At 45.7% G+C, this 71,910-nt stretch overlaps 2 protein-coding genes across 2 annotated transcripts; one reads left to right on the forward strand and one right to left on the reverse strand.

Moving 5' to 3' along the window:
• The first annotated feature begins 10,067 nt into the window (after positions 1 to 10,067).
• On the forward strand, positions 10,068 to 37,034 carry LOC132585367 (shematrin-like protein 2). Its single transcript, XM_060257231.1, has 4 exons — positions 10,068 to 10,539; positions 10,588 to 10,641; positions 12,844 to 12,968; positions 36,528 to 37,034. The coding sequence occupies exons 1-4, from the start codon at positions 10,068 to 10,070 to the stop codon at positions 37,032 to 37,034; spliced, it is 1,158 nt and encodes a 385-aa protein (XP_060113214.1).
• A 15,288-nt stretch (positions 37,035 to 52,322) lies between these two features.
• On the reverse strand, positions 52,323 to 52,879 carry LOC132588619 (cuticle protein 64-like). Its single transcript, XM_060261055.1, has one exon. The coding sequence runs from the start codon at positions 52,863 to 52,865 to the stop codon at positions 52,335 to 52,337; it is 531 nt and encodes a 176-aa protein (XP_060117038.1). The 5' UTR covers positions 52,866 to 52,879; the 3' UTR covers positions 52,323 to 52,334.
• Positions 52,880 to 71,910: the final 19,031 nt, after the last annotated feature.

Below are 71,910 nucleotides of genomic sequence, written 5' to 3' on the forward strand. Positions count from 1 at the left end.
TAGATAGATAGATAGATAGATAGATAGATAGATAGATAGATAGATAATGGTGATGGACAGACAGACGGACAGACAGACGATGGATAGATAGACAGACGATAGATAGATAGATAGATAGATAGATAGATAGATAGATAGATAGATAGATAGATAGATAGATAGATAGATAGATAGATAATGGTGATGGACAGACAGACAGACAGACAGACAGACAGACAGACAGACAGACAGACAGACAGACAGACAGACAGACAGACAGACAGACAGACAGACAGACAGACAGACAGACAGACAGACAGACAGACAGACAGACAGACAGACAGACAGACAGACAGACAGACAGACAGACAGATAGATAGATAGATAGATAGATAGATAGATAGATAGATAGATAGATAGATAGATAGATAGATAGATAGATAGATAGATAGATAGATAATGGTGATGGACGGACAGACAGACGACAGACAGACAGACAGACAGATAGATAATGGTGACGGGCAGGCAGGCAGACAGACAGACAGACAGACAGATAGATAGATAATGGTGACAGACAAACAGACAGATAGATAGATAAATAATGATGACGGACGGACACACAGACAGACAGACAGATAGATCGGTTTTATTTGTGTTCATAAGTTCAAGGTCCCATATGCATGGCTGGGTATTGGTCAAGGAACAAGAAGCAGTTTAGGTCTTTCTGAATAAATCATTTTTAGAGGCACTGAAGCCCTCCAGCTATACCTTCATTTCCTATCGAGATCAGTCTGGCTCCCCTTGATTTAATGTGTCTCCCCTCGAAACTTCAAATTTCTCTCCACCTTTTGCTTTGGGCAATATCCAAGGAGACTCTTGGGTGTATCCATTGCAGTGATCTTTCTAGCATCATTATGCTTCCTGAGCACTGTCTGACCTCAAAAGGAGATGAGTATATAAGCAGTATTGTGTGTGTGTGTTTTCTCCCTTGAAGATGACACGCCTATTAGCTAAAAGGCATCTTTTGCTCCAGACGTGTTAATTAGGGATGTTAGAAAACATTCCTCTGCCTAATGACTTGATCGATTTACCATATTCTATGATCTCACCTTCATGAAAAATGAAAAAGGTCAATGAGACCTGGTTCTTTCAAGATCATTCTGATTCTCCAGTGGTGTCCTGCTGATTCAGGTGAAAATGTAACAGAAACAGTTTTGTATAGGCTTATTTGTAAGTTACTGCCCTTCTGTCTTTGAGAACAAAGTTCAAAGTTAAGAAGGATATAGAAAAGCTGGAAGGGATCCAGAGGAGGGCAACAAAGATGGTGACGGGTCTGGAGATCAAGTCCTATGAAGAAAGGTTGAAGGAGCTAGGCATGTTTAGCCTGGAGAGGAGGTGACTAAGAGGTGATGGGATCACCATCTTCAAGTCCTTGAAGGGCTGTCCTATAGAGGATTGTGTGGAGTTGTTTTCTGTGGCTCCAGAAGCTAGGACCAGAACCAATGGGTTGAAATTAAATCAAAAGAGTTTCTGGCTCAACATTAGGAAGAACTTCCTGCCCATTAGAGGGGTTCCTCAGTGGAACAGGCTTCCTGGGGAGGTGGTGGGCTCTCCTTCCTTGCATGTTTTAAAACAGAGGCTAGATAACCATCTGACAGCAATGAGGATCCTGTGAATCAAACCCTGTTTTCCAAATTAGAATCTGCGGCTCTTAACTACTACACAAAACTGACTTTCTCTTTAAGAATTCAGACTGCATTCAAAGAGCTTCACCTCCATATCTAGCCATACCCACATGCATTCACTACTATCTCCAGGCTAGGCTGAGTGGAGAGCAAACAGGAGAAAGGGGAGTCAGATTTAGGAGCATCAACAATCCTCGCATGCACATAAAAATCAACCAGTTCCCTAAACCACTGGTTAATAACAGAAGTATGGAAAAGTTTGGGTAGTGGCAGTCCCAAACTGCCCAAAGGGAAAGTCTGGGGGCAGTGATGCTCTGTATTCTTGGTGGGGTTTTTTTCGGGGGGGGGGGTTTCAACAGTGGGAGGTCTTCTAGTTTCCTGGTCCCACTAGCAGACCTCCTGATGGCACCTGTTTGTTTGCTTTTGCCACTGAGATGGGCCATTGACCTGATCCAACATGGCTTCGCTTATGCTTTTAAAGGGGGAGAATGAAGAAGGGAGACGATAAAAGGAAGTACTTCAACACCCAAAGAGGAATTAACATGTGGAATTCACAGCCACAAAAAATGATGGCAGCTATAAGCATCAACAGCTTCAAGAGAGGACTGGATAAACTGAGGTCTATCATTGGCTATTAGCCAGAAGGTATATATGGAACGCTCTGTTTAGGGCAGTGATGCTCTGAATTCTTGGTGCTTGTGGGGTTACAGTGGGAAGGTCACTGGAGTTCTGGCCCTGCTGCTGGACTTCCTGATGGCACCTGGTTTTTGGCCACGATATGACATGGAATGTTAGACTGTGTGGGCCATTGGCCTGATCTAACAGGGCTTCTCTTACGTTTTTACACCCTTGCATATGCCAGCATTTGGCTCTCATAGGTGTGGTAATATATATCAACATTCTTTATAAAATAGCAGAATCCGGACTCTTCAGCCTTTCTTGCAAAACTTTCTTTTCCCCTTCTTACTGGCACGAAACCCCCTCTCTCTCTCTCTCGGCTTGGCTTCGCGAACGAAGATTTAAGAAGGGTGCAATAGTCCACGTTTGCTGCAGGCTCGCTGGTGGCTGACAAGACCAATGTGGGACAGGCAGGTCCGGCCACAGCGGCTGCAGGGAAAAGTCTGATTTAGGGTTGGTCCTGTAGCAGTGCGATTCTTCCTCAATCTCCTTTTGTCCTCAAGACCAGCTATGCGTGTGTTCTCAAAGGAAGAGACAGCCTGGTGGATGGTGTGCCTCCATGCTTTGCGATCTGAGGCTAGGTCAGACCACTGGTGATGGTTGATGTGACAGGTGCTAAGGGATTTCTTCAAGGAGTCCTTGTACCTCTTCTTTGGTGCCCCTCTATTTCGATGGCCGGTGGAGAGTTCGCCATACAGGGCAATCTTGGGAAGGCGGTGGTTTTCCATCCTAGAAATATGCCCTGCCCAGCGCAGCTGCGTCTTCAATAGCAGTGCCTCGATGCTGGTAACCTCTGCCCGCTTGAGGACTTCAGTGTTGGTCACAAAGTCACTCCAGTGGATGTTGAGGATGGTGCGAAGGCATCAATCTGTTGGTCAAAATAGATGTAAAGATCTTTGCAGCGTCGCTGAGTAGGCCAAAGAACAAAGAAAGAGGGAAGGGGGGAACATAAGAACATAAGAGAAGCCATGTTGGATCAGGCCAACGGCCCATCCAGTCCAACACTCTGTGTCACACAGTGGCAAAAAATGTTAGAACATAAGAACATAAGAGAAGCCATGTTGGATCAGGCCAACGGCCCATCAAGTCCAACACTCTGTGTCACACAGTGGCAAAAAATGTTATATACACACATACACTGTGGCTAATAGCCACTGATGGACCTGTGCTCCATACACTGTGGCTAATAGCCACTGATGGACCTGTGCTCCATACACTGTGGCTAATAGCCACTGATGGACCTGTGCTCCATATTTTTATCTAAACCCCTCTTGAAGGTGGCTATACTTGTGGCCGCCACCACCTCCTGTGGCAGTGAATTCCACATGTTAATCACCCTTTGGGTGAAGAAGTACTTCCTTTTATCCGTCTTAACCTGTCTGCTCAGCAATTTCATCGAATGCCCACGAGTTCTTGTATTGTGAGAAAGGGAGAAAAGTACTTCTTTCTCTACTTTCTCCATTCCATGCATTATCTTGTAAACCTCTATCATGTCACCCCGCAGTCGACGTTTCTCCAAGCTAAAGAGTCCCAAGTGTTTCAACCTTTCTTCATAGGGAAAGTGCTCCAGCCCTTTAATCATTCTAGTTGCCCTTCTCTGCACCTTCTCTAAAGCTATAATATCCTTTTTGAGGTGCGGCGACCAGAACTGCACACAGTACTCCAAATGAGACCGCACCATCGATTTATACAGGGGCATTATGATACTGGCTGATTTGTTTTCAATTCCCTTCCTAATAATTCCCAGCATGGCATTGGCCTTTTTTATTGCAAACGCACACTGTCTTGACACTTTCAGTGAGTTATCTATCATGACCCCAAGATCTCTCTCTTGATCAGTCTCTGCCAGTTCACACCCCATCAACTTGTATTTGTAGCTGGGATTCTTAGCCCCAATGTGCATTACTTTGCACTTGGCCACATTGAACCGCATCTGCCACGTTGACGCCCACTCACCCAGCCTCAACAGATCCCTTTGGAGTTCCTCACAATCCTCTCTGGTTCTCACCACCCTGAACAATTTAGTGTCATCCGCAAACTTGGCCACTTCACTGCTCACTCCGAACTCTAAATCATTTATGAACAAGTTAAAAAGCATGGGACCCAGTACCGAGCCCTGCGGCACCCCACTGCTTACCGTCCTCCACTGCGAAGACTGCCCATTTATACTCACTCTCTGCTTCCTATTACTCAGCCAGTTTTTGATCCACAAGAGGACCTGTCCTTTTACTCCATGATTCTCAAGCTTTCTAAGGAGCCTTTGATGAGGAACTTTATCAAAAGCTTTCTGGAAGTCAAGGTAAACAACATCTATCGGGTCTCCTTTGTCCACATGTTTGTTCACCCCCTCAAAGAAATGCAACAGGTTAGTGAGGCAAGATCTTCCCTTGCAGAACCCATGCTGAGTCTTCCTCAATAACCCGTGTTCATCAATGTGCCTACTCATTCTGTCCTTGTTATATATACACACACACTGTGGCTAATAGCCACTGATGTACCTGTGCTCCATATTTTTATCTAAACCCTTCTTGAAGGTGGCTATACTTGTGGCCGCCACCACCTCCTGTGGCAGTGAATTTCACATGTTAATCACCCTTTGGGTGAAGAAGTACTTCCTTTTATCTGTTTTAACCTGTCTGCTCAGCAATTTCATTGAATGCCCACGAGTTCTTGTATTGTGAGAAAGGGAGGAAAGTACTTCTCTCTCTACTTTCTCCATCCCATGCATTATCTTGTCAACCTCTATCATGTTACCCCGCAGTCGACATTTCTCCAAGCTAAAGAGTCCCAAGCGTTTCAACCTTTCTTCATAGGGAAGGTGTTCCAGCAAAATCTCAACCCAAATCTGAACAGTGGAAAAGAGGGTCAAGCTGCCCACACACCATTCATAAAATGGAGAACATTTAATATAAAAACTACATACCACAAATGAATTTTAAAACATTGAGTGTCAGACTCCATGAAATATGTAAACCATATATAGTTATTCATATGCATCTGATGAATTTGCAATCAACACAACGGCCATATGCATTTCAGCCCCTAGGGGGCCTTCCTTAGTGGTCAATATACAATGTACAGAGACTCACATCCAGGGATAAAAAAATAGAGAGCCAGGTGTTGCTTCTTATGTGATGTGTGTCACAGGCTGGGGCTGGGTCAGGCAAAGTCCAGGGGCAGTCCAAGGTCTGTAGCCGGTGAGCAAAGAGGGTCCAAGGCACCAAAACCAAATCATAGTCCAGGTATCGCAGGTCAGAGGTTCAGAAGCTGAAGTCAGGGGGTCCAGAAGTCAAAGCCAAAGTCAGGGGGTCCAAAAGCCAAAGTCAAAAGCCAAAGTAGATGCTAGAACGTCGGGTAAGTGACTAGTTGCTTCCACAAAGCCTCCTCCCAAAGCCCACAGCTATATAGCCCTCTGCTGTCTGTTGCCCATTTGGGCTAATTGCTGGCTCAGAGAGGCAGCCAGGATCCTGCTGAGACTCAAGCATCCTCACTCCTAGAAGGGCCAGAATCCTTTCAAAACTCAGGGCTCAGGGAGCATCTTGCTCATGAGCGTGCCGCCCTCCTCCGATCCCTGAGGTCCTGATGAAGGCGGTCACGCACACGAGCCACCCGAGAGGGCGAGGCACGGGGGCTTGGATCTTCTCCAGCAGGAGGCAGGGGCACTGGTGCAGGTGGCAGGGGCACAGTTTCTTCCACAGGCTCAGCTTCTTCTGCAGGGTCCCCAGTACCCATGACAATGTGTGGTGTGGTGACTAAATGTTTTATTTTAAAAGTGTCTGGATAGTGTGAAGACTTTGTGAGCCAGAGCCCCCCTATTTCACTTATATACGGACATCGTGATCACTAGCTCGACAGTACCCCTACCCTGCTGCGTAGATTCGCCCCCAAAACCTGATCATTTTCAGGTCCTCGATAGGGAGATTCAACAGATGATTCTCACTTCCTCCTCCCATCTTCCTTCTTAAATCTTCGTTCGCGAAGCCAAGCCGAGAGAGAGAGAAGACTACGATAGGTAATAGTATGTATGTGCAGTGAGCTTATTTTCTTGTATGCTTGTCTCATTTTGTAACAAAAACATTTATTTTAGTCGACATCTCGTTATTTAAGGTGAATTTCTGAAGGACATCTCCTGAATACACAGGTCCTGGATCTTGCTGAGCCTTAATTGTCCACCATTATAATTTTCCCATCTTCTATTGAGGCCGATTTGGCTTACAACTTCCCCCACACATCAAAGTATTCACCTTATAATTCTCTAATGCAAAGTATCAAATGTCACTGGATGTGAGTTAATACCATCAAAAGTAGCATACTACTGGCACACAACACTTATTGCATCTCCTTATACAAGAGAAGAAGAAGAAAATATTGGATTTATATCCTGCCCTCTACTCCAAAGTGTCTCACAGCGGCTCACAATCTCCTTTCCCTTCCTCCCCCACAACAGACACCCTGTGAGGTAGATGAAGATATTGAATTTATATCCTGCCCTCCACTCCGAAGAGTCTCAGAGCGGCTCACAATCTCCTTTCCCTTCCTCCCCCACAACAGACACCCTGTGAGGTAGATGAAGATATTGGATTTATATCCTGCCCTCCAATCCGAAGAGTCTCAGAGCGGCTCACAATCTCCTTTACCTTCCTCCCCCACAACAGACACCCTGGAAGGTGGGTGGGGCTTGAGAGGTAGAGTAGAGTAGAGTAGGGCAATCAGCCTATAGGATACTGGGTTCATTGGATCTTTATTCATTTTCAGGATGACCACAATAGAAGATTCTTTCCAGGAAGCGGATAGTATGCTAGAACATTGTTACAGGTAAATAAGAGAGGTTCTGCTAAAGCTGTACTGAACACTTTGTAGAATTCCACTGGAAGGCCATCAATACCCCGGGATTTGTTAATTTTTACATTTTTGATAGTAGTTTGTAATTCATTCAAATTGATAGGAGCATCCATAAGGTCTTTGTGAGCAGGAGAGATGCGCTTGAAAGAAAAAAAAATCTTTCCCCCCCCAAAATTAATGACCGTGTTATTTGGCTTCATCATTCTCTAATGAGGACTATTAAACTTAGTTGCGAGGAAAAACGTATGAGCGTTTAATCCTGCAAAGATGATAATGAATGCTTTTGGAAGAGCTTTGACGATTTCCAGTCCCTCCCTTTGGGTGTTCCTTATTTCCTTTTCTAAACAGCGGGTAAATTGAAGTCGGCTTAAGTTGAGGACAATAGAACAAAAAGAAATAAGCAGGTGCTGAAGGATTTGCACTGAATTGTGCCATCGGATTAATTCCTTAAAACTTTTTTGCTTAGGAAGGTAATATTGCACATGAAAAAGAAATTGTCAGCAGTTAAGCAAAATGACAACCGAAAGAGGTGGCGACTTAAAACACGACGGACAGCGGACAAAACAATATAAAAGCTCAAACTTCTCCCAGCTCTTCCAACAATTCTATCTGAGTCTCTTGACTGCATCTTCTCGGAGAAGTGGGTAAGTCGGTTTTCTTAGGAACTTTTCATACCTGCCAACAATTCATTTCAATATTGGCTTAGATAAAGGAGTTCATTCAGTTGAGGAACACGCATACTGGATGTTAGCCTTTTTCCCCCTCTGCATGACACTTGCTTAGAACATTACACTGGCTTAGAACAAAGTTTTAGAGCAAATCATCAAATAGTCAGTCCTGGAAAATTTAGAAAGGATGGCTGTGATTACTAAGACCGAGCATGGGTTTCTCAAGAACAAGTCACGTCAGACTAACCTGTTCTCTTTTTTTGAGAAAGTGACTACCTTGCTGGATCAGGGGAATGCTGTAGACCAGGGGTGGCCAACGGTAGCTCTCCAGATTTTTTTTGCCTACAACTCCCATCAGCCCCAGCCATTGACCATGCTGGCTTGGGCTGATGGGAGTTGTAGGCAAAAAACATCTGGAGAGCTACTGTTGGCCACCCATGCTCTAGACATAGTCTATCTTGATTTCAGTAAGGCTTTTTGATAAGGTTCCACATACTGTCCTTGTTGACAAGTTGGTAGAATGAGGTTTGGATTCTGTTACTGTTAGGTGGATCTGTAACTGGTTGACAGATCGCACCCAAAGAGTACTTGTGAATGGTTCCTCATCCCTGAGTTTTGACCACTGTCTGCCACAGAGTGTTGGTCTGGATGAGCCATTGACCTGATCCAACATGGCCTCTCTTATGTTCCAAAGAGCAATTATAATTATAAGAGTAATTAATAATTGGAGACCCTGAAACCACAGTGGCGCTTTGAGATTGCAGCGTGGGACAAGATAGTTCTGTATTGCAGTCTTTCTTTCTTTTTTGTTCTTTCTTTTTTTTCAAATTTGGCATTTTGGACTCTTGTGATGGACTTTCTCTTACGATGGACTTGTTATCAATTGTTTACTATTATACCTTGGTACAATATACTGTGCTCACAGTAATGTTTTGCATGATTATGTCACATTAAAGAATAATCACTCGAAAGAGCTATGGTGGTTATAAACCTTGTCTTTATTGTATTTATTATGGCACGGTTTCCTCCAGTTTTGCTCAACCTAGCGGTTGTCAAGCATAGAAATTTCAAAAGAACCAAGCGGTGATTTAGAAACAAAGTATTGGTTTATTGATAATCCATGGTGCCCGTGGAAGGACCAGATTGAAAGTGATACAGTATAACGTATAGTAGCTGGCTTTAAGGGATACATCAAAGAGATACTAGAGATCGCTAGGAATTCTAACACAGGCATGTGAAAAGCTACAGTCACAGGTTCGGTTATCTTTTGTGGTTAGCAACATCCCGGGTCCCAGGCTCAAGCCTGGGAACTCTTCCCTGGGAGGCACTATCTTCAAAGCTGGCATTTCTACATTTGTTACAAGAGGTGCGAACTAGAGAATAGGTTACATGCTTTGATGTGCACCAGCAGAGGAAAAGGATAAACAATACAGCTTTATACTAGCAAGAATTTGTATGCTTGACAGCGGTGCTCCTGTTGTTTTGCCCACCTGGAGGCTGACAAACCATAAGAGGCATGGGTTGGATTGTACCATGTTGTACTTCTGGCATTCTGGGAATCTAAGGCATTCTGGGATTGAAGCGGCTAGCCAGTTGCAGTGCAAAAAAACCAGGCCTCAGATTCAGCAGGAGCTCACAGGAGCGCAGTTTCTGAACCTTTCTGAGAGTTCCCCTTTTCCTCTCCACCTACTTTGTCCATTGAATAGGAGGTGCAGCTACATAACAATCCCTGGATTAGGAGAGAGGGCAGCCGGCCAGCTGCCAGGGGCTTTGCCACACTTCCAGCAGCCCTCATTAATCCTAGAGAAGCCCACACCACCCTTCTCCACTTCTTATGTGATTTTGGGCTACGGGTGGCTTGCTGGCCTTTTGACAGGGGAGGGGGGTGGCCCAGGAGAGCCCCAGGTAAGTGAGGCCTGCTTGGGCTGGCTTGCCTCACTTACCTGGGGCTCTCCTTTCTTGAATCAAGTTGTTTTTGGATGGGGGGGGCATATACTAATGAGTTATGCTAATGAGCTCCGGCACCTATTTTTCTACAAAACAACCTCTGCAAAAAAACAGTGATTACTTATTCATTCATTCATTCATCCATCCATCCATCCATTCATTCATTCATTCAATTTGTATCCCGCCCTCCCACCGAGAGGACTTAAATGACTGTGAGGCATTTCTGTTTTTCAAATATCATTTCAGACTCACTCTCACCCTTCAAGCAATGGCTTACTGTGGCTCAGTGTGTGGCGTTCCATCTTATGCTTCTAGCCCGATGATTGGATTGGGATCAGCAGGTCTCAGCTCAGGCCTGGGTTACGGATGCGTAGGCTCTGGCTACAGAGGCATCAGCTATGGAGGCATCGGCTATGGAGGACTCGGCTGCGGTTATGGAGGTCTTGGATATGGTTCTGGCATTGGATATGGTTCTGGTACCTGGTCTTCAGGAGGAGCGACCTCAGGAGAGCTTGGAACCCTTTCTGGAATCATCCCTCAGCCCATCAACCAGATCCCACCAGCAGAAGTCGTGATACAGCCACCTGCTTCTGTCGTGACCATACCTGGACCCATCCTCTCTGCTACTGGGGAACCAGTTGCTGTTGGGGGAAATACTCCATGTGCAGTTTCTGGTTCAGGGATGGGAGGAGGACTTTATGGGGGTCTTGGAGGAGGCCTTTATGGGGGCCTTGGAGGAGGCCTTTATGGGGGCCTTGGAGGAGGCCTTTGTGGAGGTGTGAGAGGAGGTTTTTCAGGGGCATTGGGTTATGGTCTTAAGAGGGGAGGATACCTTGGAAGAAGTATGCAAAGGAGTTGTGGTAGCATCTGTTGACACTTCTGCTGAATTCTACAGGAATGTCAAGGTATGAGCTTCCTAGAGCCAAAACCCCCTTTGTCACATTGTGCTAACCTGGGTATGTATGGAAGGGAATGCTGACTCTTAAAAGCTTATAACCTCCAAAACAGGGGTGGATTTATAGCAGGAGCTCCTTTGCATATTAGGCCACATACCCCTGATGTAGCCAGTCCTCCAAGAGCTTACAAAAAAGAGCCTTGTAAGCTCTTGGAGGGCTGGCTGCATCAGGAGGGTGTGGCCTAATATGCAAAGGGGCTCCTGCTAGAATTCCACCCCTGCTCCAAAATATTATTTGGTCTCTAAGGTGCTACTGAACTCAAATCTAACCCGCTCATCACTGAGTCTTCCAAGTCCTGGTTCAAATAAACTGAACCCGTGGATATCGACCTAAGCTTTTGCATGTATTTAGAGTTCTGTTTTCAAGAATTGCCTTTTCTTTTCCCACTTTGCTGTGAAATTTCCCAAACTGGTGTTCTTTACTTATATGCAGTGTGCTTTAACTTTGACTGAATCGTTTGTGCAATTTTGACGATGCTTTCAATAAAACTTCTGCTGCATCATAACTAATCTCTTTTTATTTGTCGACACATTTATGACATACCACAGCAGCTGCGCCCCTTTTCATGCCATTCAGTGTTTCCTTAGCTTGCTGCACTTGCCAGTTTTAATAGTACGTTGAATACTAAATAAACTGTACTGCCTCATAAGAAGAGCCCTGCTGGGTGATACCATTGGTCTATCTAGTCCAGCCTCCTGTCTCATATGGTGGCCAACTAGTTCCTCTAGAGGTCCAAAAACAGGGCAGAGAGGCTGAGACGTTCCCCTGAGAAGAACATCAGAAGAGCCCTGCTGGATCAGACCAGTGAGGGTCCATCTAGTCCAACCTCCTGTCTCACACAATAGTCAGCCAGTTTCTTTGGAAACCAACAACAGGGCAGAGAGGCTGAGACCTTCCCCTGAGAAGAAGATCAGAAGAGCCCTGCTGGGTCAGACCAGTGAGGATCCATCTAGTCCAACCTCCTGTCTCATACAGTGGCCAACCAGTTCCTCTGGACAGCCAACAACAGGGCAGAGAGGCTGAGGCCTTTTCCTGAGAAGAGAATCAGAAGAGCCCTGCTGGATCAGACCAATGAGGGTCCATCTAGTCCAACCTCCTGTCTCACACAGTAGCCAGTCAGTTCCTCTGGAAACCAACAACAGGGCAGAGAGGCTGAGGCCTTCCCCTGAGAAGAAGATAAGAAGAGCCCTGCTGGGTGATACCATTGGTCTATCTAGTCCAGCCTCCTGTCTCATATGGTGGCCAACTAGTTCCTCTAGAGGTCCAAAAACAGGGCAGAGAGGCTGAGACCTTCCCCTGGGAAGAACATCAGAAGAGCCCTGCTGGGTCAGACCAGTGAGCTTACAGTAGGCACTGTAAGAAGGGCTCTGTAAGCTCTTGGAGGATTGGCTACATCAGGGGTGCGTGGCCTAATATGCAAAGGAGCTCCTGCTAGAATTCAGTCCCTGCCTAGGCCAGTTTCCCGGATGAAGCCCCAAAGGCTAGAGTTGACTCAGGGCATTCTGTAAAAAACCCAGCATTTTGAGGAGCAAAACCAAGACACAAATGTTAGACTGCAGATGTAGCTTTAATGAAAATGGAAAAAAAAAGTAGTCAAGTCAAGCGATTGTACACGTAGCAGGCAAAGAACATCAGCATTCTTGTCAGTCTTGAAGCTTCCCAAGAACAAAGTGGAAAAGGCAATAGGGCCAGAGGGCCAAAGTTCATCTGAAAGTTCTTCAGTTCAAGTATATTGCTACCAGCTTGTTTTGAAAAACACATGGATGGATCTCATTTTCCAATCCCTAGTCATACCTGTGAACATTTATTCTCCTCAAGGGGAAAGGGGATCAACAGATGCTGGCACGGTGTGCCAGTAGGGGCTTGTTTCCAAGGAATCCCCCACTCCCCAAGCCAAACTTAGAACCCAAGGACCAGCCTCCTAGACCCCCGGAGAAGTTTGCCACCCCAGTACCACTAATGGCACATGGTGTGTTGCCTCCTACAAGAACTGGTCTACCGGTAGCAGAAAGGATGGGTCCTGGGAGGGTCATGACCACAGCAGGTGGCTGGACGGTGACTTCTGCTGGTGGGATCTGGTTGATGCAGGAAGGGATGACTCCCTCCAAGGTTCCAAGACTTCCGGAAGTTTCAGCCAGGGCAGGACCATGGGCCCAGCCAAGGCCATAACCATGTCCAAAGTCATATCCATGGCCTCCAAGGCCAAGACCTCCGTATGCTCCCAAGCCAAGTCTTGCAGATCCAAAGCCAACAGATGGGGAGGAGGCAATAGATGGGATGGCAAACTGTGGGCCGCAGAAGCCAGGCATTGTTCGATAGAAGTGAACCTGAAACAAAATACAAAGGAACAGCTGTTGTTTATTTTTAATTTCATTTCATTTTATTGACCTTAAATTTATATGCCGCCCCTTCCATACGGACTCTGGGCTGCTCACAGTCGCAATACCGCAATAACAATACCTTGTGGTTATAATATCAAAACATATATAACAAGTTATAATACTAAAACTTATATGGTGCTATGAAATGTCTTACATAGGCGGTCCAGCTTCATTATAGCCCTTAACTCTCTGTATTGCTCTATTAGATGTCTTATAGATGGATGGTAGTATTCAGCGACATACTTGTGGCAGTAACGCAAGAGTTACTGTAGGCCTGCCGGAAGAAGTCGGTTTTAAAGGCTTTGCGGAATTGGGGGAGATCCCGCAGGGCTCTCGTGGTCTCTGGAAGTGGGTTCTATAGATTAGGAGCTGCCACAGAGATGTCCCTCACTGCCACAGGAGGTGGTGGCGGCCACAAGCATAGCCACCTTCAAGAGGGGTTTAGATAAAAATATGGAGCACAGGTCCATCAGTGGCTATTAGCCACAGTGTGTGTGTATATATACAATTTTTTGCCACTGTGTGACACAGAGTGTTGGACTGGATGGGCCATTGGCCTGATCCAACAGGGCTTCTCTTATGTTCTTATGTGACACAGAGTATTGGACTGGATGGGCCATTGGCCTGATCCAACAGGGCTTCTCTTATGTTCTTATGTGACACAGAGTGTTGGACTGGATGGGCCGCTGGCCTGATCCAACATGGCTTCTCTTATGTTCTTATGTATAGAGCATAATCTGGCCTCCCTTGGCCTGGGGATGGATAACCAATGTTGTGATTTTTGTTTATAGCCCACACTTCCAAATTGCTTACTATGCCAGTTTAGTGTACTGGACATGGTTGTTGTTGTTTTTTTAGCAGGAATGCACAGGAACGCAGTTCCAGTTGGCATGGCATCAGGGGGTGTGGCCTAATATGTAAATGAGTTCCTACTGGGCTTTTCTGCAAAAAAGCCCTGCCAAACAATGGTGACATCAGGAATGTGTGGCCTAATATGCAAATGAGTTCCTGCTGGGGTTTTTTTCTAAAAAAAGAAAAGCCCTGGTAGTGGTTAAGTGTGCGGACTCTTATCTGGGAGAACCGGGTTTGATTCCCCACTCCTCCACTTGCACCTGCTGGAATGGCCTTGGGTCACAGAGTTGTCCATGAAATGGCAGCTTCTGTGAGAGCTCTCTCAGCCCCACCTACCTCACAGGGTGTCTGTTGTGAGGGAAGAAGATCAAGGAGATTGTAAGCTGCTCTGTTTCTCTGTTTATTTGGGAGAACAGGGTTTGAATCCCCACTCCTCCACTTGCACCTGCTAGCATGGCCTCGGGTCAGCCATAGCTCTGGCAGAGGTTGTCCTTGAAAGGGCAGCTGCTGTGAGAGCCCTCTCAGCCCCACCCACTTCACAGGGTGTCTGTTGTGGGGGAAGAAGATAAAGGAGATTGTAAGCTGCTCTGAGACTCTGATTCAGAGAGAAGGACGGGGTATGAATCTATAGCCTTCTTCTGTTCTTTTATACATTACCAATCATTCATGAAGGACATAAACTGGCTTCTTGTCTACCCTCCTGTTACGAGCTTCCATCTTCCAGGTAGCTCAGCCTTTCCTAAGGATAGTGGTACAACTAGAGCTTGAACCGGGGCAGAAGTCTGGGTTCCCTAGCAGATTAGATTCAGCAGGGGTGTGTCGAAAACGTCATTCATCCGAAATTACTTAGCAGCACAATTTCTTAGCATCAGGAGTCGAATTCTAGCAGGAGCTCCTTTGCATATAAGGCCACACACCCCTGATGTAGCCAATCCTCCAAGAGCTTACAAAAAAGAGCCCTGTAAGCTCTTGGAGGATAATAATAATAATAATAATAATAATAATAATAATAATAATAATAATAATAATAATAATAATAATAATAATAATAATAATAATAATAATAATAATAATAATAATAATAATAATAATAATTTTTGTATCCCGCCCTCCCCCACCAAAGACAGGCTCAGGATTGGCTACATCAGGAAGGTGTGGCCTAATATGCAAAGGAGCTCTTGCTAGAATTCCACCCCTGAGTACAACCCCATCCAGAATGGGGGATAACCCATTTCCTGGGTTGGATCTTCCCCCCACTGGTAGAACCTCCATTTTGTTGGGAAGAAGAAGAAGAAGATATTGGATTTATATCTCACCCTCCACTCCGAAGCTCAGAGTCCCAGAGCGGCTCACAATCCCCTTTCCCTTCCTCCCCCACAACAGACACCCTGTGAGGTGGCTGGGGCTGGAGAGGGCTCTCAAAGCAGCTGCCCTTTCAAGGACAACCTCTGCCAGAGCTACGGCTGACCCAAGGCCATTCCAGCAGGTGCAAGTGGAGGAGTGGGGAATCAAGCCCGGTTCTCCCAGATAAGAGTCCGCACACTTAACCACTACATCAAACTGGCTCAGTTTCAGTTTGTTGGCTCTCATTCATTCCAAGGACTGCCTCGAGGCATCCGTTCGCAGTTTCCACAGCCTCTCTGGAATGTGTCGGTTGTAGGAATTTTTTTTTTTATAGCAGGAACTCCTTTGCATGTTAGGCTAAACATCCTTGATATAGCCAATCCTCCAAGAACTTACAGTGGGCCCAGTAAGAAGAGCTCTTTACGCTCTTGGAGGATTGGCTACATCAGGGGGATTTAGCCTAATATGCAAAGGAGTTCCTGCTTCGAAAAAGCCCCTGGCCGGTAGCATGAAATAGAGCTGAGCGTCATCCCAGGATTCTAGCCACCCTGAATCCCCTTACATGCAGCAAGGGGTTTTTTTTGTTTGTTTTAAATGTCACTTACCAAAGTCTCCAAGGAGCAGAAGTTAGGAGGAAGAAGGAGAATCCAGTGAAGCTGTTGGAAAACCTCAGCACAAGGAGCCTTTTTATACTGTCTCAGTTGCATCCCCTCCTGGTTCCTCGGGGATGGAAATTAAAACCTAAGGCACCCCTTTGTGCCTTAGGTTTTAATTTGCTAATGGCCCAAACAAATTTGGGCATGACATCAATGTACTTTAATATATGACAAACATTAACCCAGAGAGTAGCGTGCTGTCGGCTCCACACAATGCTGCTTCTAATTTCCATACACTTTGATCTTCTAATTTTCATTATTCTTCAAAACATTCCATTTGTTTGTTCCTTCCCAGTAGTAGTGGGAATTCTGGTTGCATTGGTTTGTTTCAAAAGAGCTGGACGCGGTCTGTTTTCTACCTAATATTCTCTTTGATCATTCCATGCACCGAGGGATATTCTTCCCCACAGGGCTCTTTTTTGTAGAAAAAAAACAGCAGAAACTCATTTGCATATTAGGCCACACCCCTGACATCACCATTTTAATTTCAACCCAGTGGTTCTGATCCTACCTTCTGGGGCCACAGAAAACAATTCCATGCCATCTTCTATATCAGGGGTGGCCGATAGCTCTCCAGATGTTTTTTTGCCTACAACTCCCATCAGCCCCAGCCATTGGCCATGCTGGCTGGGGATGATGGGAGTTGTAGGGAAAAAAAAAACATGTGGAGAGCTACCGTTGGCCACCCCTGCTCTATATGACAGCCCTTCTAGTACTTGAAGATGGTGATCCTATCACCTCTCAGCCACCTCCTCTCCAGGCAAAGCATGCCCAGCTCCTTCAACCTTTCCTCATAGGACTTGGTCTCCAGAACCCTCGCCATCTTCGTCACCCTCCTCTGGACCCGTTCCAGCTTGTTGTTTGTGAAACAATGTTTGCAAAGTGAAGAGCCTGTACAAACTTCCACAAATGTTAATACTGTTCATGGCAGTTTGCGAAGAGCAGAAAGAAGTAGCTTAAATGCCTCTGAGCCATTCAAAACTCTTTCTGTTCTTCACGGGAGACGTAAAGCTCAGCTGTTCGGTTTGAATAGCTTGGAGTCATTTAATCCCCTGCTTTCTTCTCCCTGTGATGAGTGGCAGGGAGCAGAAAGCAAGGGGAGAAGTGGCTCAAAGGCATTTCATCTTCTGCTTTCTTTTGCCCTCTGTTTTTGGGAGCAAGCAGAAAGCAGGGGCTTAAATGGCTGTTTAAAACCTGCTTTCTACTGCCTGCTCCTTTTTGCGGGGAGCAGAAAGAAAAGCTGATGGATGGCCGGCGAACCAATTAGAACTGGTTTGGTTTGTGAACCAGTTTATCACTTCGTGGATTGGTTTGTGGTTCAGCCACAAACCATGGACCAAACTGCAAAAATACAGTTCATGCCCATCCCTACCCCCTAATATTTAGCTAAAATCGGTGTCCTTGAAATTCCCACTCGTTCCTTTCATCTGGAACAAAAGGGAAGAAGTCTTCCCTTGGATAAACCTGAGTAGTCCTTCCAACTTCTCCTCATTGGACTTCGTTCTGGCCATTTCCTCTGCTATCGTTTGTCAACATCCTTCTTAAAATGCAGTGACCTCAAGTAGACACATGACTCCAAATGAAATCTGACCAGTGTAGCACAGAAGTGTAACCATTCAATTTATAGACCTTCCTCCTCTGGGCACAGGGCTCAGAGCAGTGAACAACGATTGCAATTCCAATAGCCACAGTTAAAAATTAAAATTGGAATCAACAAGTTGAAATTAACTCAAAAGAGTTTTTGGCTAAACATTAGGAAGAACTTCCTGACAGAGTGGTTCCTCATGCTTCCTGGGGAGGTGGTGGGCTCTCCTTCCTTGGAGGTTTTTCAACAGAGGCTAGATGGCCATCTGACAGCAATGCAGATCCTGTGAACTTTGGGAGTTCACGAGGGGGAGGACAGGAAGGATTGCATCAGTGCTTAGTTCTCGTAGCCCTTTCCTACACACCCCGAGAATGCTGTTCGCCACTTTGGGGACCAGCTGCAATTTTCCTCCAGGCCAGTTTTCATAGAATCATAGAGTTGGAAGAGACCTCCAGGGTCATCTAGTACAACCCCCTGCACAATGCAGGAAATTCACAAACACCTCCCCCTAAATTCACAGGATCCTCATCGCTGTTAGATGACCATCTAGCCTCTGTTGAAAAACCTCCAAGGAAGGAGAGCCCACCACCTCCCCAGGAAGCGTGTTCCACTGAGGAATCACTCTAGCGGTGAGGAAGTTCTTCCTAATGTTGAGCTGGAAACTCTTTTGATTTAATTTCAACCCATTGGTTCTGGTCCTACCTTCTGGGGCCACAGAAAACAATTCCATACCATCCTCTTTATGACAGCCCTTCAAGTACTTGAAGATGGTGATCCTATCTGTCATAGATAGGATAGGGCTGTCATAGATAGGATGGTGTGGAATTGTTTTCTGTGGCCCCAGAAGGTAGGACCAGAACCAATGGGTTGAAATTAAACCAAAAGAGCTTCAGTGGAACAGGCTTCCTCCTTGGGAGGTGGTGGTGGGCTCTCCTTCCTTGGAGGTTTTTCAACAGAGGCTAGATGGCCATCTGACAGCAATGAAGATCCTGTGAATTTAGGGGGAGGTGTTTGTGAGTTTCCTGCATTGTGCAGGGGGTTGGACTAGATAACCCTGGAGCTCCCTTCTAACTCTATGATTCTATGTTGCTAGACTGGCATTTATCTAGCTACTGCAAGACCATTTAGGAACTTGAAGGTTAAAACCAAATCCTTGAACCTGATTTGCTGTTCAACTTGGAGCCAGTGAACCTGGTTGAAAGTATGCTGTCTATATCCATGGGGCTCCTGTAAGAACCGTTGTTGCTGTATTCCAGACCTGTTGTAACTTCCAGGTCAGCAACATTTGTGACCAGGGCTTCCATCGATGGAGAGTCATCCAGAAACACCCCTGGACTCTTGACAGTTGGTGCTGATGTTAAAAGCAAACTGTCAAGAGCCAAAAGTTGGCACCTGAGCCCCCCCGCCCTCCCCCCAACCATAGAACCTCCATCTTACACTGGCAACATCTGACTGGCCGTGCAACAACAGATATAGTTGGGTGTCATCAGTACTCCACACCAAATGGGCATGGGGGCAAATGTAGATGTTGAATAACATCTACCAGCCATTTTGGTGTAGTGGTCAAGTATGCAGACTCTTATCTGGGAGAACTGGGTTGGATTCCCCACTCTTCCACTTGTACCTGCTGGGATGTCCTTGGGTCAGCCATAGCTCTGGCAGAGATTGTCCTTGAAAGGGCAGCTGCTGTGAGTGCCCTCTCAGCCCCACCCACCTCACAGGGTGTCTGTTGTGGGGGAAGAAGCTAAAGGAGATTGTGAGCTGCTCTGAGACTCTAAAATTCAGAGTGGAGGGTGGGATATAAATCCAATATCATCATCAACATTGGAGAGAGGATTGCCCCCTGAGGTACCCCACTCACCAGGGAGTACCTAGGTGAAACCATCCTTCATAGTACTACCCTCTGTCCTTGACCATGGAGGAATGAGGTAAAACACTTCAAGGCCATCCCTTAAGCTCCTATGTCAGTGAAGTGATGGGTAAACAGGCCATGGTTGACGGTGTTGAATGCCACTGTTAGGTCAAACAGTAGCAGCAGTGCTAACCTGCTTTAATCCAGCTGCCTGCAAAGATCATATGTGACGGCGACCATTGCTGTCTCCATCCCATGGCTGGGACAGAAGCCAGACTGGAATGGGTCGAGAGTCAACATTATTATTATTTAGTAGATATATCGTCCTCCCTTCCCCATAATGGGCTCAGGGCAGATCACAAGCACAATAAAACAGTAAAACAGTAATAATCCAGCAATAAAACCATATAACGATCAATGGACATGTCCTCCAGGAAACTCTGGAGCTGCTCTGCCACTACTCTCTCAATTACCTTGCTCAGAAACAAAAGGTTTGAGACTAGGTAGTAATTGGAAGGATCAGTAGGATCCAAATATGGTTTCTTTAAGAGTGGTATCACTACAACCTCTTTTAATCCCCCTGGGAAGACCCTTGAACTGAGGGACAGATTGATAATGTGCACCAAGGGGACCCGTATTCCCTCACTGCTGGCTTTCACCAGCCATAATGGACAAGGGTCTAAGCTAGTTTCCAACCAGAATCCTGTGAACGTCAGCTTGGGAGAGCCGGCTGAAGTTGTCAAGTACCAACTCCAAGAATGGCCAAGGGGCCTCCAGTTCACTTACTGTATCAAAATTGGCAGGCAGGTCATGATGGAATGACAAGACTTTATCTGCAAAAAAGCTTGCAGAATTGTTGCTGGTAATGACCAAACTTCTAGCATTTTGAGTTATCTCTGTAAGCGAAGTTAAAGACCTGATTATTCTAAAAAATTCTGCCAGATAAGAGCTAGCACAGGGGTCCTCAAACCCCCCCCCCCACTAGTGGTCCATGGCCTCTTAGCAACTGGGCCATGGATGGAGGCAGAGACCTTCACCTACTCCTTATTTAAATACCCCTATGGGGGGAGGTAGGGATGGGGGGGGGAGCAGCCAAAACCCCAGCATCCCCATCCCCACCGGTCCGAGGAAAAAATTTCTTCCACAAAACCGGTCCCTGGTGCCAAAAAGGTTGAGGGCCACTGAGCTAGCAGAAGCTGTATAAAATTCCCTTTTATCAGTCTTCACTGCCATCTCATAGATTTTCATAAACTTCCTATAAGGTGTTCTGGAAGACTCGTCAAAAGATTGTCACCAAATTTTCTCTATAATTCAAAGTAACAATACAGAATTCACAGTGGAAAATTGACAAAGAACAAAGATGCAAACCAACAGGGTAGCACAATAAAATATGAATACCAATATTCTAAATTGCATCTTCTTTTCTTTTCTTTTTTAATACCAAAGCAACTGTGTAGCACAATAAAATATGAATACCAATATTCTAAATTGCGTCTTATTTTATTTTCTTTTTTAATACCAAAGCAACTGTGTAGCACAATACAATATGAATACCAATATTCTAAATTGCACCTTATTTTCTTTTCTTTTCTTTTTTATTTAATAGTAATAAAACAGCAACAACAAGTAGTGGGTCCATTGTTACAGAATATCAGTTGAAAATTAAACATAACATTTTTATACATTAAAAAAAAGTACAACGGAGACAGTAAATTGTTAATTCCATAATAAAAAGGTAAAGGTAGTCCCCTGTGCAAGCACCAGTCGTTTCCGACTCTGGGGTGATGTTGCTTTCACGTTTTCATGGTAGACTTTTTTACGGGGTGGTTTGCCATTGCCTTCCCCAGTCATCTACACTTTACCCCCAGCAAGCTGGGTACTCATTTGACCCATCTTGGAAGGATGGAAGGCTGAGTCAACATAGAGCCGGCTACCTGAACCCAGCTTCTGCTGGGATCGAACGCAGGTCATGAGCAGAGCGTAGGACTGCAGTACTGCAGCTTTACGACTCTGCACCACGGGGCCCTTATTCTATTATACTTCTACCTTAACTAATATAATTTATTTGGGTAATTATTAATAATATTAATAATAATGGCAAGGTAAAAAAGGGAGAACCACAAGGAAGGGCCAGTAGTAGTACTTTTATTCACGGTCATCCGACCAGCTTAATACAAACAGAAACAAAATCATAAAAACAAACCCATCACCTCTTACACAGAGTTCCTCACGCCAACTATTTCACATATTGTTAAAACTCATAGCCAAGATTTACGTTCTCAATTTCCCTCCTTTCCAACTGAGCAACATAACAGAAACGGGCAATCTTAGTTGAAACATCAGAGTGAGTGTCAGACAGGAGGAAGGCAATCTGCTCATCCTCCGGCCTGCCCGCCAAGGACCCGAGAATTGGAGAGATTAATCTTGCCCTCAAGTCATTGTAAATTGGGCACCGCAAAACGATGTGGAGAGTTGTTTCGACCTCATTGCAATTACAGGGGCACAATCTTTCCAGATATGGGTACCCAGCGTAACGTCCCAAAAGCACCGAAGAGAAAAGTGCGTTGAGTCGAGCTTTTGAGAAAGCTATCCGATATTTTGGGATAGTGATGTTGAAAAGATACCTGGCTGGGGACAGTACTTCAGCTTGCTTCCCTAAGAAAATGTGCGCAGAAAGACTAGCTCTAGCAGATCTCAATTCCAGCTCAACCAACCTCAGGCGCAAAAGTTCTTTCGCATCCCTCAGTTCCATCATTGCTAGGGACTCAGGGGAGAGATCACAGAGTCTAAAATGATCTAAACACCTTTTCTCCCAAGTTCCCACAAAAGAGTCGAAAAAAATCAGATGGGGAAGGCCACCTGGCTTTGAGAGAACCCTCAAAAAGTAACAAAGGGTGTTTAACCACATAGACGTCTCGATGCTTGGGACGCCAGATTCCAACCTGATGGCAGTGTTTGGCACACAACTGGGAACAGACAGAAGCTTGCGCAAGAGTTTGGTTTGTACTATCTCCAACGGCTTGGTAGTTGAATAAGGGCCAATTTCAGCGCCATAGAGCAACTGGACCCTGGTCTTTGAAGTATGCAGCCTTAGTGCTGCAGGCAAGAAAGGGAAAAGGAAGGGAAAGCAAAGGAAAAAAAGAGTAAAAGAACATGCTTTTAATTGGATAATTTTATTATTTTAACCTAACTAGCATTGATAATACATTTCAATAACTCTCTTAATAGTTTTTGATCTTTTATTACACAATGTGGAAACCCTGTTTTAAATATATATTTCAAAAACGAAATAAGGAAGATTGCTTTCATAAAATCTGATATCCACAAAGCATTATCTTGGACAGAGACAAAGGTAGTAAAAGGGAACCAAATCGATTCAGCGTTAGACGCACAAGAGCCTGTTTCAGCTTCGTGTATATTAGATGCAATTTTAGCCAGAGTACAAAATTTCAATAACTTTTTAAAGCCATTCAGTTTCTGGCTGATTCCGCACTACCCTTGCTCCATGCCAGGCTTCTGTTTGCCGGCTCCGGCGCCAAAGGGAGGGGACTGAGGCGGGCACCCCAGGCAAAACTCCCCCCTGCCAACACATTCTAGTTTGAATTACAGTTTCAGTTGCAATAACACACGAGCGCATCATTTTCAGAAAAAGTGGGAAAAAATTTAACCACAACTTTATTGGTTACAGCTGTAGTAAGTCTTGAAACACCATGAGGTAAGGATCCCACTATCGACTGATCCGCCTGCCAGTCCATACCAAACCTTTAATGGCATAACAGTTGCAAAAAAAAAAAAAAAAACACAGAACATAAAAATTTAAACATTGGAGATAAAATCAAAATGAAACCGAGCTTACAGATGTATTCATACGGTCAGATTTAAATTTAAGGATGTCAGCCAAAAAATTTTGCCACAGCCTCGCTAACCTCCCCCTCAGTATTGTTCAATAAATATTAACAGGGTGGCAGAATAGACAAATCTGGGGAGAAAGAAAGCTTGCAAAATAAATCTTTACGGAGATTATGATAAAAGGAACAATCAAGCAATATATGCTGAATTGAGTCGGGAATATTCGCTCTGCAGGAACAGAGTCCGTCGCCTAAAGGGACTCGATGATATCTCCCTTGTAAAACTTTGGAGGGAAACGCATTTAGTCTAGCCAACATAAATGCCCTGCAATGACTTGGAATGGTTAAGTCTGATAGATAATGGGGCATTTTGCCGCAGAAAGCATAAAGACCAAAGGAAGCTGGGGAGCAAATATAAGGGTCTGTTGGACGTAGTTTCGTTTCCTCCAACTCCAACAGTCTCAATTTAATACATCTGAAGATATATAACTCGTCAGAAGTAAAAAAAAAATCATCAACCTCTTTCCCCAACTGGTTAAGTTTGGACATAAGCACTGCTGACCAGGATGAAATATATGGGTCTCTTTTCATACATTCAAGAAGGCTGTTAGGATCTGTTCTAAAGTGAATTTTGAGCCAGAATTTAAACACTGCAATCCAGGCTTTTGTCTCCACCAAAGACTAACCCACTTCAGAGCAGAGAGCAAAGTAGGACACACATTATTATAGCATTGGAGAAAGTCCAGAGAAGGGCAACTAGAATGATTAAAGGGCTGGAGCACTTTCCCTATGAAGAAAGGTTGAAATGCTTGGGACTCTTTAGCTTGGAGAAACGTCGACTGCGGGGTGACATGATAGAGGTTTACAAGATAATGCATGGGATGGAGAAAGAAGTACTTTTCTCCCTTTCTCACAATACAAGAACTCGTGGGCATTCGATGAAATTGCTGAGCAGACAGGTTAAAACGGATAAAAGGAAGTACTTCTTCACCCAAAGGGTGATTAACATGTGGAATTCACTGCCACAGGAGGTGGTGGCGGCCACAAGCATAGCCACCTTCAAGAAGGGTTTAGATAAAAATATGGAGCACAGGTCCATCAGTGGCTATTAGCCACAGTGTATGTGTGTATATAAATTTTTTTTTGCCACTGTGTGACACAGAGTGTTGGACTGGATGGGCCGTTGGCCTGATCCAACATGGCTTCTCTTATGTTCTTATGTTCATTTTGGCACACCAAGAAGTTGTCTAAAGAATGAGGCTTGAATGCCCTCCACTTTCCTGATAAATGCTGAGATCCATATAGGGAAACCATAGAGAATTTGGGCTAGCGTTTTAGCTTCTAGGCGGCTTCTATTTCCCGCCCTGAGACACTTCGGTGAGAAGGGCGGGATATAAGTCCATTAAATAAATAAATAAATATTTGAGAGAGAGTGCACGCAGCATATGTAAAACGGATGTGCCCGTTTCCATGAAGAAGCACAAGCTGCAGTCCAGCAACAATTCAGTCACAAAGAGCTGCCTCCACCACCCTCCCTCATAAATGGCCTCATCTTCCATCCGAGATGGTGGGGGTTTCATGCCCATTGTCAATTTCCCGACTCCCTACTGCTATGGCGGGAGCTGTTCTTATCATCAGTGGCTATCAGCCACAGTGTGTGTGTATATATATAAAAAAAATTTTTGCCACTGTGTGACACAGAGTGTTGGACTGGATGGGCCGTTGGCCTGATCCAACATGGCTTCTCTAATGTTCTAATGCTTTGAGCACCTTCATTGCTGCTGGAACTAATTGGTTGCCCCTTGGAAAGAAAAACTGTTTAATTTGAGCCTCAATGATCCTCTGGTTACCTTGGGATGGCAGGTTTGGGATTCCACTAGGGCGCAAGCCCAGGGGTGGTCTCCCCTGCCACCTGAGCGTGAGGGTAATCCACCGGACATGCCCCTGGGCTGAGCACATCAGTTGCCCCTCATGCCAAGATCCCTTAAGGGGATCCCCACACTCTGGAAGTGGGCATGCGGGACATCCAACAGCCAAAGAGGGCAGACGGCGACAGTGCTTTGCCTCAAGTAGCTGCTGACCGCCTCTGACCGTCCTCCATAGACAGCCAATAGGGCCAGCATTGAACTGGGGTGGGCCCCCGCTTCCCGCGCTTGGTCCTGGCCTGCCTCTTCCCCTCCCGGAAAAGGCTGCCCTCTCTTTTACCCCTCCCCACGGCACCGTAAAATGGGCCCCAGGTGCTCCGTGCTGCCATTTTGTGCCGGGGCGACCCGCAATATGCCGCACCGCAGAGTACACCTGAAAAAAAAACAGGGACAGGGGTAATGGCAGATTGGGAAGGGGGCACTGGGCAGCCTAGCCACTGGTTCTATGGTGTAGTGGCTGTAGCTGAAGAAGATGAGGGGGTCTGGGGAAAACAGTCTTGGCTTTCGGGGTATGGGTTCGGTTCACTTCTCCAAGCTTTAAAATTTATCTTGATGGTGGACGTTACGGAGAAGAACGTCTGCGTGAAAAGAATCTATTGAAGGTTGTTTTCGTTTCCTATAATAGCCTGGAGATTCATTCAGGCTTTAATCTGATAATGCTCGTAACATTACCAAAGTGATTGTTTGTACTCAACAGGACATAATAAGTATCTTCCTTAAATAGGCGTACGCTCCTTTGGCTTCTTTGAATTCCTGCCAGGAATGCAAGATATGGATCAAGCTTTTTGTTCTTATGGTGTCGTTTTCTGACATAAAAGTACCCCCATCAGCAGGACAAGTTGCTGAGTCACTGGCGGGATGAAAAACGATGGTTTCAAGGAATGCTAACAAATTGCAGAGCTGAATCTCAGCCTGACCAAGAGTTTCTCACCTGAAACTGTGTAGGCATCATTTGCATCTTCATGTTCCACTATCCCATATATAATGATATATGCTGAGTGACTCAAAGCCATTTAAATCCTTGCTTTTTGTTCCATGTTCTTTCTTTCTTTCTTTCTTTCTTTCTTTCTTTCTTTCTTTCTTTCTTTCTTTCTTTCTTTCTTTCTTTCTTTCTTTCTTTCTTTCTTTCTTTCTTTCTTTCTTTCTTTCTTTCTTTCTTTCTTTCTTTCTTTCTTTCTTTCTCTCTTTCTTTCTTTCTCTCTTTCTCTCTTTCTCTCTTTCTCTCTTTCTCTCTCTCCCTTCCTCCCTCACTTCCTTCTTCCTGTCTTGGAGCTCTTAAACATCTTTCTCTTTCTTTCTTTCTTTCTTTCTTTCTTTCTTTCTTTCTTTCTTTCTTTCTTTCTTTCTTTCTTTCTTTCTTTCTTTCTTTCTTTCTTTCTTTCTTTCTTTCTTTCTTTCTTTCTTTCTTTCTTTCTTTCTTTCTTTCTTTCTTCCACCAAGCCTTTGGTTGAGGTGTTCATTGACATCAGCCTTCCCTGCTCCACTCCGATCTTTTCTATGTGGATATATATATGAACATATGAAGCTGCCTTTTACTGAAGCAGATCCTCAGTCCATCAAAGTCAGTCTTGTCTACTCAGACTGGCAGCGGCTCTCCAGGGTCTCAAGCTGAGGTTTTTCACGCCTACTTGCCAGGACCCTTTTGAGTTGGAGATGCCAGGGATTGAACCTGGGACCTTCTGCTTGCCAAGGAGATGCTCTATCACTGAGCCACTGTCCCTCCCCTTGTGGAGGTTTATGGCAGCTCTTCAGTTTGCAAACTTCAGTTCATGAACCACAAACTGGCCAAAATCAGGGCTTTTTTTGTAGCAGGAACTCCTTTGTAGCAGGAACTCCTTTGTAGCCAATCCTCCTGGAGCTTACAGTAAGCCCTGTACTAAAAGTCCTGTAAGATTATGAAGGATTACATCACCAACTGGATGTTGTTTACAAGGAGTGGAATTCTAGAAGGAGCTCCTTTGAAGAAGAAGAAGACGACATTGGATTTATATTCCGCCCTCCACTCTGAATCTCAGCGTCTCAGAGCGGCTCACAATCTCCTTCCCCTTCCTCCCCCACAACAGACACCCTGTGAGGTAGATGAAGATATTGGATTTATATCCCGCCCTCCACTCAAGAGTCTCAGAGCGGCTCACAATCTCCTTTATCTCCCCCCCCACAACAGAAACCCTATGAGATGGGTGGGGCTGGAGAGGGCTCTCACAGCCGCTGCCCTTTCAAGGACAACCTCTGCCAGAGCTATGGCAGACCCAAGGCCATTCAGCAGGTGCAAGTGGAGGAGTGGGGAAATCAAACCTGGTTCTCCCAGATAAGAGTCCACACACTTAACCACTACACCAAACTGGCTCTCCACACCAAACTGGCTCTTTGCAATATTAGGCCACATGGCCCTGATGTAGCCAATCCTCCAAGAGCTTACAGGGCTCTTTTTTTGTAAGCTCTTGGAGGATTGGCTAAATCAGGGGTCTGTGGCCTAATATGCAAAGGAGCTCCTGCTAGAATTCCACCTCTATTGTTTACAATACTTTACAACCTTTACAAGCATGTACTCCATAACAGTGTTCCCTCTAAGCTGAGTTAGCATGAGCTAGCTCACAGATTTTTAGCCTCCAGCTCACACATTTTTGTCTTAGCTCAGGAAGGATGGCCCCAGAGCACAATAATTTCTGCAGTAGCTCACAACTTTAATGCCAGCAGCTCACAAAGTAGAATTTTTCCTCACAAGACTCTGTAGTTTAGAGGGAAGATTGCTCCATAATGGCAGCTGGAAGTCTTACCTCCACATTCAGTGTGTAGTGTTGCAGCCACTGGTTCCTTTTTTTTGCTTCCTGGAATGGCCACTAGATTCCCAGATGAAAGACTTGATGCCGGTGAAAGAGAACCTGTAATGATTGACCCGACAGATCCAAGTTCATCTCCCATCTTGGAAATCTTTAAGACTCAATATGTCTGAGCTATCGCCTCTTATTTACTGAGCAAACCCCTTTCTATGTTCTTCATATCTAGGGAGGGACGGTGGCTCAGTGGTAGAGCATCTGCTTGGGAAGCAGAAGGTCCCAGGTTCAATCCCTGGCATCTCCAAAAAAGGGTCCAGGCAAATAGGTGTGAAAAACCTCAGCTTGAGACCCTGAGAGCCGCTGCCAGTCTGAGAAGACAATACTGACTTTGATGGACCAATGGTCTGATTCAGTATAAGGCAGCTTCATATGTTCATATCTTGAAAATGTTCTTCAGACTTTCAGGATTGTCCTTCCTCCAAATGAATGAGGGGATAAGGTAGGAGCTGGGCGCCGATCATGTTAACCAAGCAGTTGACCTTCATGAGATTTCATCTCTGATCGTGGGTCTGCCCCCAACCCCACACAAGTGGGCCTCCTGAGAGTTGGGGGGAATGGCAGCCCTTCCCATCCAGCCCCGATCCCAGCAGCTTCTCCTCTTCCGTTCCCACCGATCCCTGATGCTTCTCCTCCCTTCCCTTCCCTTCTCACCTCGATTGCAGCAGCTTCTCTTTGCCCCTCCCCTTCCCACCCAACTCCATCGCAGCAGCCGGAGTTTTCCCAGGCTGCTTCCTGCCCCGCCCCAAAGGACCATGTGCCTTTGCACCTCCAGAGGTGGTGAAAGGCTTCAACTTTCTGTGTCTGTTGCTGAAATAAGCTGGCTGGTGAGTAGAGAGGGCAATCCCCTACATCAGATTTGCGAGAAGGGGTGTGTGTGTGTGTGTGTGTGTGTGTGTGTGGAGAGAGGGAAACGTCTTCATTATTCCCTATGGAAATCGTTTCTCATAGGGTATAATGGGGAATTGATCTGGAGGTTTCGGGGGCTCTGGGGGAGCTATTTTTTGAGGTAGAGGCACCAAATTTTCAGTATAGTATCTAGTGCCTCTCCCCAAAGTACCCCCCCCCAAGTTTCAAAACGATTGGACCAGGGGGTCCAATTCTATGAGCCCCCAAAGAAGGTGCCCCTATCCTTCATTATTTCCTATGGAAGGAAGACATTTTAAAAAGTGTGCTGTCCCTTTAAATGTGATGGCCAGAACTCCCTTGGAGTTCAGTTATGCTTGTCACACCCTTGCTCCTGGCTCCGCCCCAATGTCTCCTGGCTCCACCCCCAAAGTCCCCAGATATTTCTTGAATTCGACTTGGCAACCCTACTTGCTTAGATCCTTGGAATTTCTGCTATAAGAACCCACGAGGTCCCATGCTCGTCAACATCTACAGGAAGAGGTAGTTGTCTTTGGGCCTCATGTATAAGAACTTGAGATCTAGGGGAGTGGAAGATAGGGAGAGCAAACTGACCACTGCCTATATGACAGTTACTGTCATATAACTTGACAGCCAGTTTTGTGCAGTGGTTAAGCGTGTGGACTCTTATCTGGGAGAACCGGGTTTGATTCCCCCCTCCTCCCCTTGTGGCTGCTGGAATGGCCTTGGGTCAGCTGTAACTCTCGCAGAGAGATCTTTGAAAGGGCAGGTTCTGTGAGAACTCTCTCAGCCCCATCTACTTCACAGGGTGTTGGTTGTGGGGGAGGAAGGGAAAGGAGATTATGACCACTCTGAGATTCTGAGATTCAGAGTAAAGGGCAGGATATAAATCCAATTCCTTCTTCTCCTCCTCCTTCTTTTTCTTCTTCTTCTATTCTCCTGTCTGTTTTCCCTCCTACCACATCCTTTTTCTTCTTCTCCTCCTCCTTCCTTTTCTTCTTCTTCTATTCTCCTGTCTGTTTCCCCTCCTACCACTTCCTTCTCCTCCTCCTCCTTCTTTTTCTTCCTCTTCTATTCTCCTGTCTGTTTCCCCTCCTACCACTTCCTTCTCCTCCTCCTCCTCCTCCTTCTTTTTCTTCCTCTTCTATTCTCCTGTCTGTTTCCCCTCCTACCACATCCTTTTTCTTCTTCTCCTCCTCCTTCGTTTTCTTCCTCTTCTATTCTCCTGTCTGTTTCCCCTCCTACCACATCCTTTTCTTCTTCTCCTCCTCCTTCCTTTTCTTCTTCTTCTATTCTCCTGTCTGTTTCCCCTCCTACCACTTCCTTCTCCTCCTCCTCCTCCTCCTTCTTTTTCTTCCTCTTCTATTCTCCTGTCTGTTTCCCCTCCTACCACATCCTTTTTCTTCTTCTCCTCCTCCTTCCTTTTCTTCTTCTTCTATTCTCCTGTCTGTTTCCCCTCCTACCACTTCCTTCTTCTTCTTCTTCTCCTCCTTCTTTTTCTTCTTCTATTCTCCTGTCTGTTTTCCCTCCTACCACATCCTTTTTCTTCTTCTCCTCCTCCTTCCTTTTCTTCTTCTTCTATTCTCCTGTCTGTTTCCCCTCCTACCACTTCCTTCTCCTCCTCCTCCTTCTTTTTCTTCCTCTTCTATTCTCCTGTCTGTTTCCCCTCCTACCACTTCCTTCTCCTCCTCCTCCTCCTCCTTCTTTTTCTTCCTCTTCTATTCTCCTGTCTGTTTCCCCTCCTACCACATCCTTTTTCTTCTTCTCCTCCTCCTTCGTTTTCTTCCTCTTCTATTCTCCTGTCTGTTTCCCCTCCTACCACATCCTTTTCTTCTTCTCCTCCTCCTTCCTTTTCTTCTTCTTCTATTCTCCTGTCTGTTTCCCCTCCTACCACTTCCTTCTCCTCCTCCTCCTCCTCCTTCTTTTTCTTCCTCTTCTATTCTCCTGTCTGTTTCCCCTCCTACCACATCCTTTTTCTTCTTCTCCTCCTCCTTCCTTTTCTTCTTCTTCTATTCTCCTGTCTGTTTCCCCTCCTACCACTTCCTTCTTCTTCTTCTTCTCCTCCTTCTTTTTCTTCTTCTATTCTCCTGTCTGTTTCCCCTCCTACCACTTCCTTCTTCTTCTTCTCCTCTTTCTTTTTCTTCTTCTATTCTCCTGTCTGTTTCCCCTCCTACCACTTCCTTCTTCTTCTTCCCCTCCTCCTCCTTCTTTTTCTTCTTCTTCTATTCTCCTGTCAGTTTCCCCTCCTACCACTTCCTTCTTCTTCTCCTCCTCCTCCTTCCTTTTCTTCTTCTTCTATTCTCCCATCTGTTTTCCCTCCTACCACATCCTCTCCTCACCAGGGATCTCGAACCTGCATTTTGGGGCTTTAGCTAGCTTGGTGGCTTTGGACATCCTCCGAAAGCCCCATTGTTTGCTTGCATAAAACCTCCAACTGGCCACTGAGTTCCATTTTTTTGTCAAAAAAAAAAAATTCATGTCATCTCAAATGTGCATAATGTTCCCAGAGGGATTTTTGGGTTTTCTTTTGCAAGCTGACAATGGCTGAACGCTGGGCTTGACTCAGTGCATTTATTAAAGTAATTTGAATAATATAGCATGCCTGCTGTTTAGTAAGTAATTAAGAACCCAGACCCAAAGGGATGCATTTGAACCACGAGGGACGCATCAAACCTGTATAAAAGCCCATCGTATCCTGAAATTTCGCAGCATCTTTGCCTGACTGTCTTTCTCTGCATTTCTCCTTCTTTAAGAAGCAGGTAAGTTACCCCATGTTGGAGGTGTAGGGTTGCCAATCCCCAGGTGGGGGCAGGGGATCCCCTGGTTTGGAGGCCCTCCCCCCGTTTCAGGGTCATCAGAAAGCGGGGGGAGGGGAGGGAAATGTCTGCTGGGAACTCTATTTTTCTCTAGGGAGATTTATTCCCATAGAAAATCATGGAGAATTGATCCACGGGTATCCGGGGCTCTGGGAGGGGGGCTGTTTTTTCGGGTAGAGGCACCAAATTTTCAGTATAGCATCTAGTGCCTCTCGCCAAAATACCCCCCAAGTTTCAAAAAGATTGGACCAGGGGGTCCAATTCTACGAGCCCCAAAAGAAGGTACCCTTATCCTTCATTATTTCCTACGGAAGGAAGGCATTGAAAAGGTGTGCCGTCCCTTTAAATGTGACGACCAGAACTCCCTTTGGAGTTCAATTATGCTTGTCGCAGCCTTGATCTTGGCTCCACCCCTAGTGTTTCCTGGCTCCACCCCCAAAGTCCCCAGATATCTCTTAAATTGGACTTGGCAACCCTATGGAGGTGCCATTTCTTTTACAAATGCTCTACCAAAGTTGTGACTTATTAAAAGGTTGCTGTCAACTCGCCGCATTCACAGAAACTCACATCCTTTTTACCCACTTTCTCCTTGAAATCAAACAACCCATGTCTTTCCCCCTTTAAGGGGTCAGAAAGAAATACAAAGGCAGGAAGGGGAGAACGAGAGATTCTGCAAAAATCAAATCAAATCAAATCAGAATTTCAGTCTTAAATGTTTTCATGCCATGATACTGAGTGATTTGGGGACCCTATCTGGGTGGAGAGGTGGCGTACAAAATGCTTTAAACCAGGGGTGTTGAACTCATTTATCATGAGGGCCAGATGTGAAGAAGAAGAAGAAGAAGAAGATATTGGATTTATATCCCGCCCTCCACTCCGAAGAGTCTCAGAGTGGCTCACAATCTCCTTTCCATTCCTCCCCCACAACAGACACCCTGGGAGGTAGATGAAGATATTGGATTTATATCCCGCCCTCCACTCCGAAGAGTCTCAGAGCAGCTCACAATCTCCTTTCCCTTCCTCCCCCACAACAGACACCCTGTGAGGTAGATGAAGATATTGGATTTATATCCCACCCTCCACTCCGAAGAGTCTCAGAGTGGCTCACAATCTCCTTTACCTTCCTCCCCCACAACAGACACCCTGTGAGGTGGGTGGGGCTGGAGAGGGCTCTCACAGCAGCTGCCCTTTCAAGGACAACCTCTGCCAGAGCTATGGCTGACCCAAGGCCATGCTAGCAGGTGCAAGTGGAGGAGTGGGGAATCAAACCCGGTTCTCCCAGATAAGAGTCCGCACACTTAACCACTACACCAAACTGGCTCTCCGACATAAATGTGACATAAATGAGACCTTGTTGGACCGGGCCATGTTGGGCCAGGCCATATGTGTACCTATGTAAGATTGGATAGCGAGATATAAACTTTATAAAGGACACAGACAAAACACAATGATTTAAAAAAACCCAAAAACATTAGCACTCATTGGTTTTAAAAGTGCTTTCTTTGTACTTCTCCCATGGGATCCGGGGAACTGGGCGAAGGAAGCTCTGGCTCTTTCCTCCCTTCCCCAGGGTTAGCCTCAGCCAGTAGAAGGAAGAGAGGCTTAGCTCAGTACCTCTGCTGTGTGATTGTGAAAGCCTGGCAAAGCAAGCTCTTCCTTCCCTCCTCTCTCCCCAAGGGAGGAGGCTCAGCCAATGGAGACAATAGAGGCTTTGCTCTGTAGCTCTTGTGTGATTGAGCAAGCCTTGCAAAGCAAGCTGTTCTGCAGAAGGAAGCAAAAGGTAGGGAGAAGGAAGCAGATGACAGCTAGTCGCTCGGGGGCCAGATAGGAGCCTGATTTGGCTCCCAGGCCAGATGTTCAACACCCCTGCTTTAAACCAAAACAAAATAGAGAGCCAGCTGGTGCATCCCCCACAAAGCTTTATGCACAGTAGATCGAAATCTTGGGTGATACCCAGCCCAAAAGATGTCTGCTTGGTCTCAACCAGAGCTTTTTTGGCTTTGGCACCAGCCTGGTGGAGCGCTTTCCCAAGTGAGGTCTGGGTTCTGCAAGGCGCAGACAAAAATGGAATTGTTCCACTAGGGCTACCGTTGAGGCTGCAGTAACCGTCTGGGTCGGCCTCCCCTTGCACGCTCTCTTCCTTGTGCATTTGCCCTGCTCCTCTACGGTATTTTAACATCCATTATTGCACCTTTTTTTGCCAAACCTTTGAGGGGTCTATTAACCTGTTCCAATGTTTCGGCTTCCATCTGAGAATGATATTAGATCCTGTCTTGATGCTAAAGTACATTTATTGGTTTTGATGTTTTAAAATTGTTATTGGTAACCAGCACCGGCCGTAGGGCACATGGTATCCCAGGCAGGCTCCCTGCCAGCCGCCCCCCCCCCCGCCATCACCGCCTCCATCCCTCTCTCTGCACCACCCCCCCTTCCCTCCCTCATAGGGTTGCCAAGTCCAATTCAAGAAACATCTGGGCACTTTGGGGGCGGAGCCAGGAGACTTTGGGGATGGAGCCAGGAGACATTTGGGGCGGAGCCAGGAACAAGGGTGTGACAAGCATAATAGAACTCCAAGGGAGTTTAAAAGGGATAGCACACCTTTGTAAATGCCTTTCTTCCATAGGAAATAATGAAGGATAGGGGCACCATCTTTTGGGGCTCATAGAATTGGACCCCCTGGTCCAATCATTTTGAAACTTGGGGGGTATTTTGCGGAGAGGCACTAGATGCTATACAAAAAATGTGGTGCCTCTACCTCAAAACATAGTCCCCCCAGAGCCCCCAATACCCGTGGATCAATTCCCCATTATTCCCTACGGGAATCGTTCTCCATAGGGAATAATAGAGTGCCCAGTAGACATTTCCCTCCCACCCACGCTTTCTAAAGGGGGGGAGGGCCTCCAAACCAGGGACTCCCCTGCCCCCTTTCTCTCTCACACACACAAATACTTACTGGGTCTTCTTCCTGCAGAACTTTACTTGATCTGAAAACGAAAGCAAAACAGAGGGAGGGGCCGTTCTCCGAAGCCCTTCCTGTTTCCTGCTTCCTGCTCAGCCTTAAAGGCACATATTTTAAAAACGGACCTGCAGGAGCTCTTAAACTACATGGTGATTGTGGGGGACGGGGCTTCCCCCGCGGGCCAGCTGGCTGGGGGCGGGGGGAAGACTGTAAAAACGGGGGATCCCCCGCTGGGACCTGGGAATTGGGAAGCCTCCCTCAGAGAAGCACGATGAGGCTGGGCCCTACTGGCATTGAGGCAGCTGGTGTCTGCACGTTTTTCAAAGAGTCCACTGAAGGAGCCTTCTACACCCTCCTTTCCAGAACCAGAAGGGAGCGGGGAGCAAAGCCTCCTCCAGCGCTGTCTTCCAAAAACGCTCAGATGCCAGCTGCCTCAAAGCCGGTAGGGCCCAGCCTCGCCACGGCGAGCTTCTCTGAGGGGAGGGGGGCAGGCGGCGTGCAGGAAGGGAAGGGATAGGTTGGCGGTGGCGGCAGGGGTGGCGGTGGGGTGAGAGAGGCAAATTAAGGCGTTGTCTTCAACCCTAGCCCTAGGCAACTGCCTAGTTTACCTAGTGGGTGAGCTGTTGGTATCTGCCCCAAGCCTGCTCGCCGGGAGTAGGGGGAATTAACTCAAATTCAAGACAGTGTGCGATTGCAATAAAAAAAGGCCAACACCAAGCTGGGAATTATTAGGAGGGAATTGAAAACAAATCAGCCAGTATCATAATGCCCCTGTATAAATAGATGGTGCGGTCTCATTTGGAGTACTGTGTGCAGTTCTGGTCGCCGCACCTCAAAAAGCATATTACAGCATTGGAAAAATTACAGGAAAGGGCAACTAGAATGATTCAAGGATTGGAACACTTTCCCTATGAAGAAAGGGTAAAACGCTTGGGGCTCTTTAGCTTGGAGAAATGTCAACTGTGGGGTGACATGAGAGAGGTTTACAAGATTATGCATGGGATAGAAAAAGTAGAGAAAGAAGTCCTTTTCTCCCTTTCTCACAATACAAGAACTCGTGGGCATTCGATGAAATTGCTGAGTAGTCAGGTTAGAATGGATAAAAGGAAGTACTTCTTCACCCAAAGGGTGATTAACGTGTGGAATTCACTGCCACAGGAGGTGGTGGCAGCTACAAGCATAGCTAGCTTCAAGAGGGGGTTGGATGAAAATATGGAGCAGAGGTCCATCAGTGGCTATTAGCCACAGTGTGTATATATATATATATATATACATGCGTGTGTGTCGGTGTGTGTATATATCTATATCTATCTATCTATCTATAAATTTTTTGGCCATTGTGTGACACAGAGTATTGGACTGGATGGGCCATTGGCCTGATCCAACATGGCTTCTCTTATGTTCTTATGTGACACAGAGTGTTGGACTGGATGGGCCATTGGCCTAATCCAACATGGCTTCTCTTATGTGACACAGAGTGTTGGACTGGATGGGCCATTGGCCTGATCCAACATGGCTTCTCTTATGTTCTTAAATTCATCGAAAAGCCTTCTTGCAAGATAGAGTGGGGGTATGAATTGAAAACTTAAATTCAATTAAAATTAAATTAAACCCCAATATCTTCCTGTCCTTTTGATCTAGCGCCACCCTGGGCTACGTAACAGAATCCCATGCCACAAATCTTTCATCCGTATAGCATCCTTGTCAGGTGCTATAGGGTAAGAATTGGGACCCCCAAGTCCAAAGACAGAAAATTGGTCATGATGCCACTTTCTCATCACCGTTGGTAAATTATTCTCTTCCACTGTTTTCTGGGCCTTCCTCTAACTTCTTTCCATCATATTCAATTTCAGGTTCACCTCCATCCCAAAATGCCTGGCTACTGGGGCCCACAGTTTGCTGTTCCATCTGTTGCCTCCACCCGAAGAGTTGGCTTTGGATCTGCAGGGCTCGGTTGGGGAGATCTTGGCCTAGGATGCCACGGATATGACTTCGGACATGGCTACGACCTTGGCTGGGCCCATGGTCCTGCCATAGCTGAAACTTCTGGAAGTCTTGGAACCCTGGAGGGAGTCAACCCTTCCTGCATCAACCAGATCCCACCAGCAGAAGTCACCGTCCAGCCACCCGCCACCGTTTTGACCCTCCCAGGACCCATCCTCTCTGCTACCGGGGAACCAGTAGCTGTGGGAGGCAACACTCCATGTGCCATTAGTGGCACTGGGGTGGCAGGACTAGGCTTCTACAGGGGGCATGGAGGCCTTTATGGAGGCTTGGGCTGGGGTTCTCGTTTTAGCCTGAAGCAGGGTGGATTCCTTGGAAGCAATTCTTTGCAGGGTCATCATGCCAGCATCTGTTGATTCCTCTGTCAAACCCTCAGATCTGACGGTGGAGCATGGGGGGGGGGGCAGTAAATTTACTAGGAGCGAGGAGGAATGCCAAAACGAAATACGATGCACCTACATGACCTGGAAATGACATAGGCACATAGAGGATGTTGGGGGGGGCAACACTCCGGGTTTTTGATAAAGCTCTATTGTAGAATTAGATAATGAGCCACTTTGGTGTAGTGGTTAAGTGTGCAGACTCTTATCTGGGAGAACCGGGTTTGATTCCCCACTCCTCCACTTGCACCTGTTGGAAAGGCCTTGGGTTAGCCATAGCTCTCGTAGGAGTTGTCCTTGAAAGGGCAGCTACTGGGGGAGCCCTCTCAGCCCCGCCCACCTCACAGGGTGTCTGTTATGGGGGAAGGAGATAAAGGAGATTGTAAGCCACTCAGAGATTCTGATTCAGAGAGAAGGGCGGGGTATAAATTAGGGATGTGCAAAAAAAAATTCGGTAGTACACGGATTTGGAAATATATGGGGGGGGGGGGAAATACAGAATCCCAAATATTTCTGAATTCCATAGTCAGAATAGCCGCATATACGGTAGATGCGTAGCTATTTCCGAATATACGGCCCCATTATACCCAATGGGCCATTGAAATCAATGGCAAATAGGGTATATTTGAAGCCGCCTGGAGGGGAGGGGGTTGGAGGGAGAACCCTCAAATTAACAGGGGACCTGCAGGCGACTCTCCTCTACAAACCCCCCAAGTCCCAAAAAGATTGCGCCAGGGGGTCCAATTCCTGGGGTACCCAAAGCCAAACCTAACTTCACACCAGAGAATCTCTATAGGACCCAAATGCACTATATACATCTATCTACTCTATGAACACTGCCACACAAAACACAATCTGCTCAAGGTCTGCTCTGCAGACCTGGCTGCAGCAAACCCAAAGAACACGGAGAGAGCTGGCCAAGCACAACAAGACTGCTGGTTCTGGGTCTCTCACCCAGGTGCCAGCTCCCCCCCCCCCAAAAAAAAAACAGAACCAGGAAAAGGGACAACAGGAGGAGGCCAAGAAACTCAACTGTTAAAAAGTGGCCTTTTAAACAATGAAAATTAGGCCAAACAGTGACCCCCCAAGAACCAGAACCAGAAGAGAAAAGGAACAACAGCAGCACAACACAGCAGCAACAAATTTATTTATTTATTTAATGATTTATATCCCGCCCTTCCCAACAAGTGGCTCACAACAACAATCAAACACAGAATCCTTTTAAAACAGTAAAAAACTTAACTTTTAACAATACAGGGACTTTACCAACCCCTCCTCCCCCCCAAAAAAACCTTCACCCTAACCCCAAGAAATCCAAGCCACCCAAATCAGGAAAAGTAAAAGGACACTGCACTTTTAAAAGTCCTCTCACTAAAGTAAGATATGGGCAAATTGGCAAAAAACCGCCCCACCCCAGGCCCCCTCCCCCAGCAGAACCCCCTAACCCTAACTCCAAATAAGCTATCCACCACCCAAATCTGGATAAGTAAAGGGACTCTGAGTCTTAAAAAGTCCTTTTACCAACTAAAATAAAAACAAGAACCCCAAGACTGTGTTACCTTAGACGTCTTCTCTACTCCAGGCAAGTCTGGTAAGGCTGAGAGAGAGCAGCAGCAGCTGAGGCCAACGGCCAGCACAGCACAATCTCTCCCTCACACCAACACACACCAACACAGCAGCAATGGAGGCATCCAGCCAGGCATACTTCTAAAAAAGGTTCTCTGGCCCTACAGAGAGCAGTTTCAAAAAATAGCACTGCTCTGTGATTGGCCAGACAACAGTGCTTACTTGGATACCCAAGTAAGCAAAAGATCAAAAGAACAACAATGTTGCTGATGGCTGAGGGATCAGCTACACAACAGCTCTGCAAAGCATGCATTTGCAATGCATTTTGCAAATGCATGCTTTGGATTGGCTGCTGGGGCTCCTCTTCCCCCTCCCCCCCTCCCTGATCCCAGGGAGGCTATGGGAGAGGCGGGAAAAGGCTACCAAAGGTGGGGAAGGAGGCAAGCAGCTCCCCTGATGCTGCAGAAGCCCCTTTCCCACCTTTCCCATGGATTTCTGTATACTTCCGAATATCTATACGAAAGTATACGGGGAGCCATACTCGGCTCCTGCATAATGGGCCCCAATTGGATTCGGCTGTATGTGATTCCTTATACAGCCGAATCAGGGGTGATTCGGAGGGTGATTTGGTTTGGCTGAACCGAATGCACTCCCCTAGTATAAATCTGCAGTTTTCTTCTTCTACATCTGCTGATGTGACTTTGAGTCAGCCACAAGTTCTCTCAAGGCTGTTCTGTTCAAGAGCAGCTTCTGTCAGAGCTCTCTCAGCCCCACCTATCTCACAAGGTGTCTGTTGTGAGGAGGGGAAGGGGAAGGAGATTTGTAAGCCACTCTGAGACACTGTTGGCTAGCAAAGGAAAGGAAAGGTCCGCAGTGCAAGCACCAGTCGTTTTCGACTCTGGGGTGACGTTGCTTTCACAACGTTTTCATGGCAGACTTTTTACGGGGTGGTTTGCCACTGCCTTCCCCAGTCTTTTACACTTTCCCCACAGCAAGCTGGGTACTCATTTTACCGACCTTGAAAGGATGGAAGGCTGAGTCAACCTTGGGCTGGCTACCTGAATCCAGCTTCTGCTGGAATCGAACTCAGGTCGTGAGCAGAGAGTTCAGACCACAGTACTGCAGCACTGCTGTTTTACCACTCTGCGCCACGGGGCTGCTGACTAGCAAAAGGTGGGATATAAATCCAATCTTTGCTCTTCTAGATAGAGTTCAAGGTGTCCCTCCACAAGATCCCTGATGTCCCTATGTCACTTCCGGGTCATGCAGACATGTTGCATTTAATTCCCTATTTGGGGTGGGTGGGTTTTAATACCCTCAGTGGCCAGCAGGCTGGTGGCAGAAAGGTGGGGTCCAAAACCAGGAGATCCCCACTAGGGGATCTGGCATCCATTCCTGACAAGAATATACATAGGGTTATAATTATTTGGAAGATATGACCCTGGGAAATAGGACAATATGAACTCAAGCACTTTTGCACAGGTTTCACCTATTTCCCCTTGTTTTCTAAGAGCTGTGAGATCAAGAAAGCCTTTGACACTCTTGGCCTTGCTCCTTTCCTGCTTCTTTTTGCAACTGTATAGCTTAACTCCTTTTCCATTTTCATTAAAGTTCAATTTGCATTCTAAACCTTTGTGTCTTGGTTTTGTTATTCGAAGCGTCTATGGCGTTCAGCAAGCCCAGAATCACTTCTATCTCTTGGGCTTTTTGTCAAGGGGCTTTTTATAGGCTCCCTTAGAAACTGCCCCATGGCGCAGAGTGGTAAAGCAGCAGTACTGCAGTACTGTGGTCTGAACTCTCTGCTCACGACCTGAGTTCGATTCCGGCGGAAGCTGGGTTCAGGTAGCCGGCCAAGATTGACTCAGCCTTCCATCTTTCCGAGGTCGGTAAAATGAGTACCCAGCTTGCTGGGGAGGGGAAGTGTAAAAGACTGGGGAAGGCAATGGCAAACCACTCCGTAAAAAGTCTGCCGTGAAAACGTTGTGAAAGCAACGTCTCCCCAGAGTCAGAAACAAGACAAGCCAAATTTCAGGAACTGGAGAAGTTACAAAAGGAATTTCAGTATAGCATCTAGTGCCTCTCCCCAAAATACCCCCCAAGTTTCCAAACGATTGGACCAGGGGTTCCAATTCTATGAGCCCCAAAAGAAGGTGCCCCTATCCTTCATTATCTCCTATGGAAGGAAGACATTTAAAAAGGTGTGCTGTCCCTTTAAATGTGATGGCCAGAACTCCCTTGAAGTTCAATTATGCTTGTCACACCCTTGCTCCTGGCTCTGCCCCCAATGTCTCCTGGCTCCACCCCCAAAGTCCCCAGATATTTCTTGAATTGGACTTGGCAACCCTACTCTGGATGAAGAAGACAGCTTTTAGATGTTCTTGAGGTCCTTTCAGTGCTCTTCAGGAAATAGAAAGTCCACAGAGAGGCGTTCCAAACAACAGCTGAAAGCAAATGACTCAGCAGGCTTTGCTGATAAAGACGCAGCACTAGAAGCAGAAGAAGACTCTCTTGGCTGTAGCTGTCAGGACTGGGAACTTCAAAAGAAACGCATCACTTTGTTTCAAAAGTTAATCCGTTTATTCGAGAACTCTGTCCATGGAAGAAACAAGTTGACTCTGATGGCTTCCAAGGCCATCGGTACATTCTTATACATTGGTAACATAAAACAATAAATCTTTTCTCACACTCAGGGAGACGGTTGTCTGTTCCCAGGCCCCTTATCTCCCATCAAGGAGGAAGAACTCCCGCTGTCTTTCTCCGGTCTGCCAGCTTCAAAGGATATATGCAGATGTTTGCCAGGGGTTATCAGTCACCCTTCAATGGGTAGTAGGTATTTGGAATGCAGAGTTACAGGGTTAGTAAAGTTCACAATATGGAGTCAGTTGAGCTAACAGAATATACTCTTGCTAAGCATCTAAGTAAAAGTTACAAGTTCTGACAGTAGCCTCTGACACAGTTGCAGATATATATCCAGAGGCCTGGAATTCCTCTCCTTCGTGCTAATCATTGGGTTGCACAAAACCAGGAAGGATTGAAATGTAAGTTGAGATTTCTGGTACACGCAACCACGGCTGCGAGGATTGTATACGCAAGGCATTGGAAGACACCGCTGATACCCAAGAAAGAAGAATTTGTACAGAAATTCCTCGAAACAGCGGAAATGGACTTCCTCTCAGTAAAACTGATTGAAGGGAACATAAGCCAGCGCAAAGAAGTATGGCAACCTACGTATGATTGGTTGGATAAGGAGGATTAGATAAAACGAGGGAGAGGGGTTAGGTGAAAAAGAGGATTTGTATACATGTAAGATGGTAAATATTAAGGGTCCCGCGGCGCAGAGTGGTAAAGCTGCAGTGCTGCAGTCAGAGCCCGCTGCTCACGACCTGAGTTGGATACCAGCGGAAGCTGGTTCAGGTAGCCGGCTCCAGGTTGACTCAGCCTTTTGAGGTCAGCAAAATGCGTACTCAGCTTGCTGGGGGGAAAGTGTAGAGGACTGGGGAAGGCAATGGCAAACCACCCCGTAAAAAAGTCTGCCGTGAAAACGTGAAAGCAACGTCACCCCAGAGCCGGAAACGACTGGTGCTTGCGCAGTGACCTACCTTTACCCTTACCTTTTTAAGATGGTAAATAACAGACGAAAGCTCTCACCCCCCCCCCAAGTTTTTTGTTTATTTGTAGTTTTGTATTTGGTATTGTCAAATGGGGTTTTTTTGTTCTTTGTTGTTTTGCTGTTGTTGTTGTTTTTCTTTTATGTTGTAAATATTAATTAGAAATAAAAAGGTTTGACCCCCCCCAAAAAAAGATGAAATGTAAGTTGAAGAGATTCAGACATACATAGCGACTCTTTCACCACCCCGCTGTATGTGATAGAGTTATTTCCTCCTTGCTTAGACTTTGGGAGTCCAAGTTATGCCCCCCCACTCCAGGAGGAACTATTTTGCATATTAGGCCACACACCCCTGACATAGCCAGTTTAGCCTTCATGCCTGATTATGGGCTTTCTGGAGTAGTCCCATTGTCCACTGTAGGAAACAGGTTATTAGATTTGATAGTCTGATCCAGTAGGGGCTTCTGCTGTGAATGAACATAAGAGAAGCCATGTTGGATCAGGCCAGTGGCCCATTCAGTCCAACACTCTGTGTCACACAGTGGCCAAAAAAAACCCCAAGTGCCATCAAGAGGTCCACCAGTGGGGCTAGAAGCCCTTCCACTGCCCCCCCCAGCACCAAGAATACCAGACAGAGAGTTCCAACAATAAGCTGTGGCGAATAGCCACTGATGGACCTTTGCTCCATATGCTTATCCATTCCCCTCATGAAGCTGGCTATGTTTGTAGCTGCCACCACCTCCTATGGCAGTGAATTCCACATGTTAATCACCCTTTGGATGAAGAAGTACTTCCTTTTATCCGTTCTAACCCGACTGCTCAGCAATTTCATTGACTGTCTACGAGTTCTTGTATTGTGAGAAAGGGAGAAAAGGACTTCTTTCTCTACCTTCTCTCTCCCATGCATAACCTTGTAAACCTCTATCGTGTCACCCCTCAATCAACGTTTCTCCAAGCTAAAGAGCCCCAAGCGTTTTAAGAAGGAGAAGAAGAAGATATTTGATTTATATCCCGCCCTCCACTCCAAAGAGTCTCAGAGTGGCTCACAATCTCCTTTCCCTTCCTCCCCCACAACAGACCGCCTGTGAGGTGGGTGGGGCTGGAGAGGGCTCTCCCAGAAGCTGCCCTTTCAAGGACAGAGTCTCAGAGCAGTTCACAATCTCCTTTCCCTTCCTCCCCCACAACAGACACCCTGTGAGGCAGATGAAGATACTGGATTTATTCCGCCCTCCACTCCAAAGAGTCTCAGAGTGGCTCACAATCTCCTTTCCCTTCCTCCCCCATAACAGACCCCCTGTGAGGTGGGTGGGGCTGGAGAGGGCTCTCACAGCAGCTGCCCTTTCAAGGACAACCTCTGCCAGAGCGATGACTGACCCAAGGCCATTCCAGCAGGTGCAAGTGGAGGAGTGGGGAATCAAACCCGGTTCTCCCAGATAAGAGTCTGCACACTTAACCACTACACCAAACCGGTTCTTCAACCTTTCTTCATAGGGAATGTGTTCCAATCCTTTAATCATTCCAGTTGCACTTTTTTGCACAATGGAGATCTGAGTCACAGGCCAATTGCTTTAAAAAGGTTTATTAACAGCCAATCTTCAACAATGTTAAAACTTTCCTCTCTTTTATTGTGGTTTACCACCCTGCAGGTAGCGGCTTCCAGATGCCAGCCTTTGAGCAACTCCGCCCTGGCTCCAAACTCATCCAGTCTCTCTGCTGGCTTTGATTGTGCCAAGAGTTTCCCTATTACCTTCAGAGGTTGAGGTTCAGCTGATTCGTTCTGCACCCAAGACAGCCCTCTCCTTCCTCTCCCCTGAGCCACAGTCATTGAGCAATTGGCTAGGTCAACCTAACTTTAACTTTGGACACTCTCACCATCACAGTCGGTTTGGTGTAGTGGTGAAGTGTGCAGACTCTTATCTGGGAGAACCGGGTTTGATTCCCCACTCCTCCACTTGCAGCTGCTGGAAAGGCTTGGGACAGCCATAGCTCTTGTAGGAGTTGTCCTTGAAAGGGCAGCTTCTTGGAGAGCTGGTTTGGTGTAGTGGTGAAGTGTGTGGACTCTTATCCGAGAGAATTGGGTTTGATTCCCCAGTCCTTCACTCGCAGCTGCTGGAATGGCCTTGGGTCAGCCATAGCTACTGCAGGAGCTGTCCTTGAAAGGGCAGCTTCTGGGAGAGCCAGTTTGGTTTAGTGGTTAAGTGTGCGGACTCTTATCCGGGAGAACCGGGTTTGATTCCCCACTCCTCCCCTTGCACCTTCTGGAATGGCTTTGGGTCAGCCATAGCTCTGGCAGCAGTTGTCCTTGAAAGGGCAGCTGCTGTGAGAGCCCTCTCAGCTCCACCCACCTCACAGAGTGTCTGTTGTGGGGGAGGAAGATAAAAGAGATTGTGAGCCGTTCCGAGACTCTGAGATTCAGGGTGGAGGGCGGGATATCAATTCAAAGTCTTCTTCAATTCCGACATATTTATTGATATTGCTGTCTTCCAACACAACAAATGGTATCTAAACCAAGCTGGTTGTTCTTTTCAATTTGTTAATTGCCATAACTTGGTGCTATTTTGCATGCTTAACCACTGCCCACCAGTTTCATTTCATTGTCTGTTGACGTGTGTATGCACACGAAAGCTGACATTCTGAATAAAACTTTGTTGGTCTTAAAGGTGCTACTGGTCTCCAACTTTGTTCTATCGCTTCACACCAAAATGGCTGCCCACCTGGATTTAACCTTGGATGCCCCAGGGCATTTCATAATTAGACCTACCTATGCCTTAGCAAAAAGTATTACAGAATGGAGAAGGGTGGTCCAGGATCTTTTCATGTGGAATCTACTGGTTTTATCTCTGACCTCACACTAAAAGCATCAATTAGCAGGTGACAGGAAAATCTTCTGCCTCAGACACTGGAGACCTGCAGTGGATTTATTCCAATCCAAATTCTTGCGTAAAATTCTGGGCATGCCAAAATGCATCTTTGGGGCTCTTTAGCTTGGAGAAACGTCAACTGGGGTGACATGATAGAGGTTTACAAGATAATGCATGGGATGGAGAAAGTAGAGAAAGAAGTCCTTTTCTCCCTTTCTCACAATACAAGAACTCGTGGGCATTCGATGAAATTGCTGAGCAGACAGGTTAAAACAGATAAAAGGAAGTCCTTCTTCACCCAAAGGGTGATTAACATGTGGAATTCACTGCCACAGAAGGTGGCGACGGCTACAATCATAGACAGCTTCAAAAGGGGGTTAGATAAAAATATGGAGCAGAGATCCATCAGTGGCTATTAGCCACAGTGTGTATATATATGTGTTTGTGTGTGTGTGTGTATATATATATATATTTTTTTTGGGGGGGGGCACTGTGTGACACAGAGTGTTGGACTGGATGGGCCATTGGCCTGATCCAACATGGCTTCTCTTATGTTCTTATGTGACACAGAGTGTTGGATGGATGGACCATTGGCCTGGTCCAGCATGGCTTCTCTTATGTTCTTATGTGACACGGAGTGTTGGACTGGATGGGCCATTGGCCTGGTCCAGCATGGCTTCTCTTATGTTCTTATGTGACACGGAGTGTTGGACTGGATGAGCCACTGGCCTGATCCAACATGGCTTCTCTTCTGTTCTTCTGTGACATAGAGTGTTGGACTGGATGGGCCATTGGCCTGATCCAACATGGCTTCTTTTATGGTTTTACGTGTCCCATATGCAGTTATCTGCTTAGAAACTGGCATGTCTTTAATGGTTACTAGTGCATGGCTCATGACCTTCAAATTCTGGCTACACTTGCACTACAACTCTGAACTGGGGAGCTATATCGCTCAAATGCTCTCTGAATTTAATTTGTCAAATTGGTCGGCCCAAATTGAGAGAAAAATAAAAGCAATGGGTTTATCCCTAGAACTATTGTCCATGCTATCCTTCACCACCGCAGTCCAACAAATTAAAATCAGGTTTCTAGATATTGAGCGCCAAGACCTGTACAGTCTGGCTAAGAAAACTTGTTCCCCACTGAGTTTTGACATCTTTCTTAGTACTGGGAAAATGGCCTCATATCTATCCGTCTTGCAGGTGCCCCAGCGGCGTAGAGCTTTTTCCCTTGCCAGATGCAACGCCATGCCCTCTGCCGTTCTTCAAGGCATATATAACAAGACAGCCTACTCAGTCAGGTACTGTCTCTGTAAGCAAAAATGTGTGGAGTCAGTTCCTCATATTCTTCTTGATTGTAATTTGTATACAAATCTTCGTCACAAGTCTTTACATCCTCTTTTAGTTAGTATGGTTGATTGTTCTGATGCACTTAAGGTCTATAATCTTTTGAACGATACTTCATCTAGTGTCACTGAGAAAGTGGCTAAGTTTCTTTATTCTGTTTTAAAGGCATGCCAGAGGATCTCATAGAAATAGTTTATGTTTATGCTTTTCTTGATGTATATGTATGCAATCATTCCATTTTATCTTTTTTTTAACCAATTTGCTGTGATATATATATCTATATCTATATATTTTATGCCAATAAAGGCTAACTTGACTTAACTTGACAATTGACTTGTGACAAATGTCAGTTCGTCACAGGCCAAAATTCGGTCTCCCTCTATCATTGTCTTTCACCAGCATGCCCGCTATAACAGTTATTGCCGTCTTCTGAAGTTTTGTAGTTGTCTATTCAGGCCTTATTTTGGACAGGAGTTGACAGAGCTCCAGAACCTCTAGATTTTATTGTGGTCTTTCTTTCTTACCCCCCTCCCCGCCCCCCAATAATTACTTCTGGGCTCCGATATTCAAACCTCCTGTGAGAATTCTGCTGAATTTTGAGATTTGACAAATTTTCTAATATTTCCCCCCACAAAAATGAGTGTGTAATCCACTGGTTTAATCTCTGACATCTCACGCTAAAAGCATCAGTTAGTAGGTGACAGGAAAATCTTCTGCCTCAGACACTGGAGACGTGCAGTGGATTTATTCCCCGCCCTTCACTAGCCAAAGGAGTCTCAGAGCAGTTTACAATCTCCTTTGCCTTCCCCTCCCCACAACAGACACCCTGTGGGGTAGGTGGGGCTGAGAGGGCTCTTTTCGAGAACTGCTCTTGAGCAGATCAGCCTTGATAGAACTTGTGGCTGATGCAAGGTCACATCAGCAGGTGCATGTGGCAAATTGGAGAATAGGACCTGAGAGATTATGCTAGACTGGTGGATGAAGCTATAATTTAGGTCTAGATTGGCTTTGCCAAACAATTGGCTTTGCCAAAGATAAATCACCTTTTGTCAAGATAGTGTTTGGACCAGAAACAAAGCGAATAACAAAATTTTATAACCTTCTTTTAAATTTAAAGATGTAAGGTGAGATAGTTAAAGACTGCATGGTCGAGTGGGCCCAAAACTTGGGTCATCATATAGATTTAGAAGTTTGGGAGAAAGTGTGGAAATGTAATATAAAAATGGCAAGAGCAATGAACTTAAAAGAAAATATATATACAATGTTTTATAGATGGCAACTCTGGATAAATGAGCAAAAATATATCATAATATGTCAAATAAATGCTGGAAATGCAAAAATGCAATTGGAACTTTTTACCATATCTGGTTGTTATGTGATAAAACCAAATCTTATTGGAAGATGGTCCATGAGCTATTACAAAAAATTCTGAAAATACAAATCAGACCTCAATCAGAGCTCTTTTTACGAAATATACTACCCGAAGGTTATTCCAGACAGACAAAATTGTTTTTAATACATGCCGTGACTGCAGCTAGAATAATATATGCCAAATACTGGGAACTTCAAGAAATACCAAGAAAGGAGGAACTAATATCTAAGCTTTGAGAATTTGCAGAAATAGATACACTATCAGCCAGATTGAGAGATGCCAATCTCTGTGAAACTAAGAAAATTTGGGAACCGTTATATAACTGGTTATGTTGTGATATATAAACTTCCAAAATTAGTCAATCAAGGCAATTTATGAAAATTTTGCCGTATATAATTATATTCGAGTCGTAGTAGGAGCTTCAAGAGATATTAAGGGCTATTGTACTGTATTATCAAATGAGAAGACCTGTTTGCAGTGAATCTTAAAAGATCATTGACCCTAATGTTGATATGAACTGAGCGTTGTATAAGTAGAAATATTATGAAAATGTTTTAAATTCATGTACCCTTCCATTCCACCTTTCCTTCCATTGCCCTCCCCCATCCCTCTTTACATGGAAATCCAATAAGAACATAAGAGAAGCCATGTTAGATCAGGCCAATGGCCCATCCAGTCCAACATTCTGTGTCACACAGCGGCCAAATATATATATATATATATATATATATATATATATATATATATATATATATATATATATATATATATATATATATACATACATACATACACACACACACTGTGGCTAATAGCCACTGATGGACCTCTGCTCCATATTTTTATCTAACCCCTTCTTGAAGGTGGCTATGCTTGTGGACGCCACCACCTCCTGTGGCAGTGAATTCCACATGTTAATCACCCTTTGGGTGAAGAAGGACTTCCTTTTATAAACCTATTAAACCGAGAATCAAACCTGGTCCTCCCATATAAGAATCTGTGCGCTTAACCACTACACACAACTGGGTCTCAGTAGACGGTGTGTGTGTGTGTGTGTGTGTAAAGTGTTGTCAAGTCACAACCAATTTATGGTGACCCCATAGGGCAGGAGTGGCCAACAGTTGCTCTCCAGATGTTTTTCCCTACAACTCCCATCAACCCCAGCCATTGGTCATGCTGGCTGGGGTTGATGGGAGTTGTAGGCAAAAAAAAATCTGGAGAACTACCGTTGGCCACCCCTGCCCTATGGGGTCACCATAATTAGGAGGGACAGTGGCTCAGTAGTGGAGCATCTGCTTGGTAAGCAGAAGGTCCCAGGTTCAATCCCTGGAATCCCAACTAAAAAGGGTCCAGGCAAATAGCTGTGAAAAACCTCAGTTTGAGACCCTGGAGAGCCACTGCCAGTCTGAGTAGACAAGACTGACTTTGTAGGACCCAGGAGGGTCTGATTCATTGTAAGGCAGCTTCATATGTTCATATATAATCACAGTGACCTGATGGCACTTCACACACACAACGGCTGGAATTCCTCCTCCCCCCCAAATAAAATGGGGAGGGACAGTGGCTCAGTGGTAGAGCATCTGCTTGGTAAGCAGAAGGTCCCAGGTTCAATCCCCAGCATCTCCAAAAAGGGTCCAGGCAAGTAGGCATGAAAATCCTCAGCTTGAGACCCTGGAGAGCCGCTGCCAGTCTAAGACAATACTGACTTTCAAGGCATGTGAGGAACAGAGGAGGTTTCCCATTGTCTTCCTCTGCATAGCAACCTTGGAATTCTGTGGTGGGCTCCATCTATGTAGTAACCAGTGCCAACCTAGTAGGCAGTACTGGCGTTGGTATATCCATGTTTGACTCAGCGTAAGAGATTTTCATTGTTATTGATGGGATAACCTTATTCTTCATTGTATTAGTCCTGCATATTTTTCTTAAAAAGGCGGGGAGTGGGGGAGAGAGAGATAAAAATGGCATTCTTCCCCTATATCCTTCAGGCTTCTTATACTCCACATAGAGACTAAGGACAAATAACACAGAATGAGGGAGTACACTGAGCTGTCCTAAGAAGAAGACCGCCGATTTATACCCCGCCCTATCTGAATCAGAGGCTCAGAGCAGCTTACAATCTCCTTTCTTCCCCCCTCCCCGCCCACAACAGACACCCTGTAAGGTGGGTGGGGCTGAGAGAGCTCTCGCGGCAGTTGACCTTTCAAGGACAACTCCTGTGAGAGCCATGGCTGACTCAAGGCCATTCCAGCAGCTGCAAGTGGAGGAGAGGAGAATCAAACCCTGTTCCCCCAGATAAGAGTCCGCACGCTTAACCACTACACCAACCCGCCTCTAGTTCTATGGCTGGCACATTAGTCTTTTCGGTGCACAGCATCCACAAATCTCAGAGTGTGTACTTTCCCACAGCTCTTTTCTGGCTCAGCACCAAAGAGAAGAAGCCACAAATTAGCCTGTGTTTCTATGATGACAGAAACAACCTTGGAGCCATTCCTCTTTGTCATTGTCTGCACATATTCCTTTTTAAAATAGCTGTAGGTATCTCCAAAGCCAGCTTAAGATGAATCACAAAAAGGGAGAGCTGGCTATAGGTGGCTCAATGGTAGAGCATATCGACTTGGTAAGCAGAAGGTCCCAGGTTCAATCCCCGGCATCTCCAACTAAAAAGGGTCCAGGCAAATAGGTGTGAAACACCTCCGCTTGAGACCCTGGAGAGCCACTGCCAGTCTGAGCAGACAATACTGACTTTGATGGACCCAGGGTCTGATTCAGTAGAAGGCAGCTTCATAGAATCATAGAGTTGTAAGGGACCTCTAGGGTCATCTAGTCCAGCCCCTGCACAATGCAGGAAACTAACAAAAACCTCCCCCTAAATTCACAGGATCTTCATTGCTGTCAGATGGCCATCTAGCCTCTGTTTAAAAACCTCCAAGGAAGGAGAGCCCACCTCCCGAGGAAGCCTGTTCCACTGAGGAAACGCTCTAACGGTCAGGAAGTTCTTCCTAATGTTGAGCCGGAAATTCTTTTGATTTAATTTCAACCCATTGGTTCTGCTCCTACCTTCCGGGGCCACAGAAAATAATTCCACACCATCCTCTAGATGACCGCCCTTTAAGTACTTGAAGATGGTGATAATATCACCTCTCAGCCACCTCCTCTCCAGGCTAAACATCACCAGCTCCTTCAACCTTTCCTCATAGGACTTGGTCTCCAGACCCCTCACCATCTTCATCACCCTCCTCTGACCCCATTCCAGCTTGTCTATATCCTCCTTAAAATGTGGTTCCCAAAACTGAACACAATACTCCAGATGAGGTCTTACCAGAGCAGAATAAAGTGATACCATCACATCACGTGATCTGGACACTATACTTCTGTTGATACAGCCCAAAATTGCATTTCCTTTTTTAGCCACCGCATCACACTGTTGACTCATGTTCAGTGTATGATCCACTACGACCCCTAGATCCTTTTCACACATACTACTGCTAAGACAAGTCTCCCCCATCCAATAACCATGCATTGGATTTTTCCTACCTAAATGCAGAACTTTACATTTATCCCTGTTAAAATTCATTTTATTCATTTTAGCCCAGTTTTCCAGCTTGTCAGGGTCATCCTGTATCCTGTTTCTGTCTTCTTCTGTGTTTGCAATCCCTCCCAATTTAGTATCATCTGCAAATTTAATAAGCATTCCCTCAACTCCTTCATTCTGTTGAACAAAACAAGTCCCAGGACAGATCCTTGAGGCACTCCACTTGTCACTCCTCTCCAAGAGGATGAGGAACCATTCACAAGCACTCTTTGGGTGCGATCTGCCAACCAGTTACAGATCCACCTAACGGTAACAGGATCCAAACCACATTTTGTCAACTTGTCAACAAAGATAGTATGTGGAACCTTATCAAAAGCCTTACTGAAATCAAGATAAATGATTTCTGCAGCATTCCCCTGATCCAACAAGGTAGTCACTTTCTCAAAGATAGAGATCAGGTTAGTCTGACATGACTTGTTCTTGAGAAAACCATGCTGGCTCTTAGGAATCACAACCATTCTTTCTAAATGTTCCAGGACCGACTGTTTGATTATTTGTTCTAAAACTTTTCCAGGTATAGACGTCAAGCTGACGGGTCAGTAGTTACCTGGATCCCCTTTTTTCTTCTTCTTGAAGATGGGGACAACATTCAACATATGTTCATATGTGGTAAACTCTTGTCATTTTGAGGATCAAAACCACGACACAAAGGTTAGAATGCAGATTAAGCTTTAATGAAAACAGAAAGAAGTAAAATATTCGCAGAAGAAGCAGGAAGGTAACAAGACAAAGAATATCAACATTCTTAGATTTTTAGCTTTCAGAAAACAAAAGAGGCGATAGGGACTGACGTCCACTGAAAATGCAAAAGTTCTTGGCGTCAAGTATGTTTCCACGAGTTTAGCTTTTTGAACTCATCATTGGATCTCGTCTTCAAATTCCTGGTCATTAACATGACAATGGATTGGTTCTGCTCAAGTTCAACGCAGGGATCAACAGATACTGGCACGACGTCCCAGCAGAGCCCTGTTCCCAAGGAATCTACCCTGTCTTAGCCCTAAGCGAGAACCCCACCCCCAGCCACCATAAAGGCCTCCTAGCCCCCCATAGTAGCTTGATCCTGCCACCCCAGTACCACTAATGGCACATGGAGCATTGCCTCCAACAGTTACTGGTTCCCCAGTGGCAGAGAGGATGGGTCCTGGGAGGGTCATGACCACGGCTGGTGGCTGGACCACGACTTCTGCTGGTGGGATCTGGTTGATGCAGGAAGGGATGACTCCAGCTAGGGTTCCAAGACTGCCAGAAGTTTCAGCTATGGCAGGACCATGGGCCCAGCCGAGGCCATAGCCATGACCATAACCTAGACCTCCATGTGCCAGGCCAAGACCTCCATAGCCATAGCCAAGACCTCCATATCCACAGCCAAGACCATCCCAGCCGCGGTGTGCTGATCCAAAGCCAACTGTTGGGGTGGAGGCAACAGATGGGACAGCGAACTCTGGACCACAGTAGCCAGTCATTTTTGGGTGGAGGTGTATCTGAAACAAAACATAAGGAGATAGCGGTTGTGACTGTTATTTTTTTTAATGTTTCATCCTTCTTGATGCCCTCCAGCCTTGCCATTTATAAATCTTCAGTTTAACTCTCAGAGCCCCATGGCACAGAGTGGTAAAGCTGCAGTACTGCAATCGGAGCCCTCAGCTCACGACCTGAGTTCAATCCCAGCGGAAGCTGGTTCAGGTAGCCGGCTCCAGGTTGACTCAGTCTTCCATCCTTCCAATTCCATCCTTATTTGATTTATATCCCACCCTACCCCACCAAAGCGGGCTCAGGGCGGCTTGGATTTTGGATATTATATTGGATTTATATCCTGCCCTCCACTCTGAAGAGTCTCAGAGCGGCTCACAATCTCCTTTCCCTTCCTCCCCCACAATAGAAACCCTGTGAGGTAGATGAAGATATTGGATTTATATCCCGCCCTCCACTCCAAATCTCAGAGTCTCAAAGCAGCTCACAATCTCCTTTACCTTCCTCCCCCGCAACGGACGCCCTGTGAGGTAGGTGGGGCTGAGAGGGCTCTCACAGCAGCTGCCCTTTCAAGGACATATGGACATATGAAGCTGCCTTCTACTGAATCAGACTCTCAGTCCATCAAAGACAGTCTTGTCTACTCAGACTGGCAGCGGCTCTCCAGGTTCTCAAGCTGAGGTTTTTCACGCCTATCTGCCTGGACCCTTTTTAGTTGGAGATGCCAGGGATTGAACCTGAGACCTTCTGATTACCAAGCAGATGCTCTACCACTGAGCCACCGTCCCTCCCCTAAAGGACAGTTCTGCAAGAGCTATAGCTGACCCAAGGCCATTCCAGCAGCTGCAAGTGGAGGAGTGGGGAATCAAATCCGGTTCTCCCAGATAAGAGTCCACGCACTTAACTTCTACAACAAACTGGCTCTCTCTAATATGGATTTTATCTCTCTGAAGGATAGAAATTTTCATCTATTCTACCCTGCTATACTATGGATTTTATCTTTCTGCCAGTTTGGAGCAATCCTGAGGATTGCTGGTGCCCCTAGAATTGGAACTGGACAGAAGTCGGGATCCTCAGCTAATGAGTTCAACAAAGGCACACCAAAACATGAGCTGTTATTCTAACATGACTTAACTGCAGTCAGGGCTTTTCTTGGAGAAAAAGTCTAGCAGGAACTCATTAGGCCACACCCCCTGGTGCCAAGCCAGCCGGAACTGCGTTGCTGTGTGTTTCTGCTCAGAAAAAGCCCTGTCTGCAGTGCTTTTTTTAGGATATCTTCTCAGCTATCCTTGAAGGAGACCAGTTTCAGACTATTGCCAAGTGGCCAACTCCAGGCTAAAAAATTCCCGGAGATTGGAGGATGGGCCTTTGTGAGGTGGAGTTTGGAAAGGAGGAGGATCTCAGTGGGGACATCATTCCATACAAGCCACCCTCAGAAGCTGTCCTTTCCATCAAGGGATCTGATCTCTGTAGTCTGGAGATCGTTAGTAATTCCAGGAGGTCTTCAGAACCTGCCCGGTGATTGGCATTCTGAGAATGTATCCTTCCCACGCATCAAGAAAGGCGTGGGTATAAGAACACTGCAGCACAAATCCCATGTTTGAAGTTCAACAGAACTTCAACATTTAACCAAACATAATTAATTTAGCTCCGCTTAGAGACTCTGACTCACAGTATCTAGCCAAAGATTTGTAAAATCCTGGCCAGAGGATTAGAACATAAGAACATAAGAGAAGCCATGTTGGATCAGGCCAACGGCCCATCCAGTCCAACACTCTGTGTCACACAGTGGCCAAAAAACCCAGGTGCCATCAGGAGGTCCACCAGTGGGGCCAGGACACTAGAAGCCCTCCCACTGTTGCCCCACCCCAAGAATCAAGAAGACAGAGCATCCCTGCCCCAGACATAGGAACATAAGAGAAGCCATGTTGGATCAGGCCCACCCAGTCCAACACTCTGTCACACAGAGGCCAAAACCCCCCAAGTGCTATCAGGACGTCCACCAGTGGGGTCAGGACACTAGAAGCCCTCCCACTGTGCCCCCCCCCAAGCACCAAGAATACAGAGCATCACTGCCCCAGACAGAGAGTTCCAACAATTCACTGTGGCTAAGAGCCACTGATGGACCTCTGCTCCATATGTTTATCCAATCCCCTCTTGAAGCTAGCTATGCTTATAGCAACCGCCACCACCTCCTGTATTTACTGGCCCACTGATACCATCTTCTAAAAGAATGACTGGTGCCTATGAAGCAACAAAACCCCATCTTCAAAAATCAAGATATTTCAGAGAAATCACAAAGGGCCACCAAATTTACCCCACCATGTTCACCCACCAAAGGAAGACTGATTCCTCATAAAAGGTTAACACAAGGCATTGTGCCTTCCTCCCATCCTTTCAAGCCCCAAGACCTTCCTCTCAAGCCACATGACCCCGAAAGCCCTCCAAGATGGGCTTGTTGAATCCCTTCAACCTGAGCCAAAAGACCAGGCTTGTGCTTCAAAACCAGGGGAAAAAAATACAGCCCTCTTAAGCAATCCTTCCTCCTCTTACATTCTGCTCTGACACAGTTGCCCTTTTGATCCTCATCTCTTGGAACCTTCTCCTGCCCTATTGTCTTCCAGATGTGCTATGTTCTTCTCTCTTCCCCCCAGAGCCAGCCCTAGACTCTCTGGCACCCTAATTCCCCGCTCCCCCAGGCTAATTCCCCCCTCCCCCACACTGATAACATCACTGAATCACATGGGGACCACCCAGTGTGGCACCCCCAGGAGGGTGTTGCCTTAGACAATCAACTACTTTGCCGAATGGCAGGGACGGCACTGCTTCCCCGCCACTTCTTTCAGCCTGCTGAACTATCATGTTACCCAACCACCTCTCCGTCCCCAACAAAACTTAACTCAGATTGTCTCACCAAAGAGCAGAAGTCAAGAGATGTAAGGAGAATCCGGTGAAGCTGTTGGAAGATCCCTCTCCAGAGAGCCTTTTTATACCATCAGGTCTGTACCCCCTGGTGGCCCCTCAATGAGCTTGGATCCACCCTCTTGTGCCGGAGGCTTTAATTTGCATGTGACCCAGACTAATTGGTGCACAACATCAAAATGCTTTAATAAGTTACAAACGTTAACCAAAGGAGTTAATTGACCATCCGCTCCAGACAAAGCTTCTTATAATTTCAAATACTTTGATCTTCTTATTTTCATTCTTCGGCAAAAAAACATTTGGCTTGCTTGCTCTTTCTCAGCAGTTATAGTCACGGAGGTTCTGATGATTGCCTTTGTTTGCGTTGGAATATCTGAATTAAGCACGTTCCTTTCCCAAAATGTTATCTCTTTGCAGGGAACAGGAACTGGGTGGTATAAAAATTGAAATACATACATACATACATACAATGATTTCATAAGACTATAAGAGGAGCCATGTTGGATCAGGCCAATGGTCCATCCAGTCCAACACTCTGTGTCACACAGTGGCCCAAAAACCCAAGTGCCATCAAGAGGTCCACCAGTGGGGCAAGAAACCCTTCCACTGTGCCCCCTCCCAAGCACCAGAATACAGAACATGACTGCCCCAGACAGAGAGTTCCAACAATAAACTGTGACTAATAGTCACGGATTGACATCTGCTCCATATGCTTATCCATTCCCCTCTTCCATGATCATTCCATGCTCTGTTATCCCACCCCCCACAATTCCTGCGTGACAATGAACAAATCGGTCCTTTTCTCCTTATTATATTTTCTTTCTCTTCATTCCAGTACTGATGTACCTAGGTTTTGTGTTTCACTGATGTCTTGGGACTCTTTAGCTTGGAGAAACGTCGACTGCGGGGTGACATGATAGAGGTTTACAAGATAATGCATGGGATGGAGAAAGTAGAGAAAGAAGTACTTTTCTCCCTTTCTCACAATACAAGAACTCATGGGCATTCGATGAAATTGCTGAGCAGACAGGTTAAAACGGATAAAAGGAAGTACTTCTTCACCCAAAGGGTGAATAACATGTGGAATTCACTGCCACAGAAGGTGGTGGCGGCCACAAGTATAGCCACCTTCAAGAGGGGTTTAGATAAAAATATGGAGCACAGGTCCATCAGTGGCTATTAGCCACAGTGTGTGTGTATATATAAAAATTTTTGCCACTGTGTGACACAGAGTGTTGGACTGGATGGGCTGTTGGCCTGATCCAACATGGCATCTCTTATGTTCTTATGTTCTTTTGTTATCTTATACAATTTTACTCTGTGTGTGTCTATTTATGTGTGAGTGTGTACACACACACACAACCTGAATGGAGTCTGTCTTTGAAGACATCGCAGACCATGGTTAATTGGGATTAGTCAATCAAATTCAGAGATTCAATTCAGGGACATATTGTGTTCCAGACAGACACCACCATTTAGAACTGCTTGGACAGAAGGGCGAGGTGAAGGGTATCTTAGGAGGCTTCTGAACAGAGAGCAACATCTGATGAGAGTTATGTTAGAAGAAGAAGAAGATACTGGATTTATATCCCGCCCTCCACTCCGAAGAGTCTCAGAGCGACTCACAATCTCCTTTCCCTTCCTCCCCCACAACATACACCCTGTGAGGTGGGTGGGGCTGGAGAGGGCTCTCACAGCAGCTGCCCTTTCAAGGACAACCTCTGCCAGAGCTATGGCTGACCCAAAGCCATGCTAGCAGGTGCAAGTGGAGGAGTGGGGAATCAAACCCGGTTCTCCCAGATAAGAGTCCGCACATTTAACCACTGCACCAAACTGGCTCTTCTATTACATTCACTGTACCCTCAGTTCTGGATAACTGAACAATAGCTTCTTCACGTTCCCAATGAAGAACTCACTTACTAGTCACAAATATCCTCGAATCATTAAATGCCACTGATGGAACAGCTGCACTGAGTAAATTTTCTTGGATCTCAGAGTTAACGGGGAAGCTTAACGAGAAATTCTTTGCAAGGAAACTGGAAATGGTGCAGGCCACAGAGTTTGAATTTGCATCAGAACCAGTAGGGGTTCTTCAAGCTGAAGTGGTGGGTTGCAAAACTCACCACTTACTATGAATTTTGTATGTATATATTTATGTCTGTTGTTTATATCAATACTGGTTTTATATGACTTTTGTGGAATGAAAGCTGCCCTGAGCCTGCTTCAGTGGGGAGGGCGGGATATAAGCCAAATAAATAAATAACAGTGTACCCAGATGCTGCATGATTCAATCTCATATGTGTGAAATAGGTGGAGAGGCAATAGTGCTATTTTTTTTGGGGGGGAGGGGACATAAGAACATAAGACTCACAATCTCCTTTCCCTTCCTCCCCCACAACAGATACCCTGTGAGGTGTGTGGGGCTGGAGAGGGCTCTCACAGCAGCTGCCCTTTCAAGGACAACCTCTGCCATGTTGGATTGGCAAATGGCCCATCCAGTCCAACACTCTGTGTCACATAAGAATATAAGAGAAGCCATGTTGGATCAGCCCAATGGCCCATCCAGTCCAACACTCTGTGTCACATAAGAACATAAGAGAAGCCATGTTGGATCAGGCCAATGGCCCATCCAGTCCAACACTCTGTGTCACATAAGAACATAAGAGAAGCCATGCTGGATTGGCCAATGGCCCATCCAGTCCAACACTCTGTGTCACACAGTGACCAAAAAAACCAAGTGCCATCAAGAGCTCCACCGATGGGGCTAGAAGCCCTTCCACTGTGCCCCCCCTCCAAGCACAAGAATACAGAGCATCACTTGCCCCAGACAGAAGAAGAAGAATTGCAGATTTATACCCCGCCTTTCTCTCTGAATCAGAGACTCAGAGCGGCTTACAATCTTCTTTATTTTCTCCCCCCACAACAAACACTCTGTGAGGTGGGTGGGACTGAGAGGGCTTTCACAGTAGCTACTCTTCAAAAACAACTCCTGCGAGAGCTATGGCTAACCCATGGCCATTCCAGCAGGTGCAAGTGGAGGTGTCAGAAATCAAACCCGGTTCTCTCAGATAAGAGACCGTGCATTTAACCACTACACCAAACTGGCACCAGACAGAGAGTTCCAACGATAAGCTGTGTCTAATAGCCGCTGATGGACCTCTGCTCCATATGCTTTTCCATTCCTCTCTTGAAGCTGTCTATGCTTGTAGTTGCCACCTCCTCCTGTGGCAGTGAATTCCACATATTAATCACCCTTTGGGTGAAGAAGGGCTTCCTTTTATCCGTTCTAACCTGACTGCTCAGCAATTCAACGGCCTGCAACAAAGCAAAATAATTAATTGAACCATGGCAAGGAATAACTAAGCAAGGAAGTTATCATCTAAAACTGGATTCAATTGGGAGCCACAGAAGAAGGGACGGCTCCTAGAGCTGGAAGCAGCCTCGGACTTAGAATTATAGAATCATAGAGTTGGAAGGTCCCATACAAGCCATCTAGTCCAGCCGCCAGCTCAATCAGATCTGGAGTGTTGAACTCATTTGCTATGAGGGCCAGATGTATCTCTCCTGTGTGATCGAGGGCGCTGGGCAAAGGAAGCTCTGGCTCTTTCCCTCCCTCCCCAGGAGTTGAGGAAGGGGCGGAGCCACAGCCGATCGAAGGAAAAAAGGGGCTTTGCTCTGTAGCTCCCGTGCAATTGAGCAAGCCTGGCAAAGCAAGCTGTGACACAGAAGGAAGCAAGAGAGAGGGAGAAGAAAGCAGACTTGCTCGTGGGCCTGACAGGAACCCTCTGGGGGCCTAACCATCCCCTGGGCCGCATGTTTGACACCCCTGCCTTAACAATCTCTGACAAGTGTTTGTCCAGCTGCTGCATAAAGACTGCCAGTAAGGGAAAGCTCACCACCTCCCTAGGCAGCTGATTCCTCTTGTGAACTATGTCATCTAGACTTGTAGGAGTACGGAACTACCTGTGAACAAGAATCCAACAGCCCTCTAGGAAGTCTGTTCCACTATTGAACGGTTTTTAGCATCTGCAAGATTTTCTTAGTCTTTAGCCAAAATCTACGCTATTAAAACTGACACTCGTTGGTTCCGCAGTTGTCCTCTGGAGTGAGAGACGTGTCCGCTCCCTTTGGACAAATTACTCAAATGTTTGCAGTCGTGATCATTGTTTCCTCTAAGCCATAGAGTCTTGTGAGCAAAAATCCTACTTTGTGAGCTGCTGGCATTAAAGTTGTGAGCTGCTGCATAAAGCAGAAGAAGAAGAATTGCAGATTTATACCCCACCCTTCTCTCTGAATCAGAGACTCAGAGCGGCTTACAATCTCCTATGTCTTCTCCCCCCGCACAACAGACACCCTGTGAGGTGGGTGGGGCTGAGAGGGCTCTCACAGCAGCTGCCCTTTCAAGGACAACCTCTGCCAGAGCTATGGCTGACCCAAGATTACTCCAGCAGGTGCAAGTGGAGCAGTGGGGGGATCAAAATGGATTCTCTCAGATAAGAGTCTACGCACTTAACCACTACACCAAACTGACTCTAAGTAGTTTGCTCTGGGACTATTTTTCCTGAGCTAAGACAAATGTGTGAGCCGGTGGCCAAAAATCTGTGAGCTAGTTCACACTAACTCAGTTTAGAGGGAACACAGGTTGTGATGAGGGTATTTATTCGTGGGAGCCATTCGTGGGAAGGGCGGGATATAAATCCCGAATAAATAAAAATAAATTATATGTGTGAGTTCACCCTTATGGAGTTAAGCCTCAGAGACTGAATGAATGCTCAAATGTTACTAAGAGGCTCTGATCCTCTTGATTCATGCTGAACAAAACCTTCCTGAACAAGGTTAACCTCATCAAAATGATGGTTCCCTTCCTCAATCATCCTTGGACAAGGGGCTGTGGCTCAGTGGTAGAACATCGACTTGGCATACAGAAGATCCCATGACCAATCCCCTGCATCTCCAGTTAAAAGGACCAGGGAGCAAGTGACGTGAAAGACCTCAACCTGAGACCCTGGAGAGCTGCTGCTGGTTAGACCAGACAAAAGTGACCTTCAGGGACCAAGGATATGATTCAGTGTAAGGCAGATTCTAGTGTGTTGATGGCATCTTTAAGCCCAAGAAAGCTTTATTCGGGGTGTGAGCTTTTGTGTGCATGCACGCTTCCTTGGGATCCTGTTACTGTTAGATGGATCTGTAACTGGTTGACAGGTCGCACCCAAAGAGTGCTTGTGATTGATTTCTCATCCTCAGCCTCAGTGGAACAGGCTTCCTCCTTGGGAGATGGTGGGCTCTCCTTCCTTGGAGGTTTTTCAACAGAGGCTAGATGGCCATCTGACAGCGATGAAGATCCTGTGAATTGAGGGGGGAGGTGTTTGTGAGTTTCCTGCATTGTGCAGGGGGTTGGACTTGATGACCCTAGAGGTCTCTTCCAACTCTATGATTTCTCAGACAGAATGCTCCCATTACACCCTGAGTAGAACTTTTTTGGTCTTAAAGGTGCCATTGGTGCCTCAGGGATCTTTCCTGGGACCTGTTTTGCTCAACATCTTTATCAATGATTTGGATGAAGGAATAGAGGGAATGCTTATTAAATTTGCAGATGATACTAAATTGGGAGGGGTTGCAAACACAGAAGAAGACAGAAACAGGATACAGGATGACCCTGACAGGCTGGAAAACTGGGCTAAAACCAATAAAATGAATTTTAACAGGAATAAATGTCAAGTTCTGCATTTAGGTAGGAAAAATCCAATGCATGGTTATAGAATGGGGGAAACTTGTCTTAGCAGTAGTATGTGCGAAAAGGATCTAGGGGTCTTAGTGTATCATACACTGTACATGAGTCAACAGTGTGATGTGGTGGCTAAAAAGGCAAATGCAGTTTTGGGCTGTATCAACAGAAGTCTAGTGTCCAGATCACGTGATGTGATGGTATTGCTTTAATCTGCTCTGGTAAGACCGTTTCTGGGCTATTGTGTTCAGTTTTGGGCACCATATTTTAAGAAGGATATAGACAAGCTGGAACGGGTCCAGAGGAGGGTGATGAAGATGGTGAGGAGTCTGGAGACCAAGTCCTATGAGGAAAGGTTGAAGGAGCTGGAGATGTTTAGCCTGGAGAGGAGGTGGCTGAGAGGTGATAGGATCACCATCTTCAAGTACTTGAAGGGCGGTCATCTAGAGGATGGTGTGGAATTATTTTCTGTGGCCCTGGAAGGTCGGACCAGAACCAACAGGTTGAAATTAAATCAAAAGAGTTTCCAGCTCAACATTAAGAAGAACTTCCTGACTGTTAGAGCAATTCCTCAGTGGAACAGGCTTCCTCAGGAGGTGGTGGGCGCTCCTTCCTTGGAGGTTTTTAAACAGAGGCGAGATGGCCATCTTACAGCAATGAAGATCCTATGAATTTAGGGGGAGGTGTTTGTGAGTTTCCTGCAGTGTACAGGGGGTTGGACTCGATGACCCTAGAGGTCTCTTCCAACTCTATGATTCCTCAGACAGAATGCTCCCATTACACCCTGAATAGAACTTTTTTGGTCTTAAAGGTGCCATTGGACTCTAACTTTGTCCCGCTGCTTCAGACCAACATGGCTACCAATCTAAACCTGTGTTCACGTATGTATCTTGGGCTTTTTTTGTAGCAGGAACTCCTTTGCATATTAGGCTACACCCCCCCTGATGTAACCAATCCTCCAAGAGCTTACTGTAGGCCCTGTAAGAAGAGCCTGGTAAGCTCTTGGAGGACTGTCTATACCAGGAAGGTGTAGTGTAGCCAGGGCCTGCTGTAAGCTCCAGGAGGCTTGGCTACATCAGGGTGTGTGGCCTAATATGCAAAGGAGTTCCTGCTACAAAAAAAGCCCTGCATGTATTTCAACTGGAAACCTGTGAGATCCAGTAGAAGAGGCACTTTAATGTATCCATACACAATCCATTTCATCCATGCCAATGTCTTTGGCCATGATTTACCAATTCTGGTTTAAGTCTACATTATAATAACCCAATTGAACACCTGCCTCTTATGAGCCTGTGGTGTAGTGATCACAGCTGGGGAAGGGGAAGAGGAAGAGGAGGAGGAGGAGGTGGAGGAGGGTATTTGATTTATATCCCACACTACACTCTGAATCTCAGAGTGGCTCACAATCTCCTTTCCCTTCCTCCCCCACAACAAACACCCTGAGAGGTAGGTGGCGCTGAAAGCTCTCCCAGAAGCTGCCCTGTCAAGGACAACTCCTGCAATAGCTATGGCTAACCCAAGGCCATTCCAGTAGCTGCAAGTGGAGGAGTGAAGGATCAAACCCGGTTCTCCCAGATAAGAGTCTGCACACTTAACCACTACACCAAACTGAAGTTGAGGGAGTCTGGGGGAGAGAATCTCGTATCTGGGAAGCAGATCGATCCAGTGGTACCTCTTCAGGCTCCCAAATCGGACTGGTGGGTGTATACCATGGGGAAGAACATCTGCATGGAATGAAGCTGTTTAGGATCATCCTAGATGTGTACAGTAGCCCGGAGAGTCATTTAATGCTTAAGCTGATAATGATCATGGATGTATCAAGGCATTTCTTTGTACTCGAGATGACATAATAAGTCTCTTCCTGAATTCTTTGTAAGCTGTTTTCGTTCCTTTGAATCCCTGCCAGGAATGCGAGATACAGATCAAGCTTTTTCTTATGATGCCTTGTTCTGAGGAGGAAGGAATATCCCCATCAGCATGAAGTGTTGCTTAGTCACTTGCAGCGTATCTGTCCTATAGAGGATGGTGCGGAATTGTTTTCTGCGGCCCCAGAAGGTCAGAACAGAACCGATGGGCTGAAATGAAATCAAGAGAATTTCCGGCTCAACATTAGGAAGAACTTCCTGACCCTTAGAGCGGTTCCTCAGTGGAACAGGCTTCCTCGGGAGGTGGTGGGCTCTCCTTCCTTGGAGGTTTTTCAGCAGAGGCTAGATGGCCATCTGACAGCAATGAAGATCCTGTGGATTTAGGGGGAGGGATTTGTGTGTTTCCTGCATCGTGCAAGGAATTGGACTAGATGACCCTGGAGGTCCCTTCCAACTCTATGATTCTATATCCTACATGTTCCATTGTCCTGTGTTCTATGAGTCTTGTTGTATTGGATGGACCCCTCTGAGAAATTCTCCCAGTGTCAGTTCATGCTCCCCTGGTTTCTCTCTGGAATCCTTGGGTTTCCTTTCAATGGTCCCTGTATTATCTTTCCCTGGGCCTTTTGTGTAGCAGGAATTCCTTTGCGTATTAGGCCACACACCCCTGATGTAGCCAATCCTCCTGGAGCTTCCAGCAGGCCCTGTACGAAGAGCCCTGTAAGGAATTCTAGCAGGACCTCCTTTGCCTATTAGGCCACACACCCCTGATGTAGCCAATCCTCCTGGAGCTCTCAGTAGGCCCTGTACGAAGAGCCCTGTAAGGAATTCTAGCAGGACCTCCTTTGCCTATTAGGCCACACACCCCTGATGTAGCCAATCCTCCTGGAGCTCTCAGTAGGCCCTGTACGAAGAGCCCTGTAAGGAATTCTAGCAGGACCTCCTTTGCCTATTAGGCCACACACCCCTGATGTAGCCAATCCTCCTGGAGCTTAGAGTAGGCCTTGTACGAAGAGCCCTGTAAGCTCTTGGAGGATTGGCTACATCAGCGTGTACGTCAGAGTTCCTGCTACAAAAAAGCCCTAGTCTTCCCAAAGAGAGTCAATTTCACCTCCAATGTTCCTTTTAGATGAAATCCCCTCATCTCAGGTAAATTTCTCTCTTCTGTGCCCATGGCATAGAGAGATTTTCCTCACCAGTCCCAGACTATAAATATGGCAACCAGTCCCCATAAACAGAGTCTTCATTCTGCTGTGTGTGGGCTTTTGGCCATGCGTAGCCCACAATTTGTCTGTTCATAAAAACATAAAAGAAGCCATGTTGGATCAGGCCAGTGGCCCATCCAGTCCAACATTCTGTGTCACACAGTGGCCACAAAAAGGGAGGTTCACAAGTGGGGCTAGAAGCCCTTCCACTCTGCTCCCCCCCCCAGCACCAAGAATACAGAACATCACTGCCCCAGACAGTTCCAATAATAGGCTGTGGCTAACAGCCACTGATGGACCTCTGCTCCATATTTTTATCCAAACCCCTCTTGAAGCTGTCTATGCTTGTAGCCGCCACCACCTCCTGTGGCAGTGAATTCCAGGTGTGAATCACTCTTTGGGTGAAGAAGTACTTCCTTTTATCCGTTCTAACCCGACTGCTCAGCGATTTCATTGAATGCCCACGAGTTCTCATGTTGTGAAAAAGGGAGAAAAGGACTTCTTTCTCTGCTTTCTCCATCCCATGCATTATCTTGTAAACCTCTATCATGTCACCCCGCAGTCGACGTTTCTCCAAGCTAAAGAGCCCCAAGCGTTTTAACCTTTCTTCATAGGGAAAGTGTTCACACATGGCAAGGATGGCCCCAACTGGATGGAGTGTTCAACTGAGAAGACTCTTGCTCTGTGGGAACTATCTGCTTTCAGTAGGACATATAAGACTGAGTTATTCCACCAAACAATCCACTAATGTAATTTTGGTGGATTCTGCTGTCAACACCATTGATTTTTTATTTTTTTATTTATTTTTTTGGCCAAAAACATTGATTTTCCTGTCTACTGAGTTTTTAATTATGTTTTATTGGAAATTGTGGTTTCATTTTGTGATCATATTGCTAGATTGTTAGCTGCCCTGATCCCCTTACTGAGGAAAGGGTGGTATAAAATAAATAAATAAAATACAAAAAATAAAACACATGAGATGGCACTCAGAAGGAATGATAAGAACAAAGGACATAAGAGATGCCATGTTGGATCAGGCCAATGAATGATCCAGTCTAACACTCTGCGTCACACAGCGGCCAAAAAACCAGGTGCTATCAGGAGGTCCACCAGTGGGACCAGGACACTAGAAGCCCTCTCACTGTTGCCCCTCCCAAGCACCAAGAATAGAGAGCATCCGTGCCCCAGACAGAGAGTTCCATCTATACCCTGTGGCTAATAGCCACTGATGGACCTCTGCTCCACATAAGAACATAAGAGAAGCCATGTTGGATCAGGCCAATGGCCCATCCAGTCCAACACTCTGTGTCACACAGTGGCCTATATATATATATATATATATATATATATATATATACACACACAGGACCAATCCTAAATCAGACTTTTCCCTGCAGCCGCTGTGGCCGGACCTGCCTGTCCCACATTGGTCTTGTCAGCCACCAGCGAGCCTGCAGCAAACGTGGGCTATTGCACCCTTCTTAAATCTTCGTTCGCGAAGCCAAGCCAAGAGAGAGAGAGATACACACACACACACTGTGGCTAATAGCCACTGATGGACCTCTGCTCCACATAAGAACATAAGAGAAGCCATGCTGGATCAGGTCAGTGGCCCATCCAGTCCAACAATCCATGTCACACAGTGGCCAAAAAGCCAGGTGCCATCAGGAAGTCCATCAGTGGGGTCAGGACACTAGAAGCCCTCCCACTGTTGCCCCTCCGAAGCACCAAGAATACAGAGCATCACTTGCCCCAGACAGAGAGTTCCAACCAGGGGTCATTTTGTAGAAAAATAGTTGGTGGAGCTCGTTAGCATATGCTGCCCCTGCCCAGCCAAAAGCAACCCAATGCAAGAATGGAGTGGCCTAGACATCCAGCCAGCCCAAGCAGGCCTCACTCACCTGGGGCTCTCCTTGCCCCCCCCCCCAATCAAAAGGCCAGCAAGTCACCCCCCAACCCAAAGTCACATAAGGATTGAAGAAAGGGTGGTGCAGGCTTCTCCAAGGGTTAATGAGGGGTGCTGGGGGTGTGGCAAAGCCCCTGGAGGCTGGCTGGATTGCTGCTCTCCTAATCCAGGGATTACGATGCAGCAGCACCTACTATTCAATGGACAAAGTAGGTGGGGAGGAAGAGGGGGAACCCTCAGAAAGGTTCAGGAGCTGCAATGTCACCCCAGAGCTGGAAACCACTGGTGCTTGCACAGGGAACTACCTTTTTTTATCCCACCAATATTGATCTTCATGTGCATTTTTTCTTGTTTCATGTAAAATGGGGAGCGTGTAGTGGCAATGTGCATTTCTCTTTCGTTGGATATAAGTGCATAACGTCTCTTATGCACTTGGGCTCTGTCCCTGTTCCCAATCTGAAATAGATTCTCTGGAGCGTATATTCTTTAATTGTTCTTTTACGACGAGACAAAGCGAAATTATCAGCCCGCTGTTGGAAGGGTTCCCTGGCCGATCAGATAAACTCAAATTAGATTATCTTCTGTCAGATAGGAACCACCAGACAAGACAGGTGGCTAGGTTCTGTTCCCAGGTTTATAAAGAATGCAAGAAGCTCGACATATAGGCCAAACTGTAAATCTTTTTAACAAATTTAAAGTGACTTTTTAAAATGTTTAAAGGGTTAAATAATAATCTTTTATATTCTTTTTTACTGTTATAACCCTCAAGTCATCAAATCTTAATATGTAGACTCTTTGTGGGACTTTTTATAAGGTACTTTTAAGGTTGTTCTAAATGACACATGTTCTGGTCAATGGCTGTAATGATAAACTGAACTGAACAGAAGATAGGAGTATCCAGGGCTTTTTTGTAGCAGGAATTCGTTTGAATATTAGGCCACACCCCCTAATGTAGCCAATGCTCCAAGAGCTTACAGTAGGCCCTGTGAGAAGAGCCCTGCAAGCTCTTGAAGGATTGGCTACATAAGAGGGGTGTGGCCTAATATGCAAAGGAGTTCCTGCTACAAAAAAAGCCTTGGAAATATCTGTCTTCTGAAAGATCTTTCCTCAGCTGCCAAAAACCAGTTTACATTTGCGATGCAAAAGCCGCAGGACTTTGCGGCTCTTCCGGGTTCTGCGGAGCAATTAGTGCGAAATCCGCGCAGATGCTGTGCAGTGAAGAGGGACGTCGCTCCCGATTAAGGTCAGTGCGAAAACGCTCTCTATGACCTGAACTACAGAAGTGAGGGAAGAAGTGAACAGATTCACCCTCTCCACATGTCAATTTATCCTTTGATCAGCGAATTAGCATTTTCCCACCGGGCTAAGGCATTTCTTATTCATTCAGGGTTTGAGCGGCACGAGCCTATCATTTTTTATGGTTTAATCTGGTCTTTTACTCATTTGTTGAGGCATTTGGGAGCTGATTTTACAGCCAGGTTTTATTACTTTGGTTGCTTAATTCTGTTGATTTAATCAGTCAACGGAATGGTTTGACATTTACACTGAAGAGTTTTATGGCTGAAGATAGATTTGATCGTGTTTCATTTTATGTCTTATGGCTTGGATCCAGGCTGAATTTTCTGTTAATGGAAACTTTACTGCAGTAGAACTTTACTGCTTCCTCTCTCCTGCTCTGGCCCATTGATCTTGCTGGAATAGAGCGAACCATTTGGGGAACTTCAAAAGGGAGGGGGTGGCAAATAATTTCTATTCCTTTAAAGGCAGATTGTAGTCTGAATTCTACCCATTTTATGTGTATAAATTTAATAATAATAATAATAATAATAATAATAATAATAATAATAATAATAATAATAATAATAATAATAATAATTTTTATTTATATCCCGCCCTCCCCGCCGAGGCAGGCTCAGGGCGGCTCACAGACATGGAAAGTGCCATGAATTACAGTAAATACATTATACGATAAAATACAATAAAATACATTAAATAAATAATTAGTTAAAACCACAACAGATAAGGTACTATAATACAAGACAGTGTATATCAGATGGCTGGATGTCATTTCAGGATTCAATCTTGTAGGCCATTTGAAAAAGGATAGTTTTGCATGCCCTGCGGGACTATAATCACAACCTCCACTGGTAATTGATTCCACCAATGGGGAGCCGTTAGTGAGAAGGCCTGCTCTTGAGTTGTTTTCAGGGATTTTTAAGAGATTTTGGGAGCTAGATCTCAGTGCTCTCCGGGGAATATATTTTTTAACTTTTATTTTAACTTTTAACTTTTATTGTTAGGGGTTTTTGTCATTGTTGGTTTTGTTTTTTTGGTGGCTTCCTCAAAAAGATCCTGGAGCATTGTGGTACGAATGAAAACAAAAATCTCTAACGCAAGTGACTTATTTCTTTAAAAATATATATTTCTAACAAAAAAGGAAAGGATTCACACAAGGTACTTTATGGGTCATGCTAGAGGTATAAAGTTCCCAGATAATTTGAAGAGATGAAAAAAATATATTCATTTTTTTCCCCTGGTGTGTGTGTGTGTGGGAAATTTAGGGAGAAAATTAAATATATGTAATAATTGCTTTCTTATCAAACCTGGGCTTCTTTATTTCTGAAGGATCAATCTAAAATATATATCATTGCTAGCTTAGCATATGAAAATTTACTTTTATCATATTTACAAAATGAAAAACAATTAATATCTGTTATTAAAATTGCAATTATACTCAATACTGATTTTTATTAGCCATCAGACAGGCAGGATAAAATAAATGCTGGAGGTGGAAAACAAAAGAAAGTGTGTTATTGAACAGAAACTGTCATAGAGTAATGATATGTAGGATTACCAGCATGTTCGGATATCAAGCTAAATGGAACAACTTTGAAAACACTGAAATATTTGGCAATTTATTTTATTTTCTTTGATTTATATCCTGCCCTCCTTGTGAGCAGGCTCAGGACAACTTCCAAGATCTAATGTGTTAAAAGGATGTCTTGCCATGAGGAGAAGGGCCTTTTCAGTTGTGGCCCCTATCCCATGGAATGCACTCTCAGATGATACCTGTGCTCTGTTGGACCAGCTTAGTTGTCACAAGGCATGCAAAGCTGTATTATTTAGGTTGGTCTATGGAGAGTAGCCACATATTTGGGCTATTTTAATAGAGATATGGTGATAGCCAAATATTTTAATATTTTTTGTTTATATTTTATATCAGTTATTTGTTTTTACATTTTTTACTTTATTGGTTTTAATGTTGTAAGTTGCCATGAGACTCTTCAGGTGAGTGGCTCTTAAAAATCTAAGAAATCAAACATTATAATATATTATTGTCAAAATTATTTATATTTAAGCAAAAAACAGTTGTGAAAAGCCTTTTTCAAAAGACTTCTGCCTGGAAATGTGTTTTATTCCTTTTGTTTTTGTTATTCTTTCAAAAAGGGTCCATTTGTTAAGGCACTTCTGTTTCCTTACTGTTTTTTGTTGTTGTCATTTCATTTTTCATAACTCTTTTTTTTATCATTTGCCATTGGTTTCAGTGGAAGACCCCCTTCCAGTTTGCTTGGTTCTACATCCTCGTGGCCTTTCATCCAAATTGAACAAAATTCAATTTGCGCTAATCCCCTAGGACATCCACACTGCGAAATTTCAGACAGGTGTAATTAAAGGGTCCCTCTTTTGAGGTAATGGAATGAGACAATGTTTAACACGAAAGGTTATGGGATAACTGAAGTGAAAGAATTCAAATACCACAGATAGCAGCACGCAATGAGGGCATCTGGTACTGTAGCCATTTAGCTTCGAAAGCAAAAACATAAGGAAGAGGCAAACTAACAAGGCAAGGGCATTGGGTGATTCAAGGTAGACAAGGAATTTGGATAAGCAGGTAGTACCTGGGGAACCTTGAGGAAAATTTGCTGGGGAAGACTTACAAGAGAAAATTATTTTGGGCTTTTTCTGTGTAACTCATGTGATGAAGAGACCTGCTTAGATCCTTTGTGTTTATGCTACAAGATCTTTCAAGGTTCCACCTTGTTCTCCATGTTCTTGAACATCAACTGGGAAAAGGGCATCAAAGCTGGCTTGACAAATAAGACCTCACTAAGGACCTTGGGAATTGGAGGACAGGGAGAGCAAACTGGTACTGCACCTATAGCAGGGTTTCTACTCCTCTTATGAATCTCTTCTAGAATTATCTCCCCTTCTACCAATTCTTCCCAGTGGAACAGACGATGCACCTGCATTTGGGGACTTCAATAAGATTGATGGGGGGGGGGGGTTCGGGTCCCCCTAAAGACCCCACAACTAAAAATTGTTTCCTTGCATAGAACCTTGAAATGGACATTGCACTCTAGTTTGGGCAAAAATCGGTGACATCTCTAATGTGCACGGCATCCCCAGTGGGATTTTTCATCTTTTGTTTGCAAGCCGACGATTGCTGAATTTTGTGCCTGACTCACCGCATTTATTAAAGTAATTTGAGTCAAACATCCTGAAAATGCCTTGCTTCGTAGGTAATTATAAGTCCAGGTTGAAAGGAGATTAATTTAACCATTAGGGACGCCGTCAAAACTGTATAAAAGCTTGGAGTATCTTCCACTCTTCCAACAGCTTCACCTGACTCTCTATCCTTGCACTTCTCCTCCTTCAACAAGCAGGTAAGCTATTTTGCATTGCAGCACACAATTATTTTATGAATCCTCTACTCGTCTTTCTATCTCTAAAGGGCTGCTACCACTGCACATGCTTACCAAATTTTCCTTTTTTTCTAATGACCTCCTGGAATTTAGTGTTTCGGACCCCCATGCCTTACTTCTCCATACTTTTACCAGACTTGTGCATATGATCTTCTCCCCATCTCCTTTAGCATCCTGCCAAAGTAGTATCAGAGGGTCACCGTGTTGGTCTGCAGTTGAACAGTTAGATTTGCCTCCAGTGGCACCTTTGTGACCAACAAGTTTTCAGGGGTGAGCGAGAGAATGAATTCTCCCTTGGTGAGACACGAGTAAGAAGATGAAGAAGATATTGGATTTATATCCTCCCCTCCACTCCGAAGAGTCTCAGAGCGGCTCACAATCTCCTTTCCCTTCCTCTCCCACAACAGACACCCTGTGAGGTAGATGAAGATATTGGATTTATATCCTGCCCTCCACTCCGAAGAGTCTCAGAGTGGCTCACAATCTCCTTTACCTCCCCCCCCACACACACACACCCTGTGAGGTAAATGACAATATTGGATTTATATCCTGCCCTCCACTCTGAAGAGTCTCAGAGCGGCTCACAATCTCCTTTACCTTCCTCCCCCACAACAGACACCCTGTGAGGTAGATGAAGATATTGGATTTATATCCCGCCCTCCACTCCGAAGAGTCTCAGAGCGGCTCACAATCTCCTTTCCCTTCCTCCCCC

Source organism: Heteronotia binoei, chromosome 1, assembly GCF_032191835.1.
Source record: "Heteronotia binoei isolate CCM8104 ecotype False Entrance Well chromosome 1, APGP_CSIRO_Hbin_v1, whole genome shotgun sequence".
Classification (NCBI taxonomy): Eukaryota; Metazoa; Chordata; class Lepidosauria; order Squamata; family Gekkonidae; genus Heteronotia; species Heteronotia binoei.

Bases quoted from the DNA above. Each gene is read 5' to 3' on its own strand.
- LOC132588619 (XM_060261055.1), bottom strand. From the start codon at position 52,865: ATGACTGGCTACTGTGGTCCAGAGTTCGCTGTCCCATCTGTTGCCTCC.
- LOC132585367 (XM_060257231.1), top strand. From the start codon at position 10,068: ATGGCTTACTGTGGCTCAGTGTGTGGCGTTCCATCTTATGCTTCTAGC. The intron at 10,540-10,587 runs GCCTTTATGGGG...GTGTGAGAGGAG, and splicing joins TTATGGGGGCCTTGGAGGAG to GTTTTTCAGGGGCATTGGGT. The intron at 12,969-36,527 runs GTATGCTCCCAA...ATTCAATTTCAG, and splicing joins CCTCCAAGGCCAAGACCTCC to GTTCACCTCCATCCCAAAAT.